Consider the following 69726-nt stretch of genomic DNA (forward strand, 5'->3'; position numbering starts at 1 on the left):
TGTGGGGAAGGGAGCGGCTGAAATGCAACAACCAGGGTCCCTCACCCCGGCCCCCCTCCCTAGGACCCCAAGAGATGAAACACTCTGGGGGTCCAGACAAGTGACTGGGACAGACTAGGTCCCAGGAAACAAGTCAGGGACCCGGATCCCAGAACTAGAGCACAAGATGTGGATGGGGTATTGGGAATGAGGCCGAAGCCCAGTTATCAGAACTGGGACACGTTCCATGTGGGACTTGGGTTCTTTACATCCTTCCTGCATAAATTCTGGGAAATGGGGTGTGTCTAAGCCTGGAACAGGGAGAACTTGTCAGCTGGGGGGCATATTGAGGGGCACGTGTGGCCTTGGGGCAGTCCAGGATCAGGCATCTTCTCTGCCTTTCCCTGCTGCCCTGTCCAAAGCAGCCCCCTCCTTCCTGCCCAGCACCTCCCAGGGCAGCCCCATCCCAAAAGAAGAGCCTCAGAGTAAACGGCATGTTTATTTTGAACACTGAAGTTTACAAAAACAAAAAGGTAACAAAACCATGACACAGATCACACACATACACACACACACGCACGCACACGCACACGCACACATGTTGCAGCTCATGTCAATTTATGTACAAAACAGGGAGAGGAGAAAGGGATGAGGCTGGGGAGGGGTTGTCAGTAGGGTGCACTAATGTCACAGTGTCAGACAACTTGACATGCTCACTCACACTCAGCCTGGGCCCACGTGAGCCCCTTCCCCACCTAGGGGTCAGAGGTCAGGGTGGGAGGTGGGGTCTGGGGTGGCAGGCAGCTGGAATAAAGGGTGAAGAGAGTAATCCCATCTCTGGGAGGGAGTCCCTTTCCACATTTACTCAGGCCAAGGGTGCTGGGACACACAGAGGAGGGGGGACTCAGTGCTGGGGAGAGGCCTCTGTGTCCTAGAGAGGGCTGAACGCAGTCAGAAGGCTGAGCTCAGGTCTCCCGGGTCCAGCTGGGTGGCCTTGAGGGTCGTTCCCCTCCCCGGGCTTCAGCTTCCTCATCTGTAAAATGAGGGCTTTGGCCTCCTCTCAGAGCCCTTCCTGCCCAAATCTGTGGTTCCAGGTGATGCAGAGTGGTGGCAAGGGGATCGGTCCCCTTGGGATGTCGGTGGGGGCACCACGTGCCACAAGATGGGAAGATCTGGCAGATAACAGCTGGGAAGCACCTGGTTTAGGGCTTGGCCCCAAGCAGGAGTTGGAGGAAGAGCAAGTTCCCTCCCCTTCCCTGCCAAGGACTCTTGGGAGATGCTCAGTTTCCTTTTCTTTTACAGCTCTCCTCTGAACTCCAGCTGAGCTAGAGAAGGGCTAAAGCTCTGGCCCATGGTAGAAGGGACACATTCCCTAAAGCAGCTGAGCCCCGTGGCATAGCTTCACCAAGGGGACCCTGGCCCTAGGGCTGGCCCACTCCCCACCTCTGTTCCTTCACTTCAAGCCCTGTGGGCTGGGGAATGGTGTCAGAACACATCTGGAGCAATGGTGCCCAGATGACACTCTACACAGTGAGTGGATACTCGGCCCCTGGAGGTAACCCCCTTTGGTTTGAAATCTGGGCTCCATCACTCGCTAGCTGATTGACACCAGGCAGATGACATCACCTCTCCGTGCCCTAGTTTCCTCACCTGTCTAACGGAGCCAAGAACGTCCTAACTTAGAACTGTGTTGTGAGGATCAACAGGACGGTGCCAGTGCCACTCTCAGTGCAGTGCCGGATGGCAGGACAAACACGGGCTCCATTGTGGTTATCAGCCAGGAGCAGCTTAGGATTTGACTGGGCCATGTCTGACTCCTCTTGCCCTGTCTGCTTGGATGTGCTCAGGGGCAGCAGAAGATAGGAAAAGTGGGACCTAAACAGTGGCGCTGGGGAAATTTGTTCCTGTTCCCTTTGGAAGGCTGAGTGGGTGAGGCGGCATGGGAACAAGGCTTAGACGTCACAGGTCTCATCTTCACTGGGACAAAGCATAAAGGACTCGAGGTCGTGTGTCTGGGTGGGCTCAAGTGACCAAGCGAGTGCTGTCACCTCCTTCCTAAGACCTCATCCTTCTCCCAAGTCCTCCACAAGAGCTACCTTCTTCAAAAAGCAACAGATCAAGCTTGGCGTCACTGAAATCGAAGTTCTGAATTCTGCCATCACCCCAGCAACAGTGCCATTATGATGAGACACTTGACACAGCCCTTGGGTTGATGTCATTGGCTGTTACCGTGGCAACCTAGGTCTCAGCAGGTCTGGCTGAAGTCCGCCATCGCCTTTTCTTCCAGTGGGATTGTACTGGAGGGGCTGGGCAATCTATTTATGTTCTCGAAATGGAAAGAAGGATCTGGGTGCTGGAGGGAATGCGTCTTGGAGGAGCTTCCATGGCACTGAGCCCCCTGGCCTGCAGCTCTTGCATCATGTCTCAGGCTAAGTGGCCTCAGGGAGTGGAGACAGACAGGGAACAAAAAGGCAGACAAAAGGTACAATGCCCACTTGAGCCAGGGAGCCTGCAGCTGCTCAGACACCTGGTAGGTGACTAGCAGGGGAGGGACACCTCAGCTCTCCATTCTGCCGAAGCGCCCAGGGATCACAACCTCCTCCCTGCACTTCCTGGCGGGGGGACGCCAAGATGTTTGGGTGTTACGTAAAGGAAGATGTTCCAGGTGTCATATTGGAAAGCATCTGACCTCTCAGATGTCCACCTGCTTAGGTGTAGACTGAACTCAAAGGCCTTCAAGGGCAGGCAGCATGGAAGGGGAAGAGCACTGAAGAGGGAGTCAGATGCCCTGAGCTCTAGTCCTGGCTCTGCCCCATCGTGCTCTGTGATCCTGTGCAGGTCATGGGTCCTCCCTGAACTCTTCCCCATTTCTCACAAGCAAGATGCAGATGTGGTGCCAGATGGGGTGGCTTTTCTCATCTCTAAGATTATTATTATTATTTTCTGAGACAGAGTCTTGCTCTGTTGCCCAGGCTGGAGTGCAATGGTGTGATCTTGGCTCACTGCAACCTCTACCTCCTCGGTTCAAGAGATTCTCTTGCCTCAGCCTCCCGAGTAGCTGGGACTACAGGCGTGCACCACCACATAGGCTATTTTTTGTATTTTTAGTGGAGATGGGAGTTCACTATGTTGGCCAGGCTGACCTCGAACTCCTGACCGCAAGTGATCTGCCCGTCTTGGCCTCCCAAAGTGCTGGGATTACAGGCATGAGACACCATGCCCAGCCTCTCAGCTCTTAAGATTCTGACACTCTCCTGGAGAAGCTGGTGATGACTCAAGGGGACCAGGAAGCATCAGCCCTTTGAGATACTCTCAGACAGGCAAGGGTGCCAGGCTGGGGTGATCCAGAGGGAGCTGGTTTTTTACAATCCATGCATGAGGTTAGTCTGCCTTGAACCTTGCCCTCGACTCTGAGTCTCTGCTGACCCTAACCCATGACTGGCTTCATCCCATCTACTGCCGAGTACCGGGAACTACCCCTGCTAAGCCCAGGGTCACCAGTGCTTTCCCCACATATCCACCTGGAATCACAGAGAAGCTCACACCCAATCTGGAGGGCAAATGACCAAAGTGAGGGCCTCAGCTCACAAATAAGGAACGCCAAGCCCAGAGAGGGCAGGGACTTATAGAAGCCTACACAGGACATTAGCAGGGCTGGCTAGGAACCAAGGGCTCCTCCCTCTCACCCAGCGCTCTGCCCACTGCTTCATGCTTCTCCCCTCCCTCTCAGCTTCTTCCTTCCTGCCCCAGGACCACGCACAGGGTAGGTAATGTGGCTCTGCCAAAGGCGGGGTCTCCTGAGCCATGAGGCCTCTGCCTTAGGGCTGCTGCCAGCCCAGGCTGAAGTGGCCCAAGTCTTATCCTTGGCATGGAGGGAGAGGGATGACTATCCCAGTGGCCATTGCTATGGGTGAGCACAAGGGGTGACTGCAGCCCTTTGGCCTCCCGGGGTCTTTGTTCCCTTCCCTCCAGGCTGGAGCGGGGAAAAGAATGTCCTGGAGACTGAGGTGGGGCTGGGCCAGGCATGGAACCAACATTCAAACCACTACACACAAAGAGAGGAGGAAAGAGGAGGAAGAGGGAGGCATGGGTAGGGTGAGGGAGGCTCCATTGAGATCCCACTGCCCTTGACTGGCAGCTGGTGGAAAGTGGGAGGAAGATAACTCTAACCTCCGATGTCCTCATCCAGTCCCCTTCTACAGCCTGTTGTGGCCCTGAAGGGGAAGCCACTGGGCCTGTTGCATGGGGGACAAGGGAGTGGGTGGCCACCCCCACCACTGAGATAGTGGGGTTCATCTCATACGCAACCCTACCCTATTGGGGGTGCTGTGAAAATTAGTGAAATCAGATGCAATCGATGGGCAGGGAGGGGTGAGGTAAGAGACAACTCCAGTGCAATGCCAGGCAGGCAGGCTCCCACTGTTCACTTGAGATGCTCCTCCCCACCCAGGTGGGGACAGGGGACACACTCACAGGGCGGGCGTTCTGGAGGTGTGGGTACAGGTGAGGGGAAACGGGAGGCACAGCCAGGAGTGGGGCAGGAGGAAAGGCCAGTGTGTGGGCAGGCTGAGGAGGGAATATGACCCCTCTCAAGTCCCCAAAGTGGCAGGCAAAGGAGGGGTCCTGGATGAGGTGGCCCCTCATGCCTTGGCTCTCCCCTTGCAGACATCGAAGGCAGCCTTCGTCGCGCCCCCGAAGGCCTCCACCAGCTTGTCTTCCCAAGGAAAGACGTTGCCCAGCAGTGGCGCAGTGCAGTTGGCAATGCCCAGGACCTGGGCTGGTGTCAGGGCGTGGTCCCACAGATTAAACTGGGCAATGTCACCGACAAAGGCCTGGGTGGCATCAAACCGGCCACCCAAGGTATCCTGGGCCAAGACAGCAGCAGAGAAAGGAGAGACGTGGAATGAGGGAGCAGAAAAGACAGGCAGGCTGACTCAGTCAGACTCTTGTCCCCGAGGAAGCCCCACCTTCGTCCCCACTGAAGCCCCTCCCCCAAAGCTCTAGCACCACCTCCAAGATTCTAGCTCCTTGGGCATGTCTCTGATCTCTCTGGCTCTCAGTCTGCCCATCTGCACAATGGGGAGGTCCAGCCCCAATTACAGCCTGAGCCTTACCTGTTCCTGGCCCAAGATCAGGATCCCATGAGGCTTGATGGGGTGCCAGGCAGCCAGGTTCTCACCGGAGCCCTGCAGCTCCCCGTCCTGGTAGGCAGACCATAGGCCATCCCTTGTGGTCCAGGCGACGCAGATGTGGTGCCAGTCATTGTCTTTCAGGCTCAGGGGCAGCTGGGCCACCTGGACACAGGTCCCCCAACCCCAGGTCAGAGGTGCCCCAAGGCCCAAGGCCCATGGCTGAGGAAGCGGGGTGGGGCAGGGGAGACCTATGTCCATCCATCCAGGGCCCAACCCCAGGCCTGACCCTCTCCATCCTCCTGCCCAGTATCTTTCCCTGACTCCTCTCTCCTCTTTCTTCAAAGACCAAACCAGATCACAAGGGACTCTCTGGTTTTGGTTTTCAGTTGTCATGAGGTAGTTCACTCACTCTCCAACCTATTAAGGTCTATAAAAGTGGCCCATTAAGGTCACTTAGGGTGGGAGGGATGTCTCATAATCCCAACTTCCCCTGAACACCTCACACAGCACTCAGCACACAGCTGGGGCTCAAGAAGTATTGGCAGGGGGCTGGGCGCAGTGGCTCATGCCTGTAATCCCAGCACTTTGGGAGGCTGAGGCGGGCTGATCACAAGTTCAGGAGATCGAGACCACGGTGAAACCCCGTCTCTACTAAAAATACAAAAAATTAGCCAGGCGTGGTGGTGGGAGCTTGTAGTCCCAGCTACTCAGGAGGCTGAAGCAGGAGAATGGCATTACCCTGGGAGGTGGAGCTTGCAGTGAGCCGAGATTGCACCACTGCACTCCAGCCTGGGCGACAGAGCAAGACTTCGTCTCAAAAAAAAAAAAAAAAAGAAGAAGAAGAAGAAGAATTACTGGCAGGGATGGAATGAGCTTTGGACTCAGAGGCCAGGCTCCAGGATGGGGCCCTGGCTCTGCCACCACCCCCTGTGTGATCTGGGGAGGCTGCTCCTTCCTTCCTGGACCTCAGTTTCCTTATCTGTAAAGGGAGGTCAGACAAGGGATGGCAAATCTACAGCTGCTGCCTCTTCCTCCACCCAGGGCAGACATAGCCAATCAATTACGAGCCTTGATTTAGCTCAGATCCCTCAACACAGTGCTCTGGGAAGTCACTGCTGATGGGTTAGAGCTGGCTTGTAAGATGAAAGGTGCTTGCTGTCTGTGGATTTGGTGTTCCCAAAGGGCTCCCTCGTCTCAGGGAGATCTGATTTTTTTTTTTTTTTTGAGATCACATTTTTTTTCTTTTTTTTGAGATGGAATTTCACTCTGTTGCCCAGGATGGAGTGCAGTGGTGTGATCTCAGCTCACTGCAACCTCCATCTCCCGGTTCAAGCAATTCTCCTCCCTCAGCCTCCCGAGTAGCTGGGATTACAGGCACGCACCACCACATCCAGCTAATTTTGTGTGTGTGTGTTTTGGTAGAAAGGGGATTTCACCATATTGGCCAGCCTGGTCTTGAACTCCTGAACTCAGGTGATCCACCTGCCTCGGCTTCTTAGAGTGCTGGGATTACAGACATAAGCTATCTCGCCCGGCCTCTGATCACAATTTAATGTAACATTCTCTGAGGCTGACGTGGTGCCTGGCCTTGTTGTGGACACTGGGGATGTGGAGCTGGTCTGCCTTAAATGAGCTGAGTCTGCAGGAAGGGAAGGACTTCGGGGCAATGCTATAAGACAAAATAGCGGAGGGCATATGGGAGGTACAGAGGCTGCAAGGCCCAGAGGTAGAGGGGATATGGGAACAGAAGCCACGTCGAAACCCGTCGGGAAGGACAATGGATCCACCATTCCATTGCTAGGCAAACCAAGTGGTGGGCACAGTAGGAGCAAAGGCTTAGAGGCTGGAATAAAACGGGTACAGTGAGCAGTCTGCGAGGCTGGCTCCAAAAGAACTCTAGAGCATCCCTGAACAGGGCAGCGCGATGCCCTGTCCAGGGTGCTGAATTCCTTCTAATGAGAACTGAGTGCTGAACTTGGGCCAGGCCAAGGAGGGCAGCCAGGGGGTGATGAAGGGCACCAGGCAGCAGGATCTAGATGTGATCCAGCCACCCCCGTGGCCGTAGGGTTTATTGGGCCACAAGGGAAAGTCACTGGTCCCTGGACTTATCTCCTCCCTCCTCCTCCTCCCCCTCCAGAATGCCATGAAATGCACCTTCTCCTCAGCTGGGTTCTGATGGATGTCAATCACTCCTAGTGGCTCTATGTGTTGTGTGCTGGTCACAGGTGGGTACGATATGTGGTATCTGCATTTCCGGGGGGTCTCAATAGACCGCCATGCCTACAAGGCCCAAAGCAATGTGGCAGGCGGGGGAGGAGCTTTAGGAGTGGATGACAGTGATAAGATACTCCTCCTCCTCTCCCCTCAATCACCAGGCTCCTGCCACATCATTCTCCCTGCCTTGTCCTTGTCCTGCCTCCCAGCCAGACTGAAGGAGGGGCATCGGGGAGGGAGGCCTGGGCATGAGGAAGATGGGTGGCCCAAGGGCAGAACAGGGGAGGGGTTAAGAGGTGGTTTCTGGAGCCCAAGACCCTGAATCACATCACACCCCAGCAGCTGTATGGCCAGGGTGTATTATTTCCCCTCTCTGAGCCTCAGTTTCTCCATTGGCAAAATGGCGATAATGAGGGTACCTACTTCCCAGTGCTGTTGGGAAGATCAAGGGTAATAATGTGAGTAAACTGCTTATTAGCACAGTGCCCAGTATAATAAAAATAGCTCACAGTTATTGATGTCTGCTAAACACTAGGCTCTGCTCAAAGCCCTCTACGTGCATTTAAGCCACTTCTCACTACAACCCTAAGAGGCAAGCGTTCTTATCATTCCTGCTTTAGAGATAAGAAAACTGAAACACAGGGCAGTTAGATGACTAGTCTGAGGTCACACAGTGGTGAAGATGCAGAACCAAGACTCAAACCAGCATTTGGACCCCAGAGTCTGAGCACACCACCTTTCTACTCTTCACAGCGGGGAGGGCCCGAGGGGCTGGCTCCAGGGAAGTAGAAGGAACGAGGAGGCCATGAGCACTCCCTTCCTCCCTCCATTTCCAGGTAGGTCTGTGCACCTCCCTTCTCTCTCTCTCTCCGTTTTTTTTTTTTTTTTTTTTTTTTGACACGGAGTCTCACTCTGTCACCCAGGCTAGAGTGCAGTGGCGTGATCTTGGCTCACTGCAAGCTCTCCCTCCCAGGTTCTGGCCATTCTCCTGCCTTAGCCTCCTGAGTAGCTGGGACTACAGGCACCCACCACCACACCCAGCTAATTTTTTTGTATTTTTTATTTTTATTTTTTTTGAGACGGAGTCTCGCTCTGTCGCCCGGGCTGGAGTGCAGTGACCGGATCTCAGCTCACTGCAAGCTCCGCCTCCCAGGTTTACGCTATTCTCCTGCCTCAGCCTCCCGAGTAGCTGGGACTACAGGCGCCCGCCACCTCGCCCGGCTAGTTTTTTGTATTTTTTTGTAGAGACGGGGTTTCACCGTGTTAGCCAGGATGGTCTCGATCTCCTGACCTCGTGATCCGCCCGTCTCGGCCTCCCAAAGTGCTGGGATTACAGGCTTGAGCCACTGCGCCCGGCCATTTTTTTGTATTTTTAGTAAAGACGGGGTTTCACCGTGTCAGCCAGGATGGTCTCGATCTCCTGACCTCATGATCTGCCCGCCTCGGCCTCCCAAAGTGCTGGGATTACAGGCATGAGCCTCCACGGCCAGCCACCTTCCTTCTCTTTAAGTCCAGGAGGATGAGTAGGGCCCTGGGGGCAGACACCTCAACCCTGTCCCATAGCTGGGTCACTGGGGAAGTCACTGGATCTCCAAGAGCTTTACTTGCCTTCTCTGTAAAATGGAACAACACTTAGAGCCTCCATTAGACACAGCCTCTCTTCTGGCAGCCCCATGTCTGGCTTGTCTTTATATTCCCAGAGCCCAGCCTGGCACACAGTAGGCATTTAATGTGTGCTGAATATGCAGAGCAGGAGAATGAGCAGGAGAATGAAAGAGCCCAGTGTGGAGTGGGAGCTCCTGGAAGGGTCGCCGTTCCCCCCACCAGCCCTCCCCGCCACCCCTGCCCACCTTATCGTTGATCAGCAGCTCCATGGGCTCATGGCCCGCCTCTAGCAGTACAATCTCGTTGGCCTGCCCAGGCACCGAGTAGGAGAAGGGGGTGCCCTGGCCGGTGCCGCTGGATCTGGACCGCAGCCACATGCAGGCAGTGAATGCGTAGAGCTCGGGCAGCGCCTTCCGCACGCGGGCGTACATGTAGTTGTTACGGATGGGGATGCTGATCTTGAAGGCGTCTGGGGGACTGTAGGCTGAGGACCCTGAGGGTGGGCAAGGCAGATGTGGTGGAGGTCAGTGGACACAGAAAAGGGTGGGGTGGACAGGGCACACTTCAGAAAGAAGGCTAACAGCTCCCAGGCACCTGCTGCATGCCCAGTGCCTTCGGGGCCCTCTCTGCTCCACCTCTGTGTTGAGGGGTATGATTAAAGTGCAGGGGTTCTGGACCTCAGATGTCCTGAGACCAAATCTCGCCTCCCTCACTTCCCAGCCACGTGACCTTCAACAAATTAACCTTGTTTCCCCTGACCCCTTGGGAGACCTGGCGTAGACGGGCCAGAGGCAGGGCTGAGGAGGGCTGGAGGTTGCTTCTCCTGTCCCTGTGCCCCAGCCAGGATGCTGGCCCTGAGCCACCAGACCTGTTCCTCCCCTGCAGCTGAGTCCCTGCAATGGCCCCTCCATTCTGAAATTTGCTCCCCACCTCTGTTTTCAAGAAGTAGCTTGAGGCTCGCCTCCTCCAGGAAGCAGCTTGGATTTTCTTTCTTTTGTTTTTTTTTTTGAGACAGTTTCCCTCTGTTGCCCAGGCTGGAGTGCGGTGGTGCAATCTCAGCTCACTACAATCTCCACCTCCCAGGCTCAAGCAATTCTCCCGCCTCAGCCTCCCGAGTAGCTAGGATTACAGGCATGCACCACCACACCCAGCTAATTTTTGTATTTTTAGTAGAAATGGGGTTTTGCCATGATGGCTAGGCTGGCCTTGAACTCCTGACTTCAGGTGATCCGCCCACCTCAGCCTCCCAAACTGTTGGGATAACAGGCATGAGCCACCGTGCCTGGCCCTGTATTTTCTTCTCCTGAACCCCTGTTGCCCATGTAAGCTGGTCCCAGCTAACTGCTCATCATTTCCCCTGTTCTCCCCAACTTGTCTGTAAGCCTCTTAAGGGTGGTCTTCACAAGACTTCAAAGCTTGAGAGCTCATGAGTCCTAAACCCCCATTTTTCAGATGAGGAAAACTGAGGCCTGGGGAAGGAAGTGAACTTTTGAGGTCACAGAGCAAGCCAGAGACAGATATGCAACCAGGAGCCAGCTCTCCTTATGCTCATACCTGTACCCTGCCCACTATGTTCCTCTGATCCTTGGCAGTGCCAGGCACAGGTGTTAAACAAAATCCTGACTGATTCATTGAAATTGCTATTTTGTGGGTGGTTAAATGTATGACTGTGGAGTCAGACCTTGTTTGAGGTCTAGACTCACCACTTTTGTCTGTGTGACCTTGAGCACGTCACTTGACTTCTCTGAGTTTTGGTTTTCTCATCTGTGAAAACTGTGAAGGTTAAATCAGCTGATATATCAAGTACTTAGCCCCCTCCCAGGACACAGTAAGTGCCTGAAAATGAGACCTGTTAATAATGTTGATAATGATAATAATATCCCCCAATGATTCTCTCCATTGTGTGTTCCACAGCCTCCTCCCCACCCTCCCGTCTGTCCGTGTTAGCCTCTGGGGAGCATGGATATATTTTTTGAGTGGCTCTGTCACCCTGGGGACCCCTCCAATGCCCTCTGCAGGACCCAGGACCCACCATGCTCCAGCTCAGCCACACGACCCTGCAGGACGTCCAACTCCTTTTCCACTTCCTGCCTCTGCCGGCGGCTGCTGTGGCTGAGGGCCGCACGCTCCTTCTCCAATGCCAGCACCTGGGCCAGCAGCTGCCCCTCCACCTGGTCCATCTTGGAGTGCAGGCCGGTGGGCACAGCAGAGACTGGGGCTGGGGCAGCTGAGAGGTTCACACGGGCTGGAAGCTCCTGCTGTTCACAGGGCAGAGAAAGATAAGTCAATTGAGGGGAGGAGGGAAAGGCTTGGAACACTCAGATGCCTACCACACCTGCTCAGTGACCCCAGGGGAGCATCAGCTTCTCCAATATGCAAAATGGGAATGACAACGCCAACAGCAGGCAACAGATGCATCCTGGGCACCTGGCAGGCTCTGTTCCTGGTGCTGGCACATGACGGTGAGCAGCAGTCAGAGCTGGCCCCAGCCCTCGAGGACAGCTCAGCCCGTGGTGGGGGTGTGGGGCCTGGCCATGAGTACTGTGAAGGTCCCCCAGGTGGTTTCAGGGTACACTCGGGGCTGAGCACCCCACTCTAGTCCTTTGTAGCAGCAAGGCTAGACACTGATGGGCTGGTAAAGGGGCAGACTGTTTCTTTCTTTTCTTTTCTTTTTTTGTGAGACGGAGTCTTGCTTTGTCGCCCAAGCTAGAGTGCAGTGGCCGGATCTTAGCCCACCTCAAGCTCCGCCTCCCGGGTTTACGCCATTCCCCTGCCTCAGCCTCCCGAGTAGCTGGGACTACAGGCGCCCACCACCTTGCCTGGTTAGTTTTTTTTTTTGCATTTTTTAGTAGAGACGGGGTTTCACCGTGTTAGCCAGGATGGACTTGATCTCCTGACCTTGTGATCCACCTGTCTCGGCCTCCCAAAGTGCTGGGATTACAGGCTTGAGCCACTGCGCCCGGCCGGGGTGGACTGTTTCATTCCCTTACTCAGCAAGCTTCTCTAGAATGGTCCTTGGCAAAAGGCATTGTATGGCCACTGGGCCCACCCAGGGAGTGAAGCAGGGCCCTGGTGGCTTGACCATACCAGGGTGGCAGGTGGTATGGTCACATACTTTGGAATCAGACAGCCTAGGGTTCAAAACCAGCTCGGGAACCAATCTGCTATGTGACTCTGAGAAAATATCTTGACTTCTCTGAACTTGTTTACTCAAAAGAGAACTGCACCTATTTGGAGAGTTGTGGGGAGGACTAAGGATTAAATATCAGTAAACAGAGGCTGCTTATTGCAATTGCTGTCTCAGGCAGAGTGTTCCAGGGTAGGCTCTGACATCCCCCATCCGGCTCAGGATGAGGTCTAAGTGTTTCGAGTTCCCCACCACATGCCTGTCCTATCTTAAGACTCCATGGGCAGCAGAACTGGGACAGAAGCTGGGAGGGTTTCCTTCTCCTTCTCCTGCTGGAAGAAGTTCCTTCTGGGGTGGAGGAAGGCAGGTGAGGCCACGGGTCCAGACTCTTGGAGGGGACAGTCTGTGACAGACACGTCACAGAAATGTCAGTAGGAGATTAATAATTCAAAGAGCTGCTAGGAGCTAAATTAAACCTTCACCATCCTCCACCATCCTCCTGGTTTCCCCTCCCCCGCCACGGTTCCTGCTACCAGGCCTGATGCTTGCGAACTTCCCAGGGACCTGGGAAGTTTTTGCTCAGTCAGTTCCTTGCTCCCAGGCTTAGGCCCCAGACATGAACTCATCGCATTCTGTGATTCAGTCACTGAGCAAACATTCAGAAGGCAGCTCCAGTGTGCTGGGCACTGCCCCAGGTGCTGAAGTTGTGGCTAGAGGCAAAACAAAAAACCGAGAACCCCACCTTTCCTCAGTTTCCTAAGCTGCGAGGGGATGGCCTTGCAGCTTGGGACAAGTACAGAATCCCTTGCCCAGCCTCACTGGCCCAGCCAGTGACCTTCTCAGTCATTTGTTGGGTGACACTGGACACTGCTGGCGGCTACTGTGACTGAGGGCTGCGTGTTCCTTCTGAGCTGCATACTCTTCCTTAACTTCTGTGAGATTGTTTTCTAGCCATCGGACAAGGGGAGAAGTGTGCCCCCTGTGTCAGGGTGCTGGGGGCAAAGGACCACTGCCATACTCAGTGCCTGAGACTTGGGAGCCGCCAGTGTGGACAGCAACATGACGTTGCTTTGAGGAGTTGCAGGAACCAGCCCTCGGCTCTGCCACGTCCCCGTGAGAGTGGGGGCAGGTGGGCTAACACTCCGGGATCATTTTTCCTCTTCTATAAGACGGGCACTTGGAATGCTCAGCCTCCAGGGCTGGTCAGCATTCAATGATGGCATGTAAGGGAAATGCCTAGAGCCTGGCCCGCAGTGGGTGCCGAGGGCATGGTTTTGGGTGAGTGGGGTAGGTGGGAAGACTGAATGGGACGCTGTTGTTGCCAGCTAAGCCCTAGCAGACACCTTGCAAACATTCCCTCTCTGAATCCACTTAACATAACAGTATCCCCATTTCAGGGGCAGGAAAACTGGGGTGAGTTAACCAAGATCACACCAGGAGCAGTAGCAGAGCTGGGATCTGAGCCTAGCAGTCTGGCTCACCCACCCCCTCTGCACCACTCACCACACAGCCTCGCTTGGCATCTGCCAGGCGGCCTCTCCAGAAGCCCTATTCCTTCCCTGTCCCACTTGTCCCTTGGCTCCCATGGGAAAGGTGAGGTTGTTCACAGGGCAGGGGGTCCGGTGCCACACAGACTCAGCAACCCCCCCTTCTGCCGGCAGTGGGGAGGGGCTAAGGATCAACCTCTCCATTCTGGGCTGTAAGATGGGGCAACAGACAAAGTCACTGAGGTCATCCAGGCTGGTTCTGGAAAGGGACCCATGAAAGCAGCGGGAGAGGGGGGACTCTGGCCACCATTATCCCCCCCACCCACCTCTTGTGTAAGAGGTCATGGCCGCCCATCCACGCAGATGCCTACTTGGCCCACCAGGCTGGGGTGGAGGCCAGGTGAAGGCGGGCATGGGATGGGCATAGGAGCCTTACAGTGCACTCCCCCCTTACGTTCATCTTTGCTTTCCCGAGGGCTCCTTCTGTCAAGGTGCCTACAAACCCTGGCTCTGGTGCAGACTAACCACAAAGCCTTGGTTTCCCTTCCTCTAAAATGGGAACAGGCTGGGCATGGTGGCTCATGTGTGTAATTTCAGCACTTTGGGAGGCCAAGATGGGCGCTTGAGCCCTGGAGTTCGAGACTAGCCTGGGCAACATGGTGAAACCTCATCTCTACAAGAAATACAAAGATTAGCCAGGCATGGTGGTGCATGCCTGTAGCCCCAGCTACTTGGGTGGCTGAGGCAGGAGGACTGCTTAAGCCTGGGAGGTTGAGGCTGTGGTGAGTCATGATCATACCACTGCACACCAGCCTGAGCAACAGAGCGAGACTCAAAAAAAAGTGTGTGGGGGGTGAAACAGGCTTCCTTTTGTCCATTCCCAGGACAGATGGAAGGATGGGAGGACAAGTGACAGGCCCTCATGGACTATAAAAGCATAATGCTAACTGTGGGGCTTGACTACATTAGCTGATGGGGCGCACATTACCTCCAGAGCCTTCAAGTGACCTTGGATGGCCCACAGGGTGACAGGTTCAGCCACCCACTGCATTTGAGATGGCTGGACTTCCAGGAAGCCTTGGACTGAGGCAATCAGCTCACAGGATGCATTTCATCTCAGGGCTGGAAGGGCTGGGGCAGGGTCTCCCCAGTCCCAGGCGCTGTTCTGTCCTCAGCTCCCCACCCCCTCTGTGCCAAGCTTGAGGCCAGAGGAGCATGCATGGAATGAGGCTGTGCACCAGGCCCATCATTGGCACTTGGCATGTGTTTACTCATGAATCCTCGCAACCACTTGCTGAGGCTGGCACTCTTCCTATCCCCATTTCACAGATGGGAAACTGAGGCAGGAGTCCTTTCAAATTGTCTATAGCAATGGGGCTGGGCCAAGCTGATATCCCTGGAGCCAGCATCTCCTCTCTCCAGCAAAGGGAGAGAGGGGGGAAGACTTGCCAGGAAGAACAGAGGGAGGAAGACCTGCCAGCAAGAACAGCGTGTCGAGGCTATTTAAACAGATGCCGTTTGGAGGAGAAAACGTGCGGGCTGAGGGGGTGTGCGCTCAAGCTGTTCTTTTGTCAGAGCCACTGGCTCTGCAGTGGCCAGGAAGGCCATGGAGGGGGTGGGCTCGCCTGATCGTGTGTGAGTCCTTCCTTGTCCCAGTGTCTGAATCAGAAGAACACGACTCCCGCACCCCCACTTCCCATCTGCTGTGGGCGAATGCTGTGCCGCGTGGGCTCCCGGCCTGATGCCAAGTGGGCCCCTCACCTAAGATGATGGAGGGAATAATGATGCCAGCACCCCTACTCAGCTCCTGCTGGGGCAGGAAGGTGGAGGCTGAGAACCCATGGCCTGTCCCGCTGGGAGTGCAGGGTGGGGTTTGGCATAAGTGTGCTGGGCCTAGAGCCAGAGCCCCTTGTTCTAGGCCCAGCTCAGCCACTAATGTGCTGGGCTCATTAGCACTCAATCAGAATGCTAACGGCAGCAGCTGTCTCCATCGAGCACTCTGCTGCATGCCAGGCCCTGCACTAGGGAAGCTCTGTGCAAACAGTTCTAGGCTGCTCTCAACAGCCTGGGTAAGTAGGGAGGCCCACTTAGAGATGAGGGAACTGAGGCTCAGTGCCTGCCTAAGGTCACACACCTCTGCAGGCGATGCTGCAGAGCCAGTACTCCAGCCTGCCCTTCCTGATCCTGAAATCTCTGCTCATTCCTCAGGCTCATACTGATGGTCTGGGTCTGTTTGTTGATCTGCCAAGTGGGCACAGTGCAGGCTGCCCTGCCTAACTCGAAGGCAAAGCAGGAGACGTACTAATGGACACGGGAAGTCTAGAAGGTCCAGAAGGTTGTGTGAGACCATGGCGCAGGGCAGCTTCGCAAAGGGAGGCTGATGAGACTGATTGGAGGGTCCGTGGGCTGGCTGAGGCTGGGATGACGCAGGGAAGCCCCACCACCTTGACCCCACCCGGGGTCTATTCCCTTGCTGCAGGGAGCAGAAGGCAGGTGCAGGACTCCAGGGCCAGGGTCCCATCCTCTGCACAGCCCACAGACTGTGCTCATTCCTCAGGCCTACACTGCTGGTCTGGGTCTGTTGAGGGTCAGAGTCCCACCCTCTGCACAGCCGCCCCTGCCCAGGATCACCCAGGCAGTGGTACTCCCAGCTGGCGGTGAGGCAGAGGCCATTCTGGGATGACCAGACCACTAGGTTTTGCCAGGGCTGGAGTTTGGGGTCAAGAAGCTTTCTCAGATAAACCCCATCCTGCCACCCCACCTCCCTCTCCAGGGGCAGATTGCAGGGGCAGCAGGATCAGGTGGAAAGTGAGCAGCCTTCAGGGGGAGCAGTGTGGACCATGGCCTCTCACCTCCCCCATCCAACCATCCCCTGAGTTCTGAGTCCTGCTGGGGCTCACACCTGGGCTCCATCAGCTGAGTGGCCTTGTTATGTAAGGGTGCCATGCCTCAGTTTCCCCATTGGCCCCAAAGGGTAAAATAATAAATCTCATAGCATTGTGGTGAGGATTGACCAAGTTCATAGATAGAAAGCGCTTAGTGTGCAGTAGGCATAGGAAACATCACAGGCCTGTCTACAATTAATGTCATGACTAACATTTTTGTGTGTGTGTGTGACGCAGTTTCTTTTGCCCAGGCTGGAGTGAAGTGGTGTGATCTCAGCTCACTGCAACCTCCACCCCCCAGGTTCAAGTGATTCTCCTGCCTCAGCCTCCAGAATAGAGGGGATTATAAGTGCCTGCCACCACGCCCGGCTCATTTTTGTATTTTTAGTAGAGACGGGATTTAGCCATGTTTGCCAGGTTGGTCTCAAACTCCTGACCTCAGGTGATCTGCCTGCCTCAGCCACCCAAAGTGTTGGGATTACAAGCGTGAGCCACCACGCCCGGCAGTGACTAACATTCTTTAAAGAGTTCTTGAAGGGCTTCACCTTTCTCCATCTCCAGCCCGAAATGTTTTTGTTGCATAATTATATTGAGAGAAAAGGCAAGTTACAGAGCAGCTGGATATCACCGATATAAAGTTGTAAAACATTCAACTCAATGTGCTGTGTGGTTAAAAGGCACATGACTAGGTGCAACGCATGAGAAATGCGTGGGAGTGGTCAACACTCATTCAGGACCGTGGTGGCCATTTGGGGATGTGTGATTGTGGCTGGCACTGGGGAGGCTCTGGATGGGGATCAGCTGATTGGAAATGTTTGGTTCTTGAGCCTGGGCAGGGACCTGGGTAGTAGTATTTATATCTTGTTGCCCATCTGAAACACTTGACAATTATTTTCTTTTAAAAACAAGAAAACAATCCTAAAGTGGCATCTCTCATGGTTGAATCTAACCCTGCCTCTTACCCAGAGCTTCATAAAGTGGTGTCTCTCATGGTTGAATCTAACCCTGCGTCTCACCCAGAGCTTCACTCAGCTCCTAGGCTTCTCCCTAGTCCTGGCTACTGTCCGCTGGACCGGGTCACAGCTTCCACTCCCACCCTCCACACAGCAGCCAGAGGCAAATCCAGCCACGTTGCTCTCCTGCTTAAAATCCTTCCATAGCCCCCTCTCCCTGCCAATCAAGTCCCTGTCCTCCTGGCTTCAGCCCTCACCCAGACAGGACCTAGGTCACGTCCACTGAAAGTCCTCTGCTGCTCAACTGCCCCAAACTCCTTCTCACCCTAAGGCCTCCACACAGGCTGTTCCTTCTCCAAGAACATTCTTCCCGCCCCCACCCCTCCTCTGCCCAGTGCCTGCTCACCCTCCAGATGGCAGCTTCCCTGATGCCTGAACTGAGATGCTCTATATAGAGAGAAGAGGGCCCTGAGAGTTTCTCTGGCAGGGCTGCAGAGCACTCATCCATCCATCCATCCATCATCCAACCATCCATCATCCATCCATCCATCCATGTGTGCTGCAGCAACATGGCGTCCGTTGTGGTTGCGGACATGAACTCTCACGTTAGGCCAGTGTCATTTTTCAGCTCTTCGCTTACTAGATCTGTGGCCTTGGGCAAGTTGCTTAACTCCTCTGGCCCTCAGTTATCTTATCTGTAAAATGGGTGTAATAATAGTACTACATTTGGGGATATAAATAATGACAAAATGAAAGAACAGATATGAAGTGTGGCCAACCATAAGAGGCAGTATGTGGTTGCCACCATTACTATTATCCTTCACTATTGTTGAGAGGCAGGAGAGTATAGTGCATCATGGTGCAGGCCCTGGAGCCAGACTGCCTGGGTGGAAATGCCAGCTGAGTGAGCTGGGCAAGCTTCTGAACTTTTCTCAGCCTCAGTTTCCTCATCTGTAAAACAGAGAGAGTAATAGTCCCATAGTTCTTGTGGGATTCAATTGTAAGATACTTGACAGGCCTGGTGCAGAGGGTGAGCTCATCCCTGCTGCCTCTTGCCAAGTGCCAGGTGCTGTGGCCCCAAAGGCAAATATGGCCCCATGGTTCCGCAGGTGGCGGTGCTCCCAGCTGGCGGTGAGGCAGAGGCTGTTCTGGGATGGCCAGGCCACCAGGGGGTGGAAGTTTGGGGTCAGGAAGCCTTCTCAGAGAAACCCCATGCTATCACCCTGCCTTCCTCTCCAGGGACAGGCCCAGCAGGTGACTCCACCTCCTCCCACCCAGGCGGGGAGCAGGTGAGTGGTGGGCAAAGGACAGGGTGGTTTTGATCATCCTGGTCTCCTAATGACACTTGAGCTGAAGGAAAGAAGACGAACGGGGAGGAATATGAGGAAGAGGGAGCACGGATGGGGTTGGCCGCGTACCTCCCAGGTCCGAGACCCCAGACCCTGTCTAAAGACCCCTCTGGCCCCAGGTCCCTTGCTCCTCCCTTCAAAAGTCCCTCCTGTCAGGCTGCTGCTTCCAGAAGCCCAGCTGGGAGTTCTGCTGAGGTCCTGCCTGCCCACACGTCTTCTAGGACCCAGCCAAAATCCTCAGCAGATGGAGGTCCCCCACCCATAGCCCACTTCAGTGAGAAATCCTGGCTTGGTCTTGACTCTGCCTCTGTGGCTGTGGGCAGGTCCCTCAGCCTCTCTGAGCTTCAGCTTCCCCCGGAGGAAAACAAGGGCTGTGGAAGCACCTAAGTGCTCCCACCTTGGGTTGATTGCTTGTATCCCTGTCCCCAGAGTTCCACGGGGATGATGTGCCCAAGACTGTCCTGGGGAGAGGCCCCCCCGGCCCTGTGCCTCACCTTCTTCACTCTGTGAGGAGCACCGACCTCTGAGTTCATTCCACCTCCTACAGGCAAAGATTTACAAAATGGCCAATAAACATAAGAAAAGGTGCTCAACATCATGAATCATCAGAGCAATACAAATTAAAACCACAGTGAGTGCACTACACGCCCATCGAAACGGGAATGTTTTTAAAATGACCATACCGAGTTTGGCGAGGTTTACACGCGGGCGGGCGTGTAAACTCTCCCAGCTACTGTGGGGAAATGTTTGGCTGTACCTTCCGACGCTAAATATATGCCCCTCTTGCAACCCACTCCTGTGGCTCGATCCAGGGAGAAATGAGGGCTGACAGCCGCCAACAGATATCCTAAGAATGTTTACAGCAGTCTTATTTGTAAATCAGAAACAACCCACAGGTCCATCCACAGAAAAACGGGTAAATGAATTAAGGCTCGTCTGCACAACAGAACACCACACGGCAAGGAAAACGGCAATGCTCCGTGGGTACACGCAACAAGGCTGGATGCTACAGACGTGACACTGAATGAAAAATCACCAGACACAAGGGTGCACAGCTGTCTGCGTCCATTCGCACAAAGTCCAAACACAGGCAAAACTGACTGTGGTGATAGGAACCAGAATAGCCGTTGCCTTTGGAAGGCCAATGTCTTTGGGGGAACCAGGGAGCCTTCTGGGGCTGCTGAAAGTGTTCCAATTCCTGATCTGGCTGGCACTTTCACAGGTGTATCCATCCATACATTTTCATTGAGCTGTCCACTTACGATTTGTGTCTGTGAGATCTGTGACCTCTTACGTATCTTGAATGTAAGATAAACTTCAAAATAAACAAGACTCACAGGCTTTTTTATTTTATTTATTTATTTATTTATTGAGATGGAGTCTCGCTCTGTTGCCCAGGCTGGAGTGCAGTGGTGCAATCTCGGCTCACTGCAACCTCTGCCTCCTGGATTCATGCCATTCTCCTGCCTCAGCCTCCCGAGTAGCTGGGACTACAGGCACCCACCACCACGCTCAGCTAAATTTTTGTATTTTTAGTAGAGATGGGGTTTCACCATGTTAGCCAGGATGGTCCCGATCTCCTGACCTCATGATCCACTTGCCTCAGCTTCTCAAAGTGCTGGGATTACAGGCGTGAGCCACTGCGCCCAGCCCCGACAGGTTTTCAAATCTCCATTTCAGACAGGAAACTGAGGCTGAGAAAGTTAAGCACCTTGCCTAAGGTCACAGAACTCCCAAGTGACTGAGCTGGAATTTGCACCCAGGTGATCTGGCCCTGGAGTCTGTACCAGGAACACATTCCACGTTCCACACTGCAGCTCTCTCGGGGCTGGAAGGGGTACTGTGGGGGAGGGAGGACATTGTGGGTCCACATCCTCCAACCAAAGCCCAATAGCAAAAGCCCTCTCTCCACATTCGGCAGCCCCCAGCCACTCCCTTCTCCCAAGCCCTCTTCACTGCCAAAGAGGCAGGGTCAGGGGAACCAGTGCCCACTGGGCAGAAGCTTCTAGAATGGGCAGCAAAGTCAGAGAAAAGCAAAGACAACCAATGGAATTTAGAGAAGACACCAAGAGATCCTCGAAGCCGCTGTTTATCTGCAGATTTCCCGGATAAACAGTTCTAGGAGTGGGTGGAAGGGGCTCGAGGGCGGCACATACATGTAACCCCCATAAACACACGCCGCACACAATCCCTATTTAGAAACCATCTGCCCAAGAACTCAGAATGTAGAGCCTAAGAGTGCGGGTACTTAGCTCCTCCTCCCGCCTGTTTTACAGATAAGAAAACCAAGGCACCGAGAGGGAATGTGATTAGTTTAAAGTCACAAGCAAGAACTCAAGCCTGTGCCTCCCAGCCTTTTTATTTCAGAGACTATTTTATTTTATTTTATTTTATTTTTTGAGACAGAGTTTCGCTCTGTTGCCCAGGCTGGAGTGCAGTGGCACCGTCTCGGCTCACTGCAAACTCCACCTCCTGGGTTCAAGCGACTCTCCTGCCTCAGCTTCCCAAGTAGCTGGGACCACAAGCACACGCCACCATACTTGGCTAATTTTTGTACTTTTTAGTGGAGACAGGGTTTTGCCATGTTGGCCAGGTTGGTCTTGAACTCCTGACCTCAAGTGATCTGCCGGAAAGTGCTGGGATTACAGGTGTGAACCACCACGCCTGACCTATTTCAGAGACTTTTTAGAGCTGGAAGTGTGTTTAGGGAGTATCTGGCCTGCTGCATCATTCGTTGTACGGAGGGGAAAACCGAAGTTGGTGGGGGGCGGGGCAGGGATTTGCCTAGGTCTGTGTCCTTCACTCTCTCTGAGCTTCTATTTGCTCATCTGTAAGATGGGAATGCGTACAGCCTCCATCATAGGACTGAAGACTGAATAAGCTAATATGTATCTAGTAAGTGTCTAATAAGTGTTAGTTATTAGCAGCAGCAGCAGCAGTAGCAGTGAAGGTCTGGCAGCAAGTCTCCTGGCTATCTAGCCGGTCAGCAGGGCAAGTCTTAAGGACTGGCCTCCACCCCTCTCACTCTGGGGTTCCGAGGCAGAAATGGTCCAGGACAGTGACTAGCACAGGTACCGCCCTCACCTGTCTATTTTTTTTTTTTTTTTTTGAGACAGGGTCTCGCTCTGTCACCCAGGCTGGAGTGCACTGGTGCAATCTCGGCTCACTGCAAGCTCCGCCTCCCTGGTTCACACCATTCTCCTGCCTCAGCCTCCTGAGTAGCTGGGACTACAGGTGCCCGCCACCACGCTCGGCTAATTTTTTGTATTTTTAGTAGAGACAGGGTTTCACTGTGTTAGCCAGGATGGTCTCAATCTCCTGACCTCGTGATCCGCCCGCCTTGGCCTCCCAAAGTGCTGGGATTACAGGTGTGAGCCACTGAGCCCAGCTCACCTGTCTTTCTCACGCTCCCGAAGGTGGGTGACATCTGACCCCTCCAGATGGGTCTAGAGTTGATGATGAAGAACGAGGGCTCTAGAGCCAGACACTGGGCTCCACTGCTGACTTGGGGCCAGTTCCTTAACCTCTCTGAACCTTGGTTTCTTTGTACCTCCCTCATAGAGATTTTATGAGGATTAAATGAGATAATGCGCAGGGCCTGCCGCATAGTAAGTGCTCAGTAAGTGTTCGCTATAATGGTTATTTGGCTCCCACTCCAGGATGGGAGGAGGCAATCAGCTTGCCAGGCTGGGTTAAGGATGTGGTTTATGCCAAAGAAATGCTGTTGAAATTAATCTTGAAGTTCCGTTGTATATATGCATTAAATTAACACAAAAATGGAACAGGGAACATGCATGCATGGCCTGTAGCCGCATCAGTGGGCCAACTCTTGGAAAGTGGCTCCTGGCCTCAGCCATAAAAAGTCAATATTGGCCAGGCACAGTGGCTCACGCCTGTAATTCCAGCACGTTGGGGGCTGAGGCGGGCGGATTACCTGAGATCAGGAGTTTGAGACCGGCCTGGCCAACATGGTAAAACCCTGTCTCTACTAAAAAAACAAGAATTAGCTGGGCGTGGTGATGGCACATGCCTGTAGTCCCAGCTACTCAGGAGGCTGAGGCAGGAGAATTGCTTGAACATGGGAGGCGGAGGTTGCAGTGAGCCAAGATTGCACCACTGCACTCCAGCCTGGGCGACAGAACTAGACTCTGTCTTTAAAAAAAAAAAAAAAAAAGTCGATATCCTCTGACCCAGTACCCAGTACCCAGTAATACCACGCCTGGGAATTCAGCCTAAAGAAATCAACAGACTTAAAAACAAACAAACAAACAGCTCTCTGCATGAAATGGATCCTGCAATGAACATCTGGAAGAAAAATAATTTAGAAACAACCTACATCTCCAGTAACAGGAGCCGGTCAAGTGACTGATGGATGCGGAGCTGCAGATGAATCCCAGGATATTATGGCGTCATTAAAATGGTAATTACACAGCAGCTCTCAAACAATGGATAAACAGCTGCAAATGGATAAGGACCGAAAGGGGGCTGCAAAAAGGGAGAAAATGACGCAATCGAATGCAGTATTCTCCCCAAAACCTTTTGACTTATTTCAATGAACAACAGGCCGGGCGCGGTGGCTCAAGCCTGTAATCCCAGCACTTTGGGAGGCCGAGACGGGTGGATCACGAGGTCAGGAGATCGAGACCATCCTGGCTAACACAGTGAAACCCCGTCTCTACTAAAAATACAAAAACTAGCCGGGCGAGGTGGCGGGCGCCTGTAGTCCCAGCTACTCGGGAGGCTGAGGCAGGAGAATGGCGTAAACCCGGGAGGCGGAGCTTGCAGTGAGCTGAGATCCGGCCACTGCACTCCAGTCCGGGCGACAGAGCGAGACTCCGCCTCAAAAAAAAAAAAAAAAAAAAAAAAAAAAAAGAACAACAATAACAACACAAGTAAAAATGGAAAAGAAGACATTTCCCCAAGCCCTTAAATGTGGCTCCCACTTGAGGCTTTGGGGAGAGGACAAGCCAATCAGACCTTCCCTTCCCTTTTGTAGGAGGGGGGTGATGCACGGATGTGCCTGGTGGGGACCAGCAGGGAAGTGTGACGATTATGGAAGCCCAGGTGGGGATAGGAAGGGGAAAGAGTGTGAACAGGGATGGCTCCTGAGAGGAGGTGTCCTTGGAGCAGACTCTAAAATGAGGAGCAGGAATGTGCTGGGGGTGATCCAGGCAGAGGCAGGAATGAACTGAGAGAGGGGTCAGGAGGGGGGGACCATATCCAAAGTGCTAGCTTAGGAGTGGACTGAGGAGTTTCCACCCTAGGAGAGTCCCATGGTGGGCTTAAGGAAGACCCTTGGGGCTGCCTGGAGAAGGATGGAGGGAAGCGTGTGCTCATGAGACCAGAGATGAGGCTGCTGCAAGCGTGCAGAGATGAGGCCAGTAAGAACTGGGGGGAGAGGGAGGGGCCAAGGATGGTTTCTCAGGGCACGTGGAGGTACCCGGTTCAAGCTGAAACACAGTGTGGTTAGGGGGCTGATGGGACAACCACAGGGAGATGCTCAGGAGGCCAATGTGTCGATGCCAAATCTGGAGCTTGGGAAGGAAACCTGGGCTGGACACTGAGCTTTGGTTTGGGGCCCCTCCGTGGAATGGGTGTGGGAAGCCTCAGGGCGTGGCTGAGTGCACCCAGGGAAAGTGAGGGCCAAGAGGGGCACACCCCTTAAAGGAGGAGGACCCTGCAGGGAGACAGAGGCAGCAGACAGAGGGAGGAGGAGGGGTGCTGAGAGAGGTGGCTGGAAGCCCAGGGCATGGAGACCTGCAAGAGGGGATGAGAGGCAGGGTCAGGTGTCAGAGAGGGTTCCACCAAGATAAGGACTGAGAAGTCCTCATTTATCATCTTGGGGACATTAGCAAGAGCACTTTCAGTGTATCCTGGGAGGGAAAGGAGACCCTGAAAATCTGGGAACTTTGAGGATACTGAATGAGAAGAGAGGGGAGAGATTGGACAGTGGCTAATGGGTGCATGGGACTCCGCTGAGCCAATTGGTCTCACCCTGTGTCTGCTGGGCTCCAGCTCCAGCCCTAGCCCCTCCTAGAGGCCCCCAAAAGACTAGCTGTGGCTGTTGCCACGCTCAGAAGGGAGACCTGGTGGCCAAGCAGGCCCCTGCCCTTCTCTGTCTGTGGCTGCTGCACTCAGAAAAGAGGAGAAAGTATACATGGGGAAGCCAGGGCTCCCCCAGTCTGGAAGGCTGACCTCTTGCCAAATCCCAGCTGCCAGGATCCCCCCAACCTCAGCGGGCTAACCGGAAGGGAGGCCATCCTGCCAAGTGCTGCAGGTGCTGGGGGCACAGGTCCAAGGCAGGTCCAAGCCTGCCAGCCCCAGACGTGGGAGGAGCCACCTGTGCCATCTGGGCGTGGGGAGAGGGGCCATGGCAGGCACGAGGAAGTTTAGTTAATGAAAGTCAAAAATTGTTTTTTACATGACTAAAACCTGTTGCCTAAAACCTGTTTGCTCCTATTTTGAGTTTTGACTGTATTTTTAAAATGAGTAATATTATAGCTTAATGATAAAAATAGCAATCACTCAAATTGACTGAACATACCTGTGTTCCAGACACTATTCTTGGCCTTTCATATAAAGTACTTAATCCTCCTAATATCCTGGTGAGGTAGGTGCTATTACTATCCCCATTTTACAGGTGAGAAAACTAAGACTTCCCTTCATTGCATACTTTCAGTTTTTTCGTGATTATTTTCTGGCTCTTGGTTCTCTTATCCTAGAAATCCCCCAGAGCTGGAGTGGGGGAAGAGGTGGGTATGGGCCTGGATTTTCTCCTGCCTCTGCCAAACCTCTTAGGATGTTTCTGAGCTGAGTTTTCTCATCTGTAAGGTGAGGGGTTGGCTGCAATGGCTGCCTGGCTGCACTCTGCCACCCTGTAGGGAGGGTGCTGACACCAGTACAGGCATCCTGGAGGGCTGTCGGACCACAACATCCTCAGTCTTGCGAGTGGGCATCACCTGTGCTGTTTGCCCAGGATTTAACTTAAACAGCCCCAGAGGTAAGGGGTCCCTGCACTTACTCTCTGCCTCTCTCCTCCCTCCAATTTGCCTGATGCACTCCACCTGGGTGGAGGTAGCAGAGGGGGCAGCGTGGGCTTTGGCCTCTTTCTCCCTCTTCCTTCCACAGTTCTGATTTTTTGCTTAACCCCTTTCCTTGTGGTCTGGAAGTCAGTCCATGGCTGGGGTGGTGAATGTGTCCTGGATGTTTGTCTTGCCCAGTCTGTCTCCCTTGCACTTCTGGGAATCCCAAATTCATTCTTACAGGGAGGAAGGTGGCCATGGGACTCCAGGGGGAAATGACTGGCCCAGGGTCACATGACAGCCAAGAGTGGGTTCCTCCATGCTGGACTCCTTGTGTCTGAGCCCCATGCCTGAGTCAGGAAAGCCTGGAAAAGGTGAGTGGAGGAGGAGGAGCTCGGTGGGGCCTTGTTCTCCATTCAGCTTCCACCCAAGAGCTGTGGGCTTCCAGGTGTGTGAGGCTGGGTGCCTGGCACCTGAGCTCCTGCGGTTTGGGTCGTAGTCTGAGCCAGAGTGGGAGATTCAGGGTAGAGAAGTGATGAGGGGCACCCAGGTTTGTCTTATGGGGCACTCTGTTCCCGGCTCTGTGTAATGAGGGGAGGACCCCGAGTCCCTTGGACAGCGCATCCATCTCCTGGCCAGAGTGTGAGGGTGGAGCTTGTGCTGATTCGGGGGTGTCCGAAAGAAGGAAATGAAAGGGACATTTAATGAGGTCCTAGTACGTGCCAAGCATTTTCACACACCTACATTTGATTCCATTTCCACTACAGGTGGACACTGTTATACCTATTTTACAGACACAGAAACTGAGGCTAAGAGAGGTGCCTGGAGAGGGAAAAGGGTGGGGAGCGAATCTTTCTGGCGCGTCCCCTGTGCCTTAGTCACCGTGCCAGACGCCTGCCCGCGTTCCCTATCGGAATCCCCCCGCCTTGCCAGCGAGGAAGGCGCGATCGTCCCCGGAATACAGACGGGAGACCAGAGACTCGGGGACCGCGGGGTGATCGCGGCCGGGCGGCCCCTCACACCACCCGGGCGGCTCCCCCGACGGCGCGCGGCGCTCACCTCCAGGCGGTCGATGCGGTCCCGCAGGGCGCGCACGGCGTCCTCCAGCTCCAGGATGAGCGCAGGTGAGTCCCAGGGCCCGTCGGCCATGGTGTCGCGGCGGGGCCCCGCACCCTGAAGGCCGCGCGGCAGGCCGCTCTCGCAGCGGCCCAGCTTGCCGGTGAGCTCACGGATGGTGTCCTGGTCGGCGCGGATGCGCGCCTCCTGCTGCAGCGCCGTCTGGCGCAGCTGCTCGGCCGTGTTCTGCAGCAGCAGCAGCTCTTCGCGCTCACCCGGCGCAGCGCCCGCCGCGTCCCCCTGCTGGGCCCCCGACGGGCAGGCGGCCGCCAGCGGCGTGCACAAGAAGCGGCTGAACAGGGGCCCGGGCGGCAGCGGATGCGCGCTGGCCGCGGGTGCCCCGGGCAGCGCGGGGGGCCCGGCTGAGCCACCCGCGCCGTGCAGCGCGCTCAGGCTCCGGTGCGGGCCCGGGGACGCGGCGGCGCCCGAGGCGACCGAGGCGTTGTCGGCGCCGCCGGGCAGCGCCCGCGCTGGGCTGGCCGCCAGGGGCACGCTGGCGATGATGCAGATGACGGCACCGAGGAACGCCAGCATGCCCGCGGCCAGCAGTACGGCCAGGAACTTCAGCGTGAGGCGGGCGGCGGGGGCGCCCGAGGCCCCCGGCAGGCGCGGCGGCGGGGTCGGGGCGCGGAGCCCTGGCGCGCTGGGCCGAGTGGGGCAGGCGCTGGAGCCGGAGCCGGAGCCGGAGCCCGAGCTGTGGCCGCGGCCGCTGCTGCCGCCGCTCTGAGCCCGGGCGGCGGGAGGAGGAGAAGGCGGCAGGCGGCGGGGAGGGGGAGCGGGCGCGGCGGCCCCGCCCCACTCGCTCCCCCAGGCCGGCCCTGGCCCAGCCCCGCACCCGTTCCGTGCCGGGCGCCGGGCTGGGGGCGCCGCCGGGGATGCGGCGAGGAGCGAGGGCAGCGCCTGGGACCTTATCTTGTCGCGGTCACAGCGCAGGGGGCGGCGACCCGAGGGCCGCGCGGCGGGGCTCCTGGGTAATCCCCATCCCAGCCCTCCGGTGCTCTGGCCCCCTCCCCAAGCCGGTTATGCTCACAGCCACCCAGGAGGGAGCTCTCTTCCGGGATGGGCTCTGCGCTGGGGCGCCACAAGCTCGGTCGCAATTGAGCCTCGCCCTGGACAGGCTCACAATAGAAATGAGGAAACTGAGGCACTGGAGGTCAGGCCGCTGTCCAAGGTCACCAGGTGGCTGCGTTGGAGCCGCCTGCGAGCTCAGGCACGTTTCACTGGACCAGACTGTGGATGGGGCTAGAGTGGGAGCGGTTAGAGGAGAAGAGGCCAGTGTTGGGGGTTGGGGGGAGGCACGGATTTTGACCTAACTTCTGTTTATACTGTGGCCATCTGCCCATCACCCCGACCTGCAACGTTCTGAAGGAGCAGAGTTCACTCCCCACCACCCTCATTACAAAATCTTCCTGTGATCTCAGAGGGTGATGGAAATTCTCTCTGAATCCTTGGGGGCTTAGAGCATCACAGGTCCAGAGAACGCTCCCCCGCCCCCCACTGCAGTCTGCCTTCGTTGGCAAGCGATGCCACGTGCCTGGTGGGCATGTGGACCAGGCCCAGAAGGAACAGCAGGAATGGGAGTGGGCTGTGCTGTGGGGGTGGCGGAGGAGCGTTTTACTTTCTCCTGTCAAAAATGTCTATATATATTTTGTTGAAAATTAACTTTGCAATTAAAAACTTAAAAAAAAATCCTACTATCCTCCACAATTTATCTCCAGCTCCAATTTTCCATGAGGCCTTTCCTGACCGATATGGATTCCCAGGGCTGGAAGGGTGCTGGGAGGGCTGTGATTATTCCCAGCCCTGTCTCTCTTCCAAGCCTGCATTTTTGACTTGAAGTGAGGGAGCAAACCAGGATCTCTGGACCACCACGGCTACCACTGTGGTTTCGAGTGGACTTCACATAGCACTGGTGGTGCGGAGACACCAGAATGTTTCCCAGGAGGCCACAGCCCTGGGGGACACTCTCCAGCCACTGAGATTTTGTCCAGTGTTCCCAGGCACACGTGCTCCACCTCCCTCCACACATGTTAGGATGATGTCCACTCTGCTCACCTATCTCTAGGAGCCAGGGATTTTCATCCATACCTGAGTTGTGAAAGAGGAGAGAAGCAAACACAAGTGTTGCATGCCAGGAACCCGAGTGCTATGTGTGCGTGGATGTGTGCTCACACTCACTGAAGCTGTGACCTCAAAACCCAGTGCAGGCAGCTGGGCTTGGAGGAAACGTCTCATGGACAGAGAAATGGGCTGGGCTCTTGGAAGGCAAAGGCCAGCGGTAGGCCCTGCTAAAGTCCTGGGGATGCATGAGGCATCGGGACTCCTGGTATATCTACACGTGTGCTGTGAAGACAGAAGCACAGAGATAGCATCTCCAGAGAAACTGTCATAGGAAGTCCAGGGAAGGACAGGAGATGCCAAGAGAGAGGGCTGCTGCCAAGAGCAGCAGAGCCACTGTGACTTGGGCACCAAATGGTGCCACCTTTACCTGAGCGGCCCCCTGAGACTTTGGGGACAGTTTGGATAATGGGTCCAGAGGCTGGAGTCAAATCTTGTTCAAACTGGTCTGTTGATCCCCTAAAATGACTTTATTTATTTTTATTTTTTTGAGACTGAGTCTCGATCTGTCACCCAGGCTGCAGTGCAGTGGCATGATCTCGGTTCACTGGAACCTCTGCCTCACAGATTCAAGCAATTCTCCTGCCTCAGCCTCCCAAGTAGCTGGGACTACAGGTGCACACCATCACGCCCAGCTAATTTTTGTATTTTTAGTAGAGATGGAGTTTCAACATGTTGGCCAGGCTGGTCTCGAACTCCTGACCTCAGGTGATCCACCTGCCTTGGCCTCCCAAAGTGTTGGGATCACAGGCATGAGCCATGGCGCCCGGCCTCTCCCTTCTTCCTTGACCCATCTCTATCCCCAGCATTCAGCATGAAGCCTGCTCAGGGAAGCTTCTCGGTGAATGTTTGCTGAACTAGTTTCGTAATGCCGCTGCTGCAGGCAGAGGAAGGAGGAGAGGACAGAGAGGTCCCAAAGCCCATTTCTCCTAGGTCTTGGGAGAGAACCCCCCTTAATCCTAACACAGGATTCCTCAAGGGATGATCAGAGAAGTATTCTTGGGGGAACTTCCCTAAAACTGGAATAGTTCCTATATTTTCCCTCTGAATTGTCATGACTCCTAGTTTTTTTTTTTTTTTTTAATTTCTTCACTTTCATTCCATTCTTAGGCTAAGGGAATTCTGCCATATATAACAAATATAGGAATTCGTTTTAGAAAATATGTTTTGAGACCTACATTGTGCCAGGCATAGTGCCAAGCCTGGGGAAAGCTGGGAACAAGACACGCTCACACAGTTTGTATTCCAGTGGGGAGGCAGGCAGTAAACAAATGAATAGCTAAGTAAACAAGTTAATTTCCAATAATGATGAGAATGACAAAGAAGAATCTTAAAGTGATGTTATAGAAAGTTACAGGAAGTGGGAAGTGGGGAATTGGGAGGTGGGCAGTATTTATAAGGTGGTCAGACCTAAATGACCCGGGAAAACAGCCATGCAGAAGTCTGGGGAAAGATGGTGTATTCTAGGCAGAGGGAACAGCTAGTGCAAAGGCCCTGGGGCAGAAAGCAGAGTGGTATGTTTCAGGAACAGAAGGAACAGAGTGGGGCTAGAGCAGAGTGAGATGTAGGGGAGGGAGGAAGCTGGACAGGAAGGTGGGGGCCATGTAGAGATTTACAGGCTCCGGGAAGGGAGTGGGTCTGATTCCTTTACCTGAGCTGCCCCCTGAGACTTTGGGGACAGTTTGGATAAATGGGTCCAGAGGCTGGAGTCAAATCTTGTTTAAACTGGTCTGTTGATCCCCTAGAATGATTTTATTTTTTATTTTTTATTTTTGAGACAGGATCTCGCTCTGTCACCCAGGCTGCAGTGCAGTGGCGTGATCTCAGCTCACTGGAACCTCTGCCTCGCAGGTTCAAGCGATTCTCTTGCCTCAGCCTCCCAAGTAGCTGGGACTATAGGTGCACACCACCATGCCCAGCTAATTTTTTTTTTTTTTTTGAGACAGTGTCTCGCTCTGTCGCCCAGGCTGGAGTGCAGTGGCCGGATCTCAGCTCACTGCAAGCTCCACCTCCCGGGTTCACGCCATTCTCCTGTCTCAGCCTCCCGAGTAGCTGGGACTACAGGCGCCCGCCACCTCGCCCGGCTAGTTTTCTGTATTTTTTTTAGTAGAGACGGGGTTTCACCATATTAGCCAGGATGGTCTCGATCTCCTGACCTTGTGATTCGCCCGTCTCGGCCTCCCAAAGTGCTGGGATTACAGGCTTGAGCCACCGCGCCCGGCCAATTTTTGTATTTTTAGTAGAGATGGAGTTTCAACATGTTGGCCAGGCTGGTCTTGAACTGCCAGAGTGGTCTTTTAAAAACACAAAGCAGGTGGTATCACTTCTCTGCTTCAGCCCTCCAACTGGGTTACAAAGAGATAAGAGAGGGTCGGGAGCGTTGGCTCATGCCTGTAATCCCAGCACTTTGGGAGGCCAAGGCAGGTGGATCATTTGAGGTCAGGAGTTCTAGACCAGCCTGGCCAACATGGTGAAACCCCATCTCTACTAAAAATACAAAAATTAGCCAGCTGGTAGTGGTGTGTGCCTGTAATCCCAGCTACTCAGGAGGCTGGGGCAAGAGAATCATTAGAGCCTGGGAGGCAGAGGTTGCAGTGAGCCGAGATCATGCCACTGCACTCCAGTCTGGGCGACAGAGACCCTGTCTCAAAAATGAAAACAAAAAAGCAAGAGGAAATGTGGGAGGAGGGAGGACAATTGGAGGGCTATGTCTCCATCCAGGTCCTTCTCCGAGTAATGGCGACTTGGAGTTGTCGGTGGTAGAAAGATGTGGATGGATTGCAGATTTGTTTTACAGGTAGCGTTTATCAGTTGGACCCTCCAGGAAGCAAACACTGACATGGGGTTGGAAGTGCAAGTGCTTTATTGGGGGTGAAGTCCTGTGAAAGATAAGAGGGCCAGAAACAGAATTGGGCAGGGAGAGTCTCCGACTTCAGTGCTGATCTAACAAAGTGTTGGCCACCCCAATAGGGAGCTCTGGGGCTGAGATTGCCCAGGAGGGAGTTTTTGCATCAGGCACAAGTGGCCTGTCTCTATGGTGCCCTTTTCACCCTGAGTCATTGGCTGGAAGCCCCCCCAGAAGAGCAAGGCTTCAGCTCAGAAGCTGAGGTGGATCACAAAGTTGGAGAGCATCTGCTAACTGCCCCACCTGCTGCTGAGTGGCAAATCTGTGGTTAAATGGAGAGCTGAGGGGGCCGCTCCCTGGCTGCCATGGTCCATTCCTTACACCAAGGTCCAGTTCTCCATACACGGGCAGGAGCAGTCCCTCCAAGGTCCCCGTGGCCTCTCTTCCTGAGGGACATCTGGAAGGGGGAGGTTGGTGGGAAGAACACCAGCCTCCGCTGCTGCAGTTGGTTTCAGGCTGCAAGAGGCATCATGGATTCCTCCCCTGTCCATCTCATCATTCTCCCAGTCATTGACTCTGCTGATAAAAGGGGGAAGAACATTCTTTCATTCCCTGGAGCCTAGGAAAGTCCATGGTACAACATACTTTCTCAATAAATGTTTTTTGAGGCCAGGCATGGTGGCTCGTGCCTGTAATCCCAGCACTTTGGGAGGCGAAGGCAGGAGAACGTCTTGAGCCCAGTTCAAGACTAGCCTGGGCAACATGGTGAAACTCTGTTTCTGCAAAAAATACAAAAATTCCCCACGCATGGTGGCACGCACCTGTCATCCCAGCTACTTGAGGGGCTGAGGCAAGAAGATCTCTTTAGTCCCAGACGTCGGGGCTGCAGTAAGCTGTGCTTGTGCCACTGCACTCCAGCCTGGGTGACACAGCGAGACACTGTCTCAATACAAAAATAAAAATAAAAGTTTTTTGAACTGAGATACACTTTTAAAAGGGGGGAGGAGGGAGAAAGAGAAATTGCACAGGAAAGGCCTTTAGACTGTAATCAAGTCATTTCTAAAAGATGGGTGATTGGATGCTGATTAGGTAACTGGTGGTTTCACCAGGCACATGGCAGAGCCAGGATTTGAACACAGGCTTAGGGTGATGAACTCATCCCAGCTGGCCTGGAATTTTCCCAGTGTCAGCACTGAAATGCTTGCATCCTGGGAAACCTCTCAGTCCTGGGCAAACACGGACAGTTGGTCACCCTGGCTATCTTCAAACCCATTCTCCCACCACACTCTCTCAGTGCTGGTATATATCACCTAGCAATGAAACACACACATCTTTCTCTTCCCTCGACCCCCATCCTTCCCTCTCCTCTAGCATCTCCCTCTTTTCCTGCTGCCTGCAGACTGTGAGCTCCTTGAGGGCTGGGACCAGCTGCAGCACCCTCATCTCTGTGACTCCAGGGCTGGCACTCGTGGGTGCTCAAACTCCCAGTGAAGGAGTTTGGGGAGATGGGTGGGATTACAGATGTGAACCACCATGCCTGGCCTCAAAAAACATTTATTGAGAAAACATTTTGTACCTCTTGGGGTGTGCCTGTGAACAAAGGGTTCTTTTCCCCGGGGTGGGGGGTGGTAAAGAGGTTGGGGACAAAGAGAGTGTCTGTGTCCATCCTGAAGTCTCCAACTAGGTCCGGTCTCAAGACCTGAGCTGCCTCAGTCTCCTCATCTGTAAGGTAGAGCCAGTGGTACCTATGTATAGGATTATAATGGGAAGGAAATGAGGCCAGGTGAGACGTGTCTATAATCTCTCCCAGGGACTCAAGGCAGTGACCATTTCCTACCATGCTGCTGTGTATTACTGGTGCAAGGCTCAGTACTTGCTATACCTTCCTTATTTATTCCTAGCATATATTAGGTACTCAATAAATGTTCATTCCCTTCTTGACGTCTTTGCCTTTGATTCCCCAGGCTTAGTCCCTAGTTGCTCTGCCCTTTCTTGGTTCCCCTCCCGCCCCCGTTCTGAGCAGAGGTGGGGAATCATTCAGATGAAGGATCATATGTATATTCAATCAACACACGCCAGTCTGAGGGCTTCCAAGTGGGGTGCAGGGTTCAGCTGAGGCCCAGAAGTGTTCACACATCAGTAGTGAATGCTGATATTGAGAACCCAGACCAGAGAGGAGGGCAGAAGCCAGGAAAAAGAGAGCTTTCCTCTCCGGGGAAGCCCAGAGATTTCCATCCAGAGTTTCTGCCTCCCTGGAAGCAGCAAAAGGAGCCAATCCAGCTCGCAGATTTGGGCAGGAAACAAGGACATCTGTTCCCGCACAGGCTCAGGAGGGGCCGAGAACCAAGGAGGAAACGTGTGTCCACCTTGTGGGGGGCCCTCGGTGTTGGCTGGAAAGTGTGTGCCTGAGTCCAGGCCCAGGAAAGAAAGACCAGAAGGAGTGGCCAGCCAAGGATGCTGTAGGGGTGGGGTGGGGGTGCCCCTCACTGTCTCAAGGGCCACCTGCAGCCCCTGTTTGCTGGTCTGTTCCTCCTGCCACTTTGTACTGTACTGGGCTCTCACCTGTGGCAGCCCTGGAACTCTACAGTATAATCTTTCCATGTCACAGATGAGAAAATCAAAGCTCAGAGACATTCGGTCATTTGCCCTGAGGTCCCTGGTCTGTGGGGGGTACCGCTGGTATTTGAACCCAGAAGTTGTCAGACTCAGGTTCCCCAGCTCACGTTCTGACACTGCCCTTCAAAGTGTCTGTGGACTGGTCTCTGCTGGGTGAGGAGGCAGCCAAGTCCATCCTGGGAAGCCCCCTCCTCCCTTTGCTCTCCCCCTTCCCCTCTGGAGCGTGTCTCAAAACAGCCACCATGGCCCCCTCCTTGGCTCACCAGTGGTCCCAGCACCAGTTTCTGTTGCACTATCTGTAACCTGTGTTTCCTCGACGAGGCTGTGGACTCCTCAAGGCCTCAAACCTTATGTTCTCCATATGTGGGTCACTGGCACCCAGGGCATGTCCAGGGTACATTTGATTCCTGCCCAATGGACCCTAAGGAGTGGTGGCCACCTCTGCAGCTCCACTAGGAAAGGCATTTTCAGGTGGCCCCCAGGGTTCTGCAGCCACTGCACTTGGAGGCAGGGAAGCTGAGTCCTTGGGCTGGGGGAAACTTCCTTTCCTCATACGTAAAATGGGTACGCATAAACCTAACCTGCCTCTGGTGAGGTGGAGGCACCTGAGATCTCACCTGGGTGGCCATTTGTGTGTGTCCCAGCGAGGAACCAAGGGTACCTGGCAGCTCCTCCTCAAATACCATCTGTCTCCCGATCTAGCTCAAGTATCCAAGGCGAGCCCTAGAAGTGGGGGGCAGGTTGAGAGATTCTGCAGGCTGGAAGAAGGGACTACACAGGAAGCCAGGGTGGGGTGGGCAGTGCTGCCAGCCGGGCCCCTCCCTGCTCCTGCCCCTCGAGCTTGCCAGCCCACAGGCCCACCTTGGGCTGGGTCCAGGCTTGGCTCTTTCTCTTCTCTGAAATTTGCCTGCCACCAGCACTAGCCACAGCCACTTACAAAGACACCTCCCTCTCTAGCCTCCCACCACACACGTGGCTCCCTAGCCACTCAGCCTTGAAGGGGTGAGGGACCAGGAGCATTTTTTTTCTCAGCCCCTTTGCAACGCTCCACTTTGGAATGGGTACTTGGTCTCCATTGTCCTCAGCTTTGGAGGTCTAGGCTGGAGGGGGACAGCAGGGTTGGAGAGGAAGGAATGGATCTGAGTGACATTTCCATTAAGGGGTCAGTTAGTCACAAACGCTGGTGGCTGGCTGGAAAGGAATGAGTCAAACACAAGGCCTGGGGTTCAGGCCCCATTGGGGAAGCAGATGAGTAAGGCAGCCTGCTGCGGGGTGCACTTTGCAGTCGGGTTTTAAATGTAGAGTTTGAGGGCATTGCATCAACGTGGAGTGGAGTAATTGAAATATGGACTTTGAAGTCAAGGAGTTGGATTTTAATCCCAGCTGCACAACTTACTAATAGAGTCACCTGGAGCAAGTGACTCAGCCACTCTCTCCGGTTTCCTTGGCTGCACCATGGGGGGATTTATGTAAGAGTGAAATGCGAGTGTGCAGCTCAAAGCCTGGCTCGTGGAGCGCTCGGCAGAGCTCCCTGCAATTCCAAAAGGAAGGGGATATTACGATCCTTTCTCATTTCGTATATGGGGAAACTAAGGCATGGAACAGATATGCACATATTCCCAGGGCCCCGTACAGCCAGGCTGTCCAGCTCCAATGACTGTGCCCTTAACCACGGTGCTATGCACAGAACGGTGTTGGTGTGGTGGTTAAGGATGATGGCATGGGGTCAAATCCTGGCTCTGCCACTCCAGAATTTCTAAGCAAGTAATCACATTTCGGAGCCTCAGTTCCCTTATCTGTATATCGTGTGTACTGTGCTCTCTGGTGCTACGGTTAGAATATTTGTTCTATCCAACACTCATGTTGAAGTTTAATCCCTAATGTGGGGGTATTGAGAAACAGAGCTCTTAAGAGACGATTGGGTCCTGAGGGCTCTGCTTTCATGAATGGGTTAATCCATTCATAGATTAGTGGATTAAGGGGTTATCACAGGAATGGGGCTGTGGAGAAGCTGGCAGGAGGGAGACATGAGGTAGTCCTCTCAGCCCCCTCACCCTGTGATGCCCTGTGCCATCTCAGGACTCTGTAGAGTCCCCACCAGCAAGAAGGCCCTCACCAGAGACAGCCCCATTGACCTTGAGCTTCTTAGCTTCCATAACTGTAAGAAATAAGTTCCTTTCCTTTACAAATTACCCAGTATCAGAAATGCTGTTATAAGCAACAGAAAACAAAACAAAGACATCTGGGTTGTGGGGATTTAATGAATCGGTTAGTGTAAAGTCCACTCAGTACGTATTAGCTATCCTTAGAGTAATTCTGAGTTCGAAAGGATAATTAGAGGGAAACCCCTCCCCCGTTTTACAGGAGATGATACAGAGACCAGAGAGGGTGATTGACCAGACTGAGGTCACACAGCTGGAAGAGCTAGGACTCAAGCCACTGTTTTCCTACTTGCCTCAAGCTGTTACATGGGAGGAGGACATCGAGAATTGGTGAGCAGATAGCTGGGATGCCAGACTGGAAGTCAGAGTTGTGGTCACATCTGGACACAGAGATCTAGAAGGTGTGTCTTCTTACTCACCACCTCCTTTAATCCAAATAAGCCTGCCAAGTAGGGGGCCCTAGTCTCTTTTCCAGCTGAGGAGCACTGAGGCCTGGAGAGGAGAAGTGACCGAGAGGCTTCAAACCAGGACGCCTGTCTCATGGACAAGGGTCTCTTAATGGTGCCTGAGTTTGAAAGGCAGGCAGGCAGATGAGCTCCCCGGAGGGAACCAGAGATGATAGGAGCAGAAGCCTTCCACAAGGGCACCAGTGCACAGAGACCAAACCGTGTGTGCTAGCAGGGACTGCCAAGGGAGCTAGCGAGTGACGATCATTTTAATGAGTCCCCTTGGGGGACAGGGTCCACATTTGCCTTTTCCAAAGTGTGTCCTGTTTCCTTGCTCACAGCTGGGAGTATCTGAGCCTTTACTGAGAACTCCTAGGGATATCCAGATCTCCTCTGAAAGAGCCTGTTGCTGGCGCTGCAGTTTCAAACCCTGAGGCGTGATAGGCAGGAGAAGCTGGTGGGGGGCTTGTCCTCATTTCACAGGACTGAGGACCCCTGCCACCCGGCTTTGTTCTGTTTCCATCAGCCCACCCTGGCTCTGCACCGATGTTTCTCAGGCCCTTGTGTTCATAAAGGCTGATTGCTGGCGGCTGTCATTTAAATGGAGGCTCATGTCTTTGTCAAGCTCTGAGCTCACTCATCCTTTGGAAAAGACAGAAAAGACTTTGGTGCCAATTTGTTCTAATGAAGGCCATATCCTTTCTAGAGGGATCAGAGGGGGACCTGTTCCCATCCTATAAAATAGTCTCTTAATGCAAAAAAATTTTAAGTCAGATTGGCTGTGCGCCCCTGCGTGTCTGCCCGCTATTAGGAATGTTCACATTCCTCCTTGAATCTCACTGTCCTAAAGATTTCAGAAGGTTGGGGAGGGAGCAAGATGCAGGGGAGACAGCTCTGGGTTACTGTCCAGATAGATGAAGTTTTGGGTTTTAGTTACCTTTTTGCTATTGATTTTGTTTTTCAATTTTTTAATCATAGTAAAATATGTTACAATAACAAAATTTACCATCTTAACCACTCTTTTTATTTTTTAGACGCAGGGTCTTGCTCTGTCACCCAGGCTGGGGTGCAGTGTTACGATCATGACTCATCACAGCCTTGACATCCTAGGGTCAAGTGATCCTCCCACTTCAGCCTCCTGAGTAGCTGGGACTACAGGCACGCACCACTATGCCCAGCTAATTTTTCTATTTTTTGTAGAGATGGGGTTTTGCCATGTCGCCCAGGGTGGTCTCAGACTCCAGTCCTCAAGGGATCCACATCTCAACCTCTCAAAGTGCTGGGATTACAGGCATGAGCCACTACACTCAGCTCCATCTTAACCATTTATTTATTTTATTTTATTTTATTTTGAGACAGAGTCTCGCTCTGTCGCCCAGGTTGGAGTGCAGTGGCCGGATCTCAGCTCACTGCAAGCTCCGCCTCCTGGGTTTACACCATTCTCCTGCCTCAGCCTCCTGAGTAACTGGGACTACAGGCGCCCGCCACCTCGCCCGGCTAGTTTTTTTGTATTTTTTTTTTTTCAGTAGAGACGGGGTTTTACCGCGTTAGCCAGGATGGTCTCGATCTCCTGACCTCATGATCCGCCTGTCTCATCCTCCCAAATTGCTGGGATTACAGGCTTGAGCCACCGCGCCCGGCCTAATTTTATTTTAAGTTCTGGGATATATGTACAGAATGTGCAGGCTTGTTACATAGGTATACATGTGCCATGGTGGTTTGCTGCATCTATCGACCCCTCAACTAGATTTTAAGCCCCGCATGCATTAGCTATTTGTCCTGATGCTCTCCCTCCCCTCCCCACCTCCACCCCTTGACGGGCCCGGTGTGTGTGGTTCCCCTCCCTGTGTCCATGTGTTCTCATTGTTCAACTCCCACTTATAAGTAAGAACATACAGTGTTTGGTTTTATGCTCCCATGTTAGTTTGCTGAGGATGAGGGTTTCCAGCTTCATCCATGTCCCTGCAAAGGCCATGATCTCATTTCTTTTTATCACTGCGTTAACCATTCTTAAGGGTACAGTGGAGTGGCATTACACACATTCACATTGTTGTGCAACCATCACCACCATCCATCCCAGAAATCTTTTTGTCTTGTAAAACTGAAATTTCAGGCCAGGCACAGTGGCTCACGCCTGTAATCCTAGCACTTTGGGAGGCTTAGGCAGGTGGATCACGAGGTCAGGAGTTCGAGACCATCCTGGCCAACATGGTGAAGCCCTAGCTCTACTAAAAATACAAAAATTAGCCAGTCGTGGTGGCATGTGCCTGTAGTCCCAGCTACTCAGGAGGCTGACGCAGGAGAACAGCGTGAACCTGGGAGGCGGAGCTTGCAGTGAGCCGAGATCACGCCATTGCACTCCAGCCTGGGTGACAGAGCGAGACTCCGTCTCAAAACAATAAATAAATAATAAATAAATAAAAACAAATAATAAATGTAAAAATAAATAAAGAAATAAAACTGAAACTTCATACCCATTAAACACTAACTCCACATCCTCCCTCCTCCTAAGCTCCTGACAACCACCATTCTACTGTCTCTGTATGATTTTGGCTACTCTAAATATCTCATGTAAGTGGAATCATACAGTATATGTCTTTCTTATGACTGGCTTACTTGACTTAGCATCACAGCCTCAAGGTTTATTCACGTTGTAGCATGTCAGAATTGCCTTTCTTCTATGTGTATGTCATCTTTTGCTTCTCCATTCTTCCACTGATGGACACTTGAGTTGCTTCCACATTTAGCTATTGTGAGTAATGCTTCTATGAACATGGGTATACAAATATCTTCTCCAGACTCTGCATTCAATGCTTTTGGGTATATATCCAGGAGTGGAATTGCTGGATCAAATGGCATTTTTAATGTTTTGAGGAACTGCCATACCACAGCAGCTATTCTATTTTATATTCCTACCAACAGTGCACAGGGTTCCAAGTTATCCATATTCTTGCCAACATTTTTTTTTTTAAATAGTAGCCATCTTAATAGGTATGAGTTAGCGGGGCGCGGTGGCTCATGCCTGTAATCCCAGCACTTTGGGAGGCTGAGGCGGGCAGATCACTTAAGGTCAGGAGTTTGAGACCAGCCTGGCCAACCTGGTGAAACAGCATCTCTACCAAAAATACAAAAATTAGTTGGTCATGGTGGTGTGCGCCTATAATCCCAGCTACTTGGGAGGCTGAGGCAGGAGAACCACTTGAACCTGGGAGGCGGAGGTTGCAGTGAGCCAAGATCACACCACTGCACTCCAGCCTGGGCAACAGAGTAAGGCTCTGTCTCAAAAAAAAAAAAAAAAAAAAAAAAGGTATGAGTTGACATCTCATTGTAGTTTTGATGTACATTTCCCTAATGGTTAGTGATGTTGAGCATCTTGTCATGTGACCTTTGACTATTTGTATATCCTATTTGGATAACTGTCTATTCAAGTTCTTTGCCTATTTTGAATCAGGCTTTGGTTTTTGTTGTTGTTGTTGCGGCGTTTTAGTTCTCTACATATTCCGGTATCAATCCCTTATCAGATACATGATTGGCAAATATTTTCTCCCATACTGTGGATTGACTTTTTACCCTGTTAATAGTCTCTTAATGCATAAAAATTTAAAAATTTTCATGAAGTCCAACTTTTTTCTTTAGTTTCCTGCGCCTTTGGAGTCACATCCAAGAAATCTTTGCCAAACCCAGTGTCATGAAACTTTTGCCCTATATTTTCTTCTCAAAGTTTTTTAAGGTCTTACATTTCAGTCTTTGATTCATTTTAAGTTTTGTATATGGCATTAGGTAAGGATACGACTTCCACCTTTTGTATGTGGATATCCAGTTTTCCTAGCACTGAAAAGACTGTCCTTTCCCTACTGAATGGTTTTGGCACCCTTGTCAAAAATCATCTGACCACACCTGTGAAGGTTTATGGTGGGGTCTCTTTCCTATTCCTTCGGTCTATAAGCCCATCTTTATGCCAGTACAACACTGTTTAGAGTCCTGTTTGCTATTAATTTTTAACTAATTATACACGATCTGAGATGCCAATTTCTTAAAAATTATTGAGACTTGCTTTATCTCCTGCCACATGATATACACGATAATTTTAGAAATTTTTTGTTTGTTTGTTTTGTTTTTCCCTGAGACAAAGTCTCACTCTGTCTTCCCAGGCTGGAGTACAGTGGCACAATCTCGGCTCACTGCAACCTCTGCCTCCCGAGTTCAAGTGATTCTCCTGCTTCAGTCTCCTGAGTAGCTGGCATTACAGGCATGTGCTTCCATGCCCAGCTAATTTTTGTATTTTTAGTGGAGATGGGTTTTTGCCATGTTGGTCAGGCTGGTCTCGAACTCCTGACCTCAGGTGATCTGCCCACCTCGGCCTCCCGAAGTGCTGGGATTACAGGCATGAGCCACTGTGCCTGGCAGTTTTAGGAAATCTTCAATGCATGTTTGAAAATAATGTGTTGGGTGCAGGATTCTGTATGTACTGTTGGCTGTTTTGGTATTTGTCTTTATGGCTTGTGTGTTTTGTAATTTTGGATAGTGAGCTCACATTTACAACGGTTTTATCTGTGAGAATCCTGTGTGGCTTTACTGTGGGTAGTGCCATCCACAGAGGCTTGCATTTGCTACTAGTAGTCACATGTCTGTGATGTAACTCGCCCCAGGGTTTTTCTTCTATTAATTTCTATACTTGGGAGTCCTGGGACCATGTGGGTAATACAAATTCAAACCTTAAATTCATGTTAGTGAAGGTCTAGAGTTAAAATTTCTCAAGAGATCATTCTTTTTAAATTTTTTCCAGCAGAGCCAGAAATGAGACAACTTTTTCGTCTTGTCCGTTTGTGACAGGGTGATCTTTCCTCACCATATGCTTTTTCATTGAGGATACGGGTCCAGTTTTATTCTGGTTCCAAATTTCTGTTGGCAAGAGTCCCAGGCCTTGTCTCCTATCCCTCCCTCCACAGGTATAAAATCCAAGCTCCTTTGGTTACCAACATTAGCAAAAGCCACCACCTCCCACGCCCATCTCCTGCCTCCCTTTGCCACCCATAGGCCCACCCTGCAGGACAGCCAAAGAATAAACATCTGCCTGTCACTCTGATTTTTGGCTTTTGTCTGTTTTTGGTACCTGGGGATTTTTTTTTTTTTTTTTTTTTTTTTTAAATCTCGGAAACCAGGTGGGTGTTTGAAAGAATGTTTATGTTTTATCCACTCTTTAAGTACAGACAGAAGGTTAGCAGGTTTCATGCCTCAGACCTGGGTTCCATTCTCTCTGCCTCTGAGTGATTTTGCGGAGCATCGCCACCCCACAACTCTCAGGCCTCGCCTTCCACCTATCCAATGGGGCTAATCATTCCCCAGCCTCACCTCCTGGGGATGCTCATGGAGATAAAAGGCATGAGATTGAGGGGGTAGAGGCGGGCGGCAAGGGGCTGGACATTGTCCCCTGGAATTTCCAGTGGCATCCAGAGCTAGGCACCTATGTCCCCTGGTGGTGCTTCCAGGATGGCTGGTGACCAGTCATCTCAGAGCTGAGGTGCACTAAGGGACAAAGACCCTTCAACAGACTTCTCCAGCAGTGCCTGTATGGGCAGGAGCTCGCTCTGAGCCTTGAATCCATAGATGAAAACCCCTCCAGGACCCTATGGCTGATTTACTCCCTTGTCCCAAACCGAACTCATCTTCCCTGCAAGCTGTGTCCTCCAGCAGCTTCTCCACTTGAGAAGAGTGTACCCACTCACTCCTCTGCCTATACCACATACCCAGGTGCTTCTTCAAAGCGACTTTCTTTCTTTCTTTTTTTTTTTTTTGAGACCGAGTCTTGCTCTGTCGCCCAGGCTGGAGTGCAGTGGCCGGATGTCAGCTTACTGCAAGCTCCGTCTCCCGGGTTTATGCCATTCTCCTGCCTCAGCCTCCCGAGTACCCGGGACTACAGGCGCCTGCCACCTCGCCCGGCTAGTTTTTTTGTATTTTTCAGTAGAGACGGGGTTTCACTGTGTTAGCCAGGATGGTCTCGATCTCCTGACCTCGTGATCCGCCCGTCTCGGCCTCCCAAAGTGCTGGGATTATAGGCGTGAGCCACCATGCCCGGCCAAAGAGGCTTTCTTACAAGCTCTCAAAGGCAGTCCCTCACCAAATCCTAAATATTCCAAACAGCCCTCCACTCTGGCCACTTCCTGTTGTCCCCACTGCCTCAGGCCTCATTATCCTCACCAGGGTCATTTCAAGTCTCGCCCTAGAGTGGCCTCTGTTCCTCCTGGGACTCCCTCCTGAGCTCACAGCTTCCCTGGCTGATGCTCAGAGCATGTGGATGTCTGGAGGCCAGGACAGGGCCTCTCCCCTGCCGCTTCCTTTGTGACCCCACCGCTGTGGATCAGGTGTCCTTGTGCTCAGCCTCTGCAGGCCACCAGGCCTTTTTGAAGTCTGTCCTCTCAGAAGCCAGCAGCCTGAACAAAGAGCGCGTAGAATCAGCTCACAGGCTTGTTAGCTGGCTTGGGAGGGGGCTGGGCAATTTGACATGGCCTCTGTCACCTACCTATTCACTCCAGGCATGGCTTGACATGGACCAAAAAATTTCAACTTTTAGCTTTTAAAAAGCTACCAAGAGTCGGGCACGGTGGTTCATGCCTGTAATCCCAGCACTTTGGGAGGCTGAGGCGGGCGGATCATGAGGTCAGGAGTTCAAGACCAGCCTGGCCAACATGGTGAAATCCCGTCTCTACTAAAAATAGAAAAATTAGCTGGGCATGGCGGTGTGTGCTTGTAATTCCAGCTACACGGGAGACTGAGGCAGGAGAATTGCTTGAATCCGGACCCGGGAGGCAGAGGTTGCAGTGAGCCGAGATTGTGCCACTGCACTCCAGCCTGGGCCACAGAGCAAGACTCTGTTTCAAAACAAACAAACAAACAAACAAACCAAGTAATTTTGCAAAAACAGTCATCCTCATCCGATCCCATTTTATCCCCCACTCCTTAGCTTGCCCCAGCCCTGAGCTTCACCCCACCGCTGACCCTTAGCCCTGGGAGGAGGTCCAAAAATAGGACAAGGAAGGGGTGGGGCCAGGCAGGCACCCCCACCTCTCTAAGCCCAGTCGGCTCACTCTTGGGCAATTGCTTGGTCTTGCCCAGTCCTCATCACAAACTGTTCAGTTCCTCGAGAAGTTGCCACGGCCTCCTCACTCATTAACCTTCAACTAATAAGGAGACTTACCTGCATAGCAATGGCAGGACTTGTGATCCGGAACATGGTGACTAATTTTGGCATGCACGTGCCTCACACGGGCTGCCCCATGTCCTCATTCCCAAGAGCCTGGGGTTCAGGGGCAAACAGATGGGGCTGGGGTGAATGCCGACTCCCCTTCTTCAAGTGTGTCCCCTTGGGCAAATGAACAAGTTGATGACTTCGCCTCTCTGGCCTCCTCCTCCCCGTGACATCTGCTCATAACTCATGGGCTCGCTGGGCATGGGTGAAGGACATGGGCTAGGGCCAGTGATGTGCTCACCAGGGCTTGGCCAATAGTAGGTGCACTGATAATTCGGGGTTTAAAAAAAAAGTACAAATGAGGGCTTTCTGGGAGCAGAACACCAAGACAGGTGTTCAAGATGACAAGGAGGTGGCCATGAGGTGCAGCAGTGGCACTGAGCAGGACCAACCCTGGCTTACTGGCTGCCCTGTCAGTGCTTCACTGTGGGTCCCTTCCCACCCACCTGCCCAGTGGCATCCCTGTATCTGGGACAGGTACATACTCCCATTTGTACTGCTGGCTCCTGCCTGGCCAGGGCCAGGCCCACTGGTAATGCTCAGAGGCAGTTGATTGATTGCACTGAGCTCCAGGTCTACCTCTCAGCCACTCCCAAGCCTCACTGTCCCCACCAGTACAGGAAGAGGACTGAGCTTGGTGATGGAGATGATCTGGGCCTACCATGTTCCAGGCACTGAGGTGTGGGCAGAGAGGGGATGAAGACCCAGCCCTGTCCTTAGGAAGAGGGATGGACAAAACCTTAGGTCAATACCAAGGGAGGAGCCAGGGCAGGGCCCGGGAGGGCAGGTGGCAGGGGAGGGGCTTCAGGCAGAGGGAGGCAAGGGGGGGGTGGGGAGGTGGAGGCTGGGGGAGACTTTGCACCTCAGCCATTTGCAGATGGCACACAGGCTGTGTTGAGCTGTGGGAGTTCTGGGCATTGCAGCCTGGAAATTAACAGCAGCGTCTGTCTGCACTGAATATCCCCAGCGCTGGAACCAGGCGTGACAAGGAAATAGATCGCATTCCTGCTTGCCTAGAGGCCGTGGTGCCGGGGCATGATCCTGAAGGCGGTGGGCTGCCTGACCCATATAGCACTGGTGTGGAAGACACAGGGGGCAGGTGCAGGCCAGGGTGGAGACCAGTGGACCAGACAGGAGCCACTGCCAAAGCAGAAGCACTCAGGACCCCAGGATGCAGGGCAGGGACACACTAGAGAAGCCAGACAAGAGGTGGGGTGGTGAGGAAGGGGAGACCAGAGCGCCACCCGTCCGAGGCCTGGCAAATAGGTGGCCACGGGAGGCATCGGGAGCTTGCAGGTGGAATGCCAGGCAGTCGGGGAAGGCATGGAAGTTTGCCTGGGGCTGCTGCTTCTAAGCCCACCGATGTGGGGAGAGGGTGCGTCATCTCATGAGAGAAGGCACATGGCGCCCAGAAAACAAACGCGAAGACCACCATTCTCACGATTGGAACATGTGGTACCAAACTGTGGGACCCAATGGCAGGAGTGGCTGGTGCCCCATTCTGGCCTGCTCTCTCCTGGGCTCGGGGACCACAACCCCACAGGCCCCTTCCTCTCTGCGGGTGCTGTGATTCCCACTGAGGGACAGGCAGTGGTGAGACCTCCACCCTCCCACTCTCACCTACCAGTTATTCTCAAGGGTCCAAGAAGCAGCAGGCATCTGTTTCTCCCACTGAGGCACATGTGAGCTGGGGGAGTGTGGGAGATAGGAACCAGGAAGCAAGCGAGTGCCAGCGGTGGGGCAGGGCTTCCCCCTCTTACCCTGTCACTGGAGGGGCATGGGCCTGCTGTTTTTGAAAAGCCAGTCACAGCTGGAAGAAGACACAGACACACTCCAACCTAGGGGCAAGGCCTCAGCTTCGGAATGTGACAATTTATTTGGGGGGTAAAAGAGGCTTTTCACCCCCCTTTCCTGGCGTTGATACAATATTGAAGAGCAGCAGAACAAACGTACAAGACAGAGTAATCGGCACAGACCCACCCCTCCCCCGGAACCGCCGAATCCAGAATGGAGCCCAAACCCACACCCCCAACTAGGCGTCTTCTCCACCGGGGGAGGGGCAGGGTGGACTGGGGGACCTGCCCCCCACGCCGGGGCGGCACCTCCGTTTCCCATCTCCTGCCAATCCCACTATTTTTCCATCTTTGACCACTGGAGGCAAAGTTTAGCCAGCTGGGAGCTGGATGGTTGAACCACATACAAAGGCAACAACACTTCATTTTAAAAATGAGAGAGAAAAAAGAGACAGTGCCCCTCCCCAAATATAGAGCTATATATGTATATTTTCTATATATAGAATTCATTCGTGCACAATTCATTAAATGAACTTCTCAAAAATTAAAAAAATTATAAGATACATACTTCTTTAGGCCTTTGTGTTTTTAAATTAAAACCAACGAAAATAAGTCTCCCTCTCCACTCCCCCCAGCAGGAAGGGCGGCCGGAACGCTTCGCTCCCGCTACCTGGCCTCCTGCAAGAGGGTTCCCCCATGAGACCATCAGTCCCCCTTTGCCTGGCTGACTACCTGCATACAGTAGACACTCACTGCTGGAGTGAGGCACTGACTCCTCCAAAGATTGCAGGAGGCGGAGGAGGGAACCACGAAGGCCTGGGAGGGGGCATCTTTGGCCCCCACTAACCATCTCCCTATTTCTGCATCCTGGTGACTGTCAGCAAGAGATGAGTCGGGGAGACCCTCTCCTGGAGTTCTAGCCCCTAATTCTGGGCTTTCTATATGACAGGACATGCAGATAGGGAAGAAACTAAAACCTTTCAATGTCTTCCTTTTTTCTTTAAAAGTGATTCCTCAAACCATCCCTGCCCCAAAGAGGCCGCCTTGGACAAGTGCATGGGAGCCCGGAAGTGGAACTGACCAGGTAGGGCTCCACTGTTCCGTGTGGGCGAAGTGCAAAAAAAAAAAAAAAAAAAAAAAAAAAAGAAAAAAGATAAAAGAAAAACCACCACAAACCAAAACAACAAAATGACACAGAAAAGTGGGCAAAGTGGGGATGTGTCCTCTTGGGTCCCCAGAGTCCAGAGAGGCTGGTAGCAGCCCTGCCTCCTGGCCAACCCAGCTCCCTGTTGGGGCTGACCCTCCAGCCTTGGGCAGGCCCACCGGCCTGGCTCTCCTCCAGGACCTCCTGGCTCAGGGGCTCACTGCCAGGCTTGTGCTGGCTCCAGGGCCTGGGCCCTGCCTTTTAAAGGGCTTTCCCCACAGGCCAAAGCATCCTGGGCCCTAGTCCCTGCCGCATTCCCCCAGTGAGGCAGCTGCGCTTCTCCAAAACCATTTCCACCTCTTTGAAAAGGGGCCATCCCCCTAACTCTGTCCCTCACACTGAAGCTGGGGACTTGATCATCACCTCTTCCCAGATCATAGGAAGGATGAGGCTCATTTTGACCTTGACCCCTTTGCAGGGTAAGAACAAAGAGGGGTTGTGGGCAGCTGGGGGCCCCAGTACCAGCAACCTTGACCCCCACCTGGTACTGGGCAGCTGCTCTGACACCAGCAGCGCTTTCTGAAGAGGCCTTGCTGCCCAATATACCCATTTTGCAGAAGGGCAAACTAAAGGTCAGAGTGGGGACCGAGACAGGGATGGGTCCCAACTTACCATCTCAAACCAGAGACACCAGACCTCACCTGTTTCCTATGATACTTGGGTGGGGAGGGGGTGCACTTAAGGGGAGATGACCAATGCCCCAACCAATATTGAACATAGGAGATTGGGCTTTGGGGGTTATTTCACATACAAAAATAAAGCAAACCAGATTGCAACTTCTGCTTGGTAATTAGGCAAACGGAAAGCAGCAAGGGTGGAGGAGGGGCCCATCGAGGCTGATCTCCCAAGCGAGGCAAGTGTGTGGGGGGCGGGGGTACTAGAGAGGGCAGGACGGAGGCCTCCGCTCACCCTCGGTTCCAACCACTCAGGTCCCCAGGGGCACTACCCACCTCAAGGCGGTATGCCTGGTGCCTCTTCACGCACCAAGGCCGGCCCGGGCTGCTCTGCTTGGAGCTCAGGCCAGCAGAAGCAGACTACCTGTGGCAAGGGAAATGCATTCCCTCTCCCCAGCCACCCCCAGAGCCCAGCATCTTGCCTCCTGAAGCCTGCATCCCCTTTCAGGCTAGGGAGGCTCAGAGAGGTCGTGGGCTTTAGAGTGACCCATGGGGAGGGAAGTCTCCCCCACAGGGTGGCGGTGGTAGGGACCAGATGCCCCAACGACTGCCAAAGCAACGGAAGCGAGCAAGAAACCAAACTGCCCACTCACCAGCCCCCTGGAGAAAATCACCAGTGACAACCCCTACCCTCCCAAACCTCAGCTTGCCGGGGCCTGCAGCTTGGGTTGGCTTCCCGGGGACCCGCTGTTGTCCTTCCCTTTGAGCAAGCATGGGTGTGGAACTCTGGGTCCAGGCCCTCTCCACAGTGCCTGCAATGCCAGGGAACCTGCCAGCTGGGTCCAGGCCTCTGCCCCATCCTGACATTGCCACCTCACCTGTGCAATCACTGCGTTACTATTTTTTCTTAAATATCTCTTTCTCCCCCCACCCCCCACATAGGAATCCCATAATATTTTTTTCTATTTCTTTTTTTTTCCTCTTTTTTTGTTTTTGTTTTTTTGCAAAACTAATTCTTTCACTTTCCTGTCATAAAATCACCTCTGAAAACACAACTTCTTTACAAAAAAGTCACGAATGACACGAACTCTCAGGAAAACACATTTCTATGGTCTCTGGAAACACCTGTAACTGGCACCCAGGTGATCACTCACCTAGGGGAGGGGATCAGGGGGAAATCACCTCCAAGGACAGAGGAGAAATACCAGCCCTTATTTGGGGGAAAAGCCAATTGGCACTTGGACGGCCACAAAGCCAACACACAGGGCAGGGCAGGGAGCGCCGAGGAGGATCAGCCTCCGCCCCGACCCTGCGAGGGTCCCCGTTCTATATCCCGGGGAGGGGAGGGCTAGGGCCACACTGCGGGCCCTGGCAGGGAGATTGGGAAGGAAGGCGACCTCCCATTCTTAGGACCAAAGGCGCTCGGGTTCTGATTGGCCACCTGCCAACGTGCTTCTGAGGGAGGGGCCCAAGGCAGCACAGCCAGGAAGCCAGCTCCAGCCACGCCTGGAACACGCCACCCACGCACAACGGAGACCCGGGAAGTGGCCCAGGGCTGGCCAGTGGGGCACCTGGTCCTAATCCTGGGACGAACACCCTCATTCTTCTGGAGAACACAGCCCCTCTGGTCTCACCTTTGCCTGCCTGCCCTCCCAGGGCCCGGCCTAAGGCTGGGGCTGTGCCCTCTGCCACTGGCACGGGTGCCTCAGCTCCCTGGCAGCAGAGGGAAACAGAAGCTGCCCAGGACACTGGAGGCTCTTTGCTTCAGGCAGGCTGGGCTATGAGAAAGCCTCCGTGGTCAGAAGCAAAAGAGGGGCGGGGAGAAGCTAGGAGGCCCTCAGGAATGGATTCTTCGGGGTCCTCCCCAAACACTGGGAGGAAGGGGGAGCTTGGCAGGGGGTCTCCCTCTCTATCTCGGTCCCCACCATGCTGTGAAGGTCCGACAGGTTGGGCTGACCACCCCGAGGAGGGCAGGGGGGTAGGGGGCATGGTGCCCCCAGCACACCCGGGCCAGGAGGGGAGGCCTGGTGACTTCCACAGCAAACCTCCAGACCCAAGCCTGGTCCCCAGCCCTACTGAGGCGAGGAGCGGTCCAGGTCTTCAATGCCCCTGTTCAAAGGAACTGTAAAGGATGCCACCCGGCAGCCTGGGGCCTAGCACCCAATGCACGTATGAACCCACGGACAAACACAGTAAGTGGGGTGGACGCACAACTGAAGTTTCCACGGCAGGTTCTCGTAGCACCTTTGGTCAAGAACTGAAGAGGCCTTTAGATGCCGGGAGGCTGCGGCCAGGCGCACCCTCTGCCAGTTCCTCCCACCGTTGAGGGGGTTAGGAAAGAGACAGGGCTGGGGCAGGGCATAGGGGGTCTACTTAGGCCTCATCCAAAATCGAGCAGGGAAGACCCCGCCCTGGCCAAACTTCTGATGCCCTGGCTGATGTGAAGGGAGGAGTCGAGTCTGGCCTCATCCTCAGCCTCTGCCTGGGGCTTTGCCAAACAAGCAGGAAGCCCTCCTTCTGCCTAGGCATCTGCAGGAAGGAAAGGGACTGTGCCCACCCTCGGTGGGGGTCTCCTAAGGGCCCCACAGCTGCCAGGTTAGCACCGAGAAATCAGATGCCACACAGGAGAGCAGGAAGCAAGCTAGAGAGGCGGGTGGGATGTGGAAGGGGCAGAGGAACCCTAGGTTCTGGGGCTTTCCAGAAACCACCCAGAGGGCCCTACCATGCATGGGCAGGGGGTGTGCCCTTCCCCTGCCCCATTCCAGGAAGGCCCCTACCCCCTAGTTTTCTGGGACCCCAACTACCCAGCCCCATCCCTGGGTCAACACGGAGCCATTTGAAACAAGCAAAGCACAGGGAGAGAGGGCTGGGGGCAAGGGCAGGGTGGGAGCAAGAGTATGACTTCCGGCAGGAGGGCCCCCCCAAGCCCCCCTCCTTGGTGGAACCCCCTCACTTGCTCGCCCCACTGCTGCCACCACTCCCAGCGGCGCCTGCTACCCCAGCAGCCACCTTCTCGAAATCCTCAGGGTTGCAGAATTCCTTGATTGTGACCGTCAGGAGGTTGCTGGTGACATCGGTGACGACCACATTGGAGCAGGGTGACATCTCGGGGCGCCAGTCCCCAGCCTCGGGCTCGGAGGAGGCACCGACGGGCTCAGGGGCCGTGGGAGGCGCCAGGCCGGCAGCAGCTGTGACCTCGGGCGGTGCCCGCTTGCTGGTGGCTGCCGACTCGGGAGGGAGGGACAGGTCGAGCACCTCCTCCGGCTCGCGCCAGCTGGGGACGGATGGGCTCACGGTCTCGGGGAGGAGCTTGGGGGGCGTGTCGTCGGGGTCAGAGGACTGTGGTGCAGGTGAGGGGCAGCCGGAGGAGCCGGAACTGCGGGCGTCGTAGGGGGTGGCGGGAGCGGCCAGGAGCAGCCCAGGGCCGGGGGCTGAGGCATCAGCCTTGCCAGCGGGCGGGGCAGCCAGGGGGGGGGGCGGGGTAGGCAGGGGGGCGGACGGGGGCTTGTACAGCGCAAAGGCGCCGAACTTCATGTGGCGGATCTGGGTGCGCAGGACGCTCTCGCTGAACTTCTTGCTCTTGCCGATAACGCGGTTCCGCGAGGGGACTTTGGGGCGGGCCAGGGCCCCAGCCCCCTGCCCGGTGCCCCCGCCGCCAGCGCCCTTGTCGATCACCTTCAGGTTCAGGATGATGCGGTTCCGCTTGGGCTCCCGCGGCTTCACCTTGCGGTTGATGATGCGCACCGTCTCCGAGAAGGGCGAGATGGGCGGGCGCAGGCCGGGGCTGCCCCCCTGCGGGTCCGGGCGGGGCAGGGGACGGCGGGACATGCGGTGGCAACGGCGGATGTCCTTCTTGAGCCGGTGCACTGCTGCGCTGGAGTGCAGCTTGGGCGAGGAAGCACTGGCAGTCGGCTTGACAGAGAAATGCACATCACTGATGCGGAGGGCCTCGGCCTGGGCCCGCGCCTGCGGGCAGAGGGAGGGGTGGGTGGGAGCTCAGAGCTGCCCGCTGACCTCCCCTGAATGTCCCTGCGCCAGCCAGCCCTAAGTAGAGCCTCTCAGCCAATGATCCCGAGACCACGCAAGAGAATCACTGGTCTTTATGACCTCGACTTAGAAAAGGAAATGGAGGTTCAGAGATGAATCAATTTGCCTCCGACTCCAAGGTCTGAGTCAGGACACCCTTGTCCAGGCCCAATTCCAAAACTGTGTTTTTTCTACAACCCACCACCTCTGCAAGCTCCACAGAGGGCCCTGGGCCACCCCATGGCTGCCCTTGCTGACACAGGGGAGTATGGACAATTGGGACACAGTGTTGGGAGGCAGCCCTTTGCTCAGAAGCCCCTGCCAAACCCCTGCTCTATGGCAGATCCAGCCCAAGCGGGGACTCCTCCACGGACTCATTCCTGGTGACAGAAAGGAGGAGGTGGGTCCTCCCTGCTCTGCCGCACCCAGTCCTGCTGAGCCACCATGTCCCCAGTGCCCCGTACTCTCTCACCTTTGAGCAGGCTGACTTCCGGTTCCAGCCTGCTTCCTCAGCTGGCAGCACCTCAGCCATCACACTTCCCTGGATGGGTCTCATTTACTTGTCTGCCCAGTGCCTGGCTCAGAGTGAACTGGTGCCAATGCAATCCAAGCCTGCACCCCAAAGCCTGGGCTGGAACCCAACCTGGTCAGACGTGAGTTTGAGGGGGACAGGCCTAGAGGTGGGCCTGACCACTCCCTATTCTCTGTGCCAACATGGTCTGGGGCAGGATGGTGGTGCAGAGGTCGTGGGCAGCCAGGAATACTGCCCCAAGCTCCTAGGCCTGTCCTTCCAGCTGTCCTTCCAGGCATGAAATCTCTCTAAAGCCGCAGGGCTCTCAAGAGACCCCAGGTTCCAGTCCAACCCACCTGTTGTCAGATGCCACTAAATGGAGAGAGGCTAAGGGACTCGTAAGGTGATGTAAGCTGTCTGCATGGCCAGTCCTTTCTTTTTTTTTTTTTTTTTGAGACGGAGTCTCGCTCTGTCGCCCAAGCTGGAGTGCAGTGGCCAGATCTCAGCTCACTGCAAGCTCCGCCTCCCGGGTTTACGCCATTCTCCTGCCTCAGCCTCCCGAGTAGCTGGGACTACAGGCGCCCGCCACCTCGCCCGGCTAGTTTTTTGTACTTTTTGGTAGAGACGGGGTTTCACCGTGTTAGCCAGGATGGTCTCGATCTCCTGACCTCGTGATCCGCCCGTCTCGGCCTCCCAAAGTGCTGGGATTACAGGCTTGAGCCACCGCGCCCGGCCACCAGTCCTTTCTTTACTAAGGAAGGAACTGACACATCAAGCACCAGCTGCTTGGGGTTACAGCTGCACACACAGACTCTCCTGGAGAGCTGCTCTATCACAGGGAGGATGGCGGGCAGCAGGAACAGGAAGGGATTTGGTGCAGTGAAAGAACCACAGAGCCCAGAGAAGTACAGACCCCGGGCTTGAAGAATGACACATCAAAGCCTGGCCCTGACACTTAAGTAGGAGAAAGTCCTGGTCCTTACTGAGACCTGACTGCACCCCAGACAGTTCCAGAGGCCCCGGGGGCCTGCTAAGACAGACAGATGGTAGAGGCAGCGTGTCCTGTGGGCAAGGTCTCAGTGGTGTGAGAAGATGGCGAGGAGTCACAGGACTGAAAGCAAGGGCTGGGGACAGAGGCTGGGGTGTGTGGGGGGTGCCACAAGGGGTGTGGGTTTTACAGATTCTCTGGCTCCTACTGGGGAAGGGAGGCTTGTTAGGTGATGGTTGCCCTCAATCTAGGTGGGAGATGGTTGGGACCGAGAGGAAGGCCATGTCCCCATGGTTGGTCTGTGAGGCCCTTGAGGGTGGGATCTGTGAGGTCTCTGTACCTCCCACTCCCCACAGCACTGGATGCTTAACTAGTACCTGGAGGTAGCCCATATGCCCCTCAAACAAGACTAGATTACATTGGACCACAACTCCCAGGAGAGGTGTTTGCTGGCTTATTTGTTGGCTAAGCAAAGATGTCTTCATTTAGAATGTGGCCTTCACCCCCATGGGAGAAGGGACTGTGACTCCACATAGTCCTCCCAGCCCAAGCTGGGGCCTCCTGGGGCTGCTTGGTTAACGGTCCCTTCCACCGCTAGGTGGCAGCACATGAAGCCGGGCCTGCCCATGCCAATGCTGCCAGCCCAGCTCCCAGGAATTGGGCCCCTCACACCCCTTCCCACACGAAGGCAGGGAAAAGTCCAGACTTTTTTGGCATGGTAGGCAGACATTCTGCAGGTGCATCCCCACACTTTCTGACTCTCAGACAGTTAAGTGTTTACTCCTTCTACAAACTGCCTGAGCTTCCTGACTTCTGCAATTATGCTTCCAAGAGTCCAGTGGTGACGGACTGTCCCTGGGGGAGGGGCAAAGAGTGTGGGCAAACAGCAGGCCCGGAAAGAAACCCTGGCTCAGTGAGTCTCCTTTCCTTATCTGCTTGACCATCATAGGGCCTACTTCAGGCGCTCCTGTGATGATCAGAGAGTACATGGCACCTGCTCAGCACAGTGCCTGGCATGCAGCAAATAACTGAACAGACCTACCCATGCGTGGTGGACTTATAAGCACTGATCTTTTTCCAATGTATGCTTGGCATACGTTGTCATTTCTTACTTTATACTTTCTATATTATTTTTTAAAGGGTTCACCCCTCCTCTTCCTCCCCACACGGAGAACTCCTTGAAAGTGGGGACCTGGGTCTGCCTGGTGAATTAAAAATAACTGTAGCCAACATGGTTATTGCACCCTGACCAGGTGACAGGCATAGCTTTGTGGGCTTGGCATGCACTGTAGATGGTGTAGATGGCATGAACTGTACCTTGACCTCTCCCCATGTCTGTGGGCAAGTTACTGGATACCTCTGGCCCTGTTTCCCCATGCGTAAAACAGGGAGGATGGAAGCTATCTTGTGAGCTCCTGTTTGCTTTACAGTAGTTCCTGGCAGGAAGCGCTGAGTGTAATTTGCTGACTGCCATACTGCCTCTCACGGAGTCCCAGAGCAATGTGTTCGGCCCAAGCTAATCTCCATAGCCCCTCACAAATATCCACATCACTCTCAGGCTACCTGTTTCTTAGGGTCCAGAAAAAAAAGTTCTCCTATCTGCATCTCTATCCTCTGCCACGCCAACTCTACAGCCTTCATAGCTTCCTGTGTATATCTGCCTTTCCCCCTTAACCTGACATGGACTCCTCAAGGCATAAGATGAAGAAAAGGAGACAGGATGAAGCTGGGACGCTGGACCTCAGGTAAGTCACTTTCCCTTCCTGGGCCTTGATTTTTTTTATCTGTGAAATGGGGATAATACTCCCTACTTCTTGGAACTGTTGAGGGCTCAGCCCTGTATTAGGCCCATAGCCAGCTCAGGAACCAAAAGAACTATCAAGAAAAAAGGCGTTTTGTGTATCAATGCTCATGGTCATACTCGCTTCACCGCTAGAGGGTGCCCCAGCTGCACTGAGAGACTGTCACACAGCCCATTAGCCTTGCAGCTGCTCCGCCCATCCCTCCCCAGGAGAAGCATCAGGGTTCAGGTTACTCCCTGGATCCCCTAGGATGTGCGTCGCTTGAGGGTGGGGTTTGTAAAAATATGAAATTCTGGAAACCCACATTTCTTACACTTCTGCTTCTCTTCTCCAAAAACGAGTCCTCCCACAAAGTCACAGGCTATCGGGTGGGAGGGGGCCCTGAGGCATGTGTAGCACTACAGGGAGACAGGTGGCCCACTGAGTCCCACCTGCAGCCTTGCCTGCCACCTAGGGCCATCTTGCCCTTCCTTTCCCAGACTCTGTCTTTTCTTGTCAGAATAAAATAAAAACCCAAATCCTCCAAGATGGCTTCCTCTGGAAGTTCTTCCCTCCCTAGCAGAGGCTAATATGCTATGCTCTCACTCCCACATCCTCATCCTCCAGAAATGGCCGGGAGTGGGGGGAAACTGAGGCTCAGAGCCCTAAAGTTAGTGGCCCAGCCTGGGTGATAAATTCAAAGGGAAGTGATTTTGAGGTCAAATTCAAGTTGGATCCCAAAGAAAGGAGGGGAGCCATGAAGAACAAATCCCGAAAGACAGGGAGGGGCAGAGAGGCAGGTGGTCCCCTAATCCTCTCCTTGTGTCCTGCCAGGAGGTGGGACTCCACTCACTCTCCCCCTGGGTTCCAACTCCCAGCACAGTCATAACAGCTCAAACAAATGCCCCCTTCCCATGGGCATCCCCTACCTGCCTCAGCCACCCCCTTTCCTGGAGCCCTAAAGGCACCCCCAGACCCGGTTTCAACAGGGGAGATTATCCCCAGTCCCAGGACCCTCTTGTTGAAGCTGAAGCTGGCTGAGGCTTGCCATCAGGGGTTTCTAGGGGGGGCTCACAACCACCCCCTGCCCAGCTGGGGCCCCTCTGGAAAGGCCCGCCCGCTTGGGCGGCTGCGTATCTGTCCCTCCCTTCCAGGCCCCGTGCTGTGCCGGGGCTGGGGGCCCGAGAAGGGGATGCTGCTGGGGCTGGGCCAGGTTACCTTCAGAAGGAAAGTTTTGGGTTTGGGTCCTCTCTTCTTGGGCCCATACAGCTCACGCTCCCTCTCCCTGCGGCCGAAAAACACCAGAGGTTAAAAAGAGCCCCTTCCCGGGCCCCACTCCGCGATGCCCTCCCCGTCTCTCCCGCTTCCCCGCGCGGCGCCCCAGCCAAGCCTCGGCCTCGCCGCCCCTGCCAGCTTCCCCAACAACTCACTTTTGCTCGAAGGCTGCAATGAGCCGCGAGTCCAGGATGTTCTCCTCGGGCTCCCAAGTGCTGTACCTGCCGAGTCACAAACGCTCAAAATCAGGATGAAGACCAGAGAGGGACAGGCACGCGGCGAGAGCAAGCGCGCGCACCCCCACCCCAGGCCCCGGTGCCCGCTGCCTCCCCTCCCGCGACGCCCCCGGACCCCGCGACACTCACTTGATCGCCCACCCCTTCCATTTCACCAGGTACTCGATGCGTCCCTGAAAAATAGAGGGGAGAAAAACGGGGGTGGGGGTGGGGAGGATGCGGGGACGCGAGGAGGCGGCGGCGCGGGGCTGGGCGAGGGAGCCGGGCTAGCGGGACCGCTGCGCCCCGAGGGCTCACGGCCCCGGCTCCGGCTGCGGACAGCGGCGGCCCGCCCCGGGCGGCGGCTCACCTTTCGGATCCGCCGTTTGATGATGGATTCGGCCGCGAAGACCCGCTCGCCCACTGCAGACAGCTCCATCTTGCTCAGCGGCACCCACAGCCCATAATACTCCCTGCGCCCGCGGCCGGTGCGGCACCGCTCGCGCACGCGCCGCAGCGCCCAGGCCCCGGCGGGCGGGAGCGCGGCGGGGCGCGCGCTCGCGTTCCAGCTGCGGGCCGTCACGTGATCCTCGCGGCCGGCGCGCGGCTGCCAGGACCGCCCCCTCTCCCGGGGCGGTTGCTAGGGAAAGTCAGCGCGAGCGGGGCGGGGGCGCGCGCTGGCTCTTAAAGGGGCCGCGCCGGCGAAGGGAGCAGCTGCCGGCGGACCCGATGGGTACCCAGCTTGTGGGCACGCTGCGGCCTTACGCTTATCACCTCCTCCCCCATCTTGCTGGCGCCCGATCACGGACACCCTCTTCTCGCCTCTTAATCCCCACGCGCGTCTCGCCAGGCCTTGGGCGGAGGAGGGCTGTGGAGTCGGAGTCTCGCCGCCAACGCGCGTCTCCCGCGGTAGCCTGCAAACAGTTAAAAATGATGCAGCAGAAATGCAATTGCTGTTGCCTTGCCAGGCCTTGCGGGAATTTCTTTAAAACATCGCCCCCCATCCATTATTTATGTATTCGTGGGAGTGTGGTTTTGTAACCAGTTCAGAAGAGTTAAAACAAAAACGCCACCGCAGGAAAGGGTTGTGCGGCGAATGGGGCCGAGGAAGGCCTGGGTGACCGTGGGCATCTGTCTGTGGCCGGGGTCTCGGGCGACACCTGCCCTCGCCCGGGAGAGGCAGTGGCAGTGAGGGAGGGAGAGGGACCGCGGGCAGGAACGGGCCTCCCCGCACCCCACCTTGGGCCCACAGCGGGTCATCATCTGGTTATTCGGCAGAAGCTGCCTTCGCGGTCATATCTGTGTTTTCCGATTCCCAGCACCCCTCCCGCCCCCTCGACCCGGCCGCGTCCCTCTCCCCGCCCGCAGCTGCGCGAAGCTTCCGCCATTGCTCTGGGGAGCCCAGACCCCAGCTTCCTACTTGGGGAGGGGCGGGGGATCGAGCTGGGGCTGTCCGGGAATGGACACGAAAAATAGCCCTGCCGTGCAAAATGCTCCACTTTTTAAATGTTGAAATTACTTGAACTTTATTTTCCATTATGTTAGTAGTCTTGTTCTTTGTAAAACAATTTTTAAAAATACAGATAAAAAAGCAACTGTCCATAACTCCCATAAAACCATTGTTAACATCTTCACCAATCTTCCAGCCTCTGCTCTATGCCTACGTGAACTCACGTACACCTGTGTACGTATGTGTATGTGTATGTATATGTATATACACACACATTGTCTGTAGATTTGATTTTTTAACAAAATGAGATCACGCTATTCACAGTTCTGGAATCTGCTTTTCTCCCTTAATGCTATAAAGTGGACATCTTTCAGTGTCATTAAATACATATTTCACCATCCTTCCAGTGACCACCTTGGGGTTGAGATGGGGTTGGGAGGAATGGGGACTGTGAAGAGTCAGGGTTGTGTCTTGTGAACATCAATGGCTCATTAGGAAAGATGTTTACGTTTCTGTGCTACGATGCCAATTCTTGGGTTTCAAATCCACCATTTCAAAATGTTAGTGTTTTCCTCCCCGCAGATTTGTCCAACTACTACCTTGAAAGTAATCCCTCTCCTCACTTAAAATCAGTATGTTCTAGGGAAACAGCTATTTGCTGGCCAGCCCAAGGTGAGCTGCTGTGGTAAAAATAGACATGTCCTCCTGGGAGATGTGGGTGGTGGTGGATGGGCAGGCGAGTGGAGTGGGTGTGAGAGTGTGTTTGTGTTTGGGCTGAGGGAGACAGGTGGGGATGAAGCAGGTGAGTCCACTTGTTGATTCATTCAGCGGTGTTTGTGAGCCCTTGTGAAGCACCAGGCTTTGTGTTAAACCATCAGGAAACAAAAGCGCCCCAGGCTGAGGAGTTCTCAGTGGAGTGAGAAAGGCACAGTGTGACTAATGCTAGAATAAAAGTGTAGGAGTTTCGTGTTGCTGCTGTCACAAATTAACACAAGCTCAGTGGCTTAAAATGACTCAAATTTGTTATCTAATGACTCTGGAGGTGGGAAGTCCCAAATCAGTGTTACTGGGCCCAAGCGAAGGTATCCTTAGGGCTGGTCCCTTTTTGGAGGCTGGAGGAGTGTCTGTTCCATGCCTCATCCAGCTTCTAAATGTTGCTGGCATTTCTTGGCTCATGACTTCATCCCTCAAATCTCTGTTTCTACGATCCCTTTGCTCACTTCCTGCCTCTTTCTTTTTCTTTTTGTTTTTTGTTTTGTTTTGTTTTGTTTTGTTTTTGATATGGAGTCTTGCTCTGTCGCCCAGGTGGGAGTGCAGTGGCACAATCTTGGCTCACTGCAACCTCTGCCTCCCGGGTTCAAACAATTCTCCCTGTCTCAGCCTCTGGAGTAGCTGGGATTACAGGCATACGCCACTACACCCGGCTCATTTTTGTGTTTAATAGAGATGGGGATTTCACCATGTTAGCCAGGCTGGTCTCGAACTCCTGACCTCAAGTAATCCGCCCGCCTCGGCCTCCCAAAGTACTGGGATTATAGGCGTGAGCTACTGCATCCGGCTTCTGCCTTTTTCTTATAAGGACGCTTGTGATTACATTGGGTCTGCCCAAATAATTGAGAATGATCTCCTCCATCTCAACCTCCTTAACTTAATCAGATCTGCAAAGACCCTCTTACCATAGGGTAATGTGGATGGTAAGTAAGGTATCCTATCCATAGGTTCTGGGGACTAGGGCATGGACATCTTTGGGGAAGGCATTGTAAGCTTACCATAAGAGTCTGAACAGGATGTCTTGGGAGTGGACATGCGGGAGCAACCTACTGCCTGGAGGTGAGACTGGGAGGCCTTCTCAGAGGTGGAGACCTCTGATTTGGGGCTGGAAAGACAAATGGGAATTGACCTATGAGTGAAGAATGGGAAGGGTGTCCTGGGTGGATGTGTCAGCTTGAACAACAGAACACATCAGAGCCTGAGAGTGTGTTTTGGGGATGGGAAAGAAGTCTGCTATGGCATGGGTTGGTGCAGTTCGGCAAAGGATGGCAGTGGAAAGATGGGTGGGGCCTAACTTGGGAAGCTCCTTGAATGCTGGATAGGTTTGGACTTTGTCTGGGGCAGTGGGAAGTGTGAGGGAGTTTTGAGTAGAGGAGGGACGTGATCAGATGAAGTGGGAATGCGGGCAGCCAGGCTTGGGTCCCTTTTCTTTTGGTAAGCGTATGATGTTGTACAAGTCCTTTTCTCCTCTCTGGATCTTAGTTTTTCAACTTCAGAAATGGGGGAGGAACTGGCCATTTTTAGTGCTCTATGACATTTTTTGGCAGGTGACTTTTTTTTTTTTTGGAGACGGAGTCTCGCTTTGTTGCCCAGGCTGGAGTGCAGTGGCGCATCTTGGCTCACTACAACCTCTGCCTCCCAGGTTCAAGTGATTTCTCCTGCTTTGGCCTCCTGAGTAGCTGGGACTACAGGCATGCCACCATGCCAGGCTAATTTTTGTATTTTTAGTAGAGACAGGGTTTCACTACGTTGGCCAGACTGGTCTCAAACTCCTGACCTCATGATCTGCCCGCCTTGGCCTCTCACAGTGCTGGGATTACAGACATGAGCCACTGCGACCAGCTACAGGTGACTCTTTTGAAAATCTGTTCTTTCCAAGTCATTCCAAAATTTCGGAGAGATTTATAAACCTCTCACATGCCCTTCCCTTGCTTATTAGCCCCTGAAGATAGTCTCTATTCTACGAGAAAAAATCCCCTCTACCTCTGACAGTCTATAGTTCTGAGATTTGGTGTAACATCATGAAGGAAAAAAATTGATCTGTTAGCCTGTGGGAGTTGTTGTCCAGACAGAGGGCAAATCAGTTTCCTATGAAATTGTGAACCAAAACTATCTGAGACAAGTGCCAATCAATTTAGAAAGTTTATTTTGCCAAGGTTAAGAACGTGCCTGGGACACAGCCTCAGGAGGTCCTGATGACATGTACCCAAGGTGGTAGGGGTGTTAGCTTGGTTTTATACATTTTGGGGAGATATGAGACATCAATCAGCACTTTTTTTTTTCTTTTTTTTTTTGAGACGGAGTCTCACTCTGTCGCCCAGGCTGGAGTGCAGTGGCGCGATCTCGGCTCACTGCAAGCTCCACCTCCTGGGTTCATGCCATTCTCCTGCCTCAGCCTCCCGAGTAGCTGGGACTACAGGTGCCCGCCACCATGCCCGGCTAATTTTTTTGTATTTTTAGTAGAGATGGGGTTTCACCGTGTTAGCCAGGATGGTCTCCATCTCCTGACCTCGTGATGTGCCCGCCTCGGCCTCCCAAAGTGCTGAGATTACAGGCGTGAACCACGGCGCCCGGCCCAATCAGCACATTTAAGATGTACGTGAGGTTCAGTCTGGAAAGACAGGACAACTCGAAGTGAGAGTTTCCAGGTCATAGGTAGATAAGAGACAAAAGGTTGTATTATTTTGAGTCTGATCAGCCTTACACTGAATACACAATTTACATGTGAGGAGGGGTAGAGGAAGAGTCACTTATGCCTCAGCCTGTCTCACTGAATCTGCGTTTTTACATAAGCAACAGGCCAGAGGAAGCAATCAAATACGCATTTGTCTCAGGTGAGAAGAGGGGTGGCTTTGAGTTCTGTCCTTGTCCCGCCATCTGTGAAGATAAACTATCAATTTACATTGCCAAGGTGAAATTCAACAGAACGGTTTCAGGGTGAAGATCTTGAGGCCCACATGGAAATTCCTTGGGGGCAAACTGTGAAGGAGATGTGTAGTTTTTTAATCTTTGTAGCTATCTTATTTAGGGAAAAAATGGGAGCCAAGTTTGCCTGATGCAGTCCCCAGCTTGACTTAGTGATTTTTGGGGTTCAACTTTCAACCCTAAGAAAGGCAACAATTTTCTTTCTTTCTTCTTTCTTTTTTTGAGATGGAGTCTCACTCTGTCGCCCAGGCTGGAGTGCAGTGGCGCGATCTCAGCTCACTGCAAGCTCTGCCTCCCAGGTTCACGCCATTCTCCTGCCTCAGCCTCTCGAGTAGCTGGGACTACAGGCGCCCACTGCCACGCCCGGCTAATTTTTTGTATTTTTAGTAGAGACGGGGTTTCACTGTGTTAGCCAGGATGGTCCCAATCTCCTGACCTTGTGATCCGCCCACCTCGGCCTCCCAAAGTGCTGGGATTACAGGCATGAGCCACTGCGCCCAGCCAACAACTTTCTTTTCGGCTTCGTGAGTTGGGGGTCCTGAGACTTACCTTCCTTTCACCAAAAAAAGCCTGTAGTACAACAAACAAAAATTTAGTGGCTTAAAACGCAATAATCTATTATCTCTCATGATTCTGTGTTTGACGGGCACCTTGGATGGTCCTCTTTCCTGCTCTTGTATAGGGTAACTAACTGGTGTGGCCACAGTCAGAGACAAGGCCAAGGCTTCACGCATATGTCTGGAGTGATAGTACTGGATGCTGGTTGGGCTTCTCTCTCCTCCTGGTCTCTCATTATTCATAGTCTTGTTTAAGCTTCCTTACGTGGTTCCAGGAGTCACATAAGAAGGTAAGAGACACACAAAGCCTCTTAAGGTCTTGCCTTGGAAGTTACACAATGTTGCTCCCACTGCATTCTATTGGTCAAAGCATGTCACAAGGTATGGTGAGCAGATTTCAAGGCCACCAAGGTTCCTGCCTCCCCCAACCCAGTGTGCATGTCCTATATAATCCCCTCCCTTTGAGCATGAGAGGGACTTAAGGAATGTGTTGGGATTTTGCTCCCATAATTAGGTTATATTGAAAAAACAGGCTGGGTGTGGTGGCTCCTGCCTGTAATCCCAGCACTTTGGTAGGCCAAGGTGGGTGGATCACCTGAGGTCGGGAGTTTGAGACCAGCCTGGCTGATATGGTGAAACCCCATCTTTACTAAAAATACAAAAATTAGCTGGGTGTGGTGGTGGACACCTGTAATCCCAGCTACTCAGGAAGCTGAGGCAGGAGAATCACTCGAACCTGGGAGATGGAGGTTGCAGTGAGCCAAGATTGTGCCACTGCACTCTAGCCTGGGCGACAGAGCAAGACTCTGTCTCAAAAACAAAAACAAACAAACAGGGTTTTGTAGACATAATTAAGGTCCTTTCAGTTGACTTTTACTTATTCAAAAGGGAATTTATCTTGGTCTAACCTAATCAGGTGAGCTCTTTGAAAGACAGTCCAGGTCTCTCCCAAGGGGAAAGGTTGGAAGTAGCAGAATTACTCTCCTGTTGACTTTGAAGAGGGAAGATGCCATGTTGTGGAGGGGGCCATGTGGCAGGAATGGTGGTGGGTGGTTTCCAGGAGCTGGGGACCTCAGTCCTACAACCACAGGGATCTGAATTCTGTGACTAGCCACTGAGCTTGGAGGAGAACCCTGAGTTTTCAGACGAGGATGTGGCGCCAGCTGACATCTGGATTTCAGCCTGTGAAACCCCGAGCAGAGACTCCAATTAAGCTGTGCCTGGACTTCTGAGCCACAGAAACGGAAACGATAAAGGGGTATTGCTTTAAGCAAGTAGTGGTGGAGCATAGCAAACTAATGTGTCAGGCCAGCCCAGATTCAGGAACAGGGAAAGACACTCCATGCCTGGATGGGAGGAGTGGCAAGGTCACACTGAAAAGGGGATGCAGAGCTATTATTGTAATAACTGACCTCAAGGGTCCCTAGTTGGGACACAGCTCATGCTTAAAGCTGATGGGATCCCTGGGCCAGACACTCCTTTCACAAAGGCACCTGCAGAATTCTGGGCATCTTACCTTACATGACTTCTGCCAAGTGGGTGTGGTTGGGACTCATGGGCTATGCCTCCATGTCCCTAGCATCAGACACATGTGGGTGCCTCATAAATATCTGTGGGACAAATCAAGGAATGAAGGTGCTGAACTGGGCTTTCCAGGGATGGAGAGTGAGGCCTTTGCCAAACAGGGTTTGTCTGCACGTGGGGCAAGGAGGGTCTCAGGGATGGGAGGAGGTAGCTTTGTCCCAGGCTTCGACTGTCAGCCTGGCATGGTTGAGGCACAGAGTCTCTTAAGGCTGTGGACAGCGTCAGAATTGGGAAAGAGTGCTTTAGCTCCCGTCTTATTGAAGATCTATCCAAGTCCACTTTCCAGAATGGACTGTCCTCTCCCTGATGCCAGGAGTCAGTGCCTTGAGTTTGGAACCACAGGCCACAGGCCTTCATTCTGTCCCTGATTTGAGGTCCTGGGGTGCTGGGGTGTGGGTTAGAATGTGGAGAGTGTAGCGTCATCTGGACGTTTAACTCAACAGAAAGTCAACTCTGCACTTGTCTCCATCATTTAGAAAATGTAAAATGATATTCTGCAGATGTCCTTATCGCTATACACTGCACATTGCTGCAACTCAACCCATTCTGTGATTGTCTTAGTCACATGTAAGTGACTTATTAAGGAACTGCCCCTAGGGGAGATTGCTAAGGGAATGAGTGAAGCAAGATAGGAAAGGGAAGGAAGCAAGCAGAGAGCAAGGCGTCGAGCTACAGTCCCGCAGTGGGTGGCCCCAGCCTCACCCCTCAGGGGATCTGGAAAGTAAGTTATTCCTCAATGTTTGTCCCCACCCACCAGACCCTGGTTACAGGCTGCAGGGCAAGGGTGGGGGGAATGTTGATCCCCCAGACGCATGCTGCTTTCTGCCTGTCTGTGCAAAGTGGCTTCAGTACCCTGGGGATGGCCTTTGGAAGGAGAGCTATAGATGCTGGCTGCTGGAGGAAAGGCACATGGGTGGGCTTGGGGGTACATAGAACAGGGACCCCTGGGGATCTGAGCAGGGAACAGATGTTACTGTGGAGGGTTGAGGCACAGCAGGTGAGTATGGTACTTTATAGGCTCTGTAAACTCCAAGCTGCTCCCACCCCAGGCCCTTGGTCCTTGCTGTTCCCTCTGCCTGGAACAGTCCCATCTTCTGCCAGGGGTGGCACGGTGGCTTCTTCAGTTCTTTTAATCTCTGCTCAGATGTCACCTCTTCAGAAAGATTTCCTCTGATAACCTTATGCAAAGGAGCTGCAACTCCTACCCACCACCCTCTCTTCCCGTAGATGGGAAAGGAAAATGCAAACTCGGGACCCGAATTCACTGTCTTCCGGACATGTCCCTGACCTTGGCAAAATAACCTTCTCGATTGATCGAGGCCTATCTCAGACACTTTTTGGTTTACAATGTCTATTTTTTATCCCCTGGTCCTTAACACTATCTGGCATTATAGGAATGGTTTGTTTAATGTGAACCATTTATTTAGTGCCTGACTCCCTCACTAGACGCCAGGATCCACAGCGGCAGGGACTTTGCCCATCTGGTTCCCATTTTCTCTCCAGTACTAGCACAGGGCCCTGCACACAGTATGTATCTAATTCACATATATATATTTCCAATTAATATTTGTTGGATGTGCCGTTGAAGGGACTGTTAAGAGTAATTTTGACCATATAGCATGTATAGGGATTCAGGCCCAGCAACCGCTCTCTGCGTCTCTCCCCCTCCCTGCAATGGACTCTGGGAATGCAAAGTAGAAAAGATGGGATTCCTGCCCTGGAGGAACTGAGATGCACGGACAGATGGATGTGCACACGGATGAATTTCAGCAGTGCAACTTTTCATCATCAACCTCTCTGAGCCTCAGTGTTCTTCATCTGTAAAATGGAGATAATCATTCCTATCTTGTAGGATTATCGTAAGGATAACAACATATGATATATATCAGCATCTGCAACTGTGTTGGGCACACAACAAGTCTGCAATGGTGGAAGTGTATGTTTATCTATGCCCTGAGCCAGGTTATACCTCAAGAGAGATGACCATCACACCCCTATCCCCACGACACACACACACAACGTATACACTTACATGTTTTTCTTCCACTGAAAGTATATTGGACCACTTCTAGAAATTGAAGCTATATTGGCCAAAAGTAGCAACAGCTAACACTTTGTATAGAACTCCTTATAGGGCTCATTCCTGTAATCCCACCACTTTGGGAGGCCGAGACAGGAGGATCATTTGAGGTCAGGAGTTTGAGACCAAGCCTGGCCAACGTGGTGAAACCCCATCTCTACTAAAACAAAATAGAAAAATTAGCTGGGTATGGTCGTGGGCACCTGTAGTCCCAGCTATTTGGGAGGCTGACACAGGAGATTCTCTCGAACCTGGGAGGTGTAGGTTGCTGTGAGCCGAGACCGCGCCACTGCACTCTAGCCTGGGCAGCAAGACTGAAACTCTGTCTCAAAAAGAAAAAAAAAAAAAAGAACTAATTATGTTTCAAGGACTCTTCTGAGAGCTTTACATTCAGTATTAATAATTTATTTTATTTATTTTTTCTTCTTTTCTATCTCTACCTGATCAGAGAAAAGGTATTAATAATTTGATCTCAAAAGGATCCTACGAGGTGGATGCTGTTATTATTCCATTTTACTGTTGAGGATACTGACTTTCTACCAAATGTGGAAGACTCAGAGATGAATGAAACTTTCATTCTTCCATTTAATGCCCTTCCCTTATCTCTTCCTGCTGTCCGACGAGACCAGCCACGTGATGCTATTTGACCTAGGAAGCTGTGGACAAAGAAGCCAGAGACGAGAGTTCAGGGGACAGTGTGAGCTCCAAAGAATAGAAACATGTAGAGTTCCTTCTGAAACGTTGCGCTGTGAAATTCTGTGCCTCTGAAGACAGGCTCGCTATTTTTAGAAAGAGGGCGGCAGAGTCGTTGGAAATATGCCCGAATACGGTCATGATTGGGCAAGGGACACGGGAAACGCCAATTTTGGCAAAGGGATTATTTGGAAGTGCAGTTCTGACCAAGTCATTCCTCTGTTTAAGATGTTTCAACATTGAAGAAGCCAAAATATCAACAGTGAAAAAAACCTCTCAGTGGCTCTTGCTGTCTCTAGAAGAAGCCTGAGCTCTCTTTCTCGTGGCAGAGCGGCTCTTCCCCATGTCCCTACGCCCTGTACCCTCAACCTGCACACCTTCTTCCTTGGATGTCTTTGAACCACCTGCTGTTCCCGGATGGTCCCCACTTTTCCACACCTTTGTACCTTCACCCGGGATGCACCTATACATCTTTCAAAACTCAGTTCTGGGGTCTCCTGTATGAAGCCATATCTGGCCCTCCCAGGTAGAACTGGGAGAACGGCCTTCCTTTGCCCCATTTGGGCATGTATAGAGTGTCAAGAACACAGGAGAGTTCTTCCTGGTGACTTGCCACCTCCCTGCAAAGCATGAGCTCCCTGAGGTCAGGGCCCCCTGTGCCTCCGGTTTACTGGACAGGGCCTGACACTAGGTAGCTAGTCAAGTAATATTTACTGGGCTTCAGTCATATGCTTGTACTATTCTAGGAGCTGGGGACATGGCAGAGAACAAGACGGACAGAGTCCCCGCCCTCAAGAGTCTTGGATTCTTATGGGGGCAGCAGACAGACAAAAACACACAAGGAAAGATGATTTCAAGTCAGATACGTGTTGTGAAGAGGCTGAATAGGGTTGCACAGTGGAGAGGAACAGGGCACATGGGTGCGGTGCTCAGCAGGGTGGCTAGGGCCGGCCTGTAGAGCAGCCACATCTGAGATGAGACCCACACCAGGGAAAGGAGGCGGCTGCATAGATCTGGGAGAGGAGCTTTCCTAGCAAAAGGCCCTGAGGCAGGGACACACCTGGCATATCTGAGGGACAGAAAGAAGCCAGCTGGGCTGGAGCCGAGTGGACGCAGAGAGTGAGGTCAGCGAGGGAGGCAGGGCCCTGCAGGCCATGGAGGAGAGCCTGGGCCTTGATCCAAGTACAGGGAGGAGGCCCCCAGTGACAACTCACTGCAGAGGCGAAGGGGCCTGGCACAGCAAGCTGGATGCAGAGGCTGAGCCCTGGGTGAGGTTCCGAGGGCCAAGAGGCAGATGCATTTCCAGTCTGCTACAATGCAGCCTCCTCGATGTATATTCAGAGAGGCAACAGGCTGTACATTAAAATGGAAAGAGCTGGAAACCACACCTGGATACCGTCTCACAGACGGGTGCACAAGACAGAGGGAGCCATTGCCCTCTAGTCTGCTAGTTACTTAGGGCTTCTCTACAAAGACACTTGGAAATACAATGATTGAAAGAAGAGCGTTTGTGTCTTTCTTCCACAGCAGTCTGGCTTGTCAGGCCAGGGGCCCCCAGCAAGGTCTGCGGGACTGACGAGGGGTGGCCAAGGCCACGGTGGGAAGACTGACACCTGGGCAATTGCAGATAAAATCCAGGGGCGCTTCTAGCTCCCGTGGGCCCCTTGCCTGGACACCTTTTTCCAGTGAATGCGAAGCAGATGAGAAGAGATGCAAAGCTCTGATGTGATGTCTTTCATCTCTCAGCTCTGTGCCAACTTGTTCTCTTCCTGCTCTTCCTGTTTTGCTGGGAAGCAGGTTTTTTTTTTTTTTTTTTCTTCCAACTACATTTCAGTGGTTTAGGGAGAATGGCTAGTTTCTCCAGATTCTTTTTTGCTTTAAGGAAAGGTTAGGGCACCCTGACAGGGGGGTGCTGGGAGGCTGGTGCTCTCTTGGCTTCCATTCAGCCAGTTCTTTTTTTTGTTTCTTTTTTTTTTTTTTTTTTTTTTTATGGCGTTTTGCTCTTGTCGCCCTGGCTGGAGTACAATGGTACTCACTGCAACTCCGCCTCCTGGGTTGAAGCAGTTCTTCTGCTTCAGCCTCCTGAGTAGCTGGGATTACAGGTGACTGCCACCATGCCTGGCTAATTTTTGTATTTTTGGTAGAGACAGTGTTTCGCCATGTTGGCCAGACTGGTCTCGAACTCCTGACCTCAAGTGATCTGCCCGCCTCAGCCTCCCAAAGTGCTGGAATTACAGGCGTGAACCACCGCGCCCAGCCTCATTCTGCCAGTTCTGCTGAACTGTGTGGACTCTTGCCCTGGAGCAGAGGGCTGGCATATGGCTGGAGAAGGCTGGCCACTGACCCGTGCTGCTGACCGCCTGCCCTCCCCAGCATTCTGGCCCCAGTGCGGTGCCTATCCCTGTTTATAGCGGGGACCGATGTCACCTGGAGCCTGCCGCCCTGGTGGGAGGAGGAGGGCCCCTCACTATGCATCCCCTCACCTTTGCCTTTTCCTCCTCATGCCCTTCCCTGGGGTCTTAAGGGGGCCCCTGAGGGGGAGTGACAATATCAAAAGCTTGCTGATAGGAGATGGCCTATGAGGTTCCTGTTCCTGTTGTGACACAGTAGTTCTGGAATTGTTTTGGGAGAGAAACTTCAAGAGGTTAAATGAGAAAGGAGCCTTCTAGTGGGTTCATTGAGCTCTGCTTCCAAAGCACACACCCAGCAAAGAAGCCCTGAGAAAGTGCTGGGCCCAGCTAAGCACCCCAGATCCTGTGCCCAGGGACACACCCGGGCCTCCCAGACCATCCCGGAAGGGATTTTCCAGGGGTGTGGAGTTCTTGGTGAGGCAGAGTCAGTCAACAGAAGAATGCATCAATCTGACTATGTAGTTAGTTTAGAACCAAACCCAATTTCAGGAGTCCCCGGCTCTGGGAGACTGCCCCCACCTTCGTCACCACCAAAATGCATCATCT

The 69726-nt window shown here is 53.4% G+C and overlaps 2 protein-coding genes across 2 annotated transcripts; both read right to left on the reverse strand.

The window, feature by feature from the left end:
• Positions 1–459: 459 nt before the first annotated feature.
• On the reverse strand, positions 460–34623 carry NPTXR (neuronal pentraxin receptor). The gene is made up of 6 exons (XM_033188603.1): positions 34556–34623; positions 26813–27836; positions 10963–11188; positions 9176–9423; positions 5094–5273; positions 460–4844 (listed from the first exon to the last, which is right to left on the reverse strand). The coding sequence occupies exons 1-6, from the start codon at positions 34621–34623 to the stop codon at positions 4620–4622; spliced, it is 1971 nt and encodes a 656-aa protein (XP_033044494.1). The 3' UTR covers positions 460–4619.
• Positions 34624–46139: 11516 nt separating this feature from the next.
• On the reverse strand, positions 46140–57287 carry CBX6 (chromobox 6). The gene is made up of 5 exons (XM_033189834.1): positions 57080–57287; positions 56860–56903; positions 56650–56715; positions 56438–56504; positions 46140–51879 (listed from the first exon to the last, which is right to left on the reverse strand). Exons 1-5 carry the CDS (start codon positions 57146–57148, stop codon positions 50863–50865), a joined length of 1263 nt encoding a protein of 420 aa, XP_033045725.1. The 5' UTR covers positions 57149–57287; the 3' UTR covers positions 46140–50862.
• Between the last annotated feature and the right edge of the window lie 12439 nt (positions 57288–69726).

Source organism: Trachypithecus francoisi, unplaced genomic scaffold (genome assembly GCF_009764315.1).
Source record: "Trachypithecus francoisi isolate TF-2019V2 unplaced genomic scaffold, Tfra_2.0 Contig01580, whole genome shotgun sequence".
In the NCBI taxonomy this organism is placed as follows: domain Eukaryota; kingdom Metazoa; phylum Chordata; class Mammalia; order Primates; family Cercopithecidae; genus Trachypithecus; species Trachypithecus francoisi.

What these genes read in the sequence shown, in the direction of transcription:
- NPTXR (XM_033188603.1), bottom strand. Translation starts at nt 34,623, where the DNA reads ATGGACTTGGCTGCCTCCTCACCCAGCAGAGACCAGTCCACAGACACT. An exon ending in TTGAAGGGCAGTGTCAGAAC is followed by an intron (nt 27,837 to 34,555) that starts GTGAGCTGGGGA and finishes GGGATTACCCAG; the next exon opens with GAGCCCCGCCGCGCGGCCCT. An exon ending in TGATCTTGGGCCAGGAACAG is followed by an intron (nt 4,845 to 5,093) that starts GTAAGGCTCAGG and finishes GTCTTGGCCCAG; the next exon opens with GATACCTTGGGTGGCCGGTT.
- CBX6 (XM_033189834.1), bottom strand. Translation starts at nt 57,148, where the DNA reads ATGGAGCTGTCTGCAGTGGGCGAGCGGGTCTTCGCGGCCGAATCCATC. An exon ending in TCAAACGGCGGATCCGAAAG is followed by an intron (nt 56,904 to 57,079) that starts GTGAGCCGCCGC and finishes TCTATTTTTCAG; the next exon opens with GGACGCATCGAGTACCTGGT. An exon ending in TGGAAGGGGTGGGCGATCAA is followed by an intron (nt 56,716 to 56,859) that starts GTGAGTGTCGCG and finishes GTGACTCGGCAG; the next exon opens with GTACAGCACTTGGGAGCCCG.